Genomic DNA, 62,688 nt, shown 5'->3' on the forward strand with positions numbered 1-62,688 from the left:
AAAGTTTTCAACCTTCCACCCTTGAGTACAGTGAAAAGTTGATATGAGCTTGTCATATACGGCCTTCTTATGAGATATAGTCTTTCTATGCCTAATTTGTTAGAAGTTTTTATCATAAGAGGATGTTGAATTTTGTCATGCTTTTTCTGCATCTATTGAGATGACCATGTGATTCATTTTTCATTTTATTAACATGATGTATCACATTGCTTAATTTGTGTTTATGCTGAACCACCCTTGAATCCCAGGGAAAATCCTATACTTGATCCTGGTTTATGAACTTTTTAATGTATTGTTGAATTTGTTGCTAATATTTTATTGAGAATTTTTACATTTATGTTCAATTGACCTGTAATTCTCTTTTTTGTGCCTGTGATACCTTTGTCTAGTTTTGATATCAGGGTGGTGCTGGCCTCATAGAATGAGTTAAGAAGCCTTTCTTATCCTGAAAGATTTTGGAATAGTTTGATTTTGATTTGCTGTACTTTATTGAGAATCTTTGCATTTATATTTATCAGGGATACTAGCCTGTAGTTTTCTTTTCTAGTAGTGTCCTTTTCTGATTTTGTTTTCAGAATGCTGGTTTTATGAAATGAGTTTGGGAGTTTTCCCTCCTCTTCAATTTTTTTTGAAAGAGTTTAAGAAGGCCTGGGGTTAATTCTTATTTAAAATATTTGGCAAAAATTTACTAGTGAAACCATCCGGTCCTGGACTTTTCTTCATTGATAGAATTTTGATTACTGATTCAATCTCCTTACTAGTAATTGATCTATTCAGATTTTCTATTTTTTCTTGACACAGTCTTGAATTATAAGTTATGCTTCTAAGAATTTTTCCATTTCTTCTAGGTTGTACAGTTTGTTGGTCTAGTTCATTCACAGTAGCCTCTTATAATTCTTAGAATTTCTGTGGTATCCATTCTAATGTCTCCTTTTTTATTTAGAATTTTATTGATTTGATCTCTTTTTTGTTTCCCTTGGTGAGTCTAGCTAAGGATTTATTAATTTATCTTTTCAAAGAACTTTGTTTGGTTAATAATTTTCTATTTTCCTGTTCATTTCTTTCTGTTCTAATCTTTACTATTTTCTTTCTTCTGGTAACTTTGGGCTCAGTTTGTTCTTTTTCCAGTTTCTGAAGGGGGAATGGAATCTTTCTTGCTTCGTAATGTAGGCATTTATTGCTGATATTCCCCCTTAGAACTGCTTTGGCTCATCCCACAAGTTCTGTTATATCCTGTTTAACATATGTAAAACAGTACTACCATTTGTACTTTTCACATTCTTTCTCAAATGTTTCACTGATAAAGATTTTAATGTTATGTCCCTACTCTTTTTTCCATAGTCCCTGTGATTTTGTTATTTTATCTTACATACTGTGGTGATTTTTAGAATATGTCTCATCATAGCAGAAAGAATTTTACTTAGTGGACTTGTGGTAGATGGTGAATCTTTTTCATTTCCATGGATACTAAAGGCTTCTGAAATTGTAGGCGCCACTGTTAGTCAGCAAATGCTGTCTGGGTGGCTGTTTGGGCCAGCCGTTTTGTCCCACAATTAAGAGCAATAAATATTTATTTATTGACAATTAACTACCAGCTATTATGATAAGTGGTGGCTATATTGAGGCTAATAAGAAATACTGCCTGTAACTCTTTCAGTCTAGTGGAGGAAAGAGAGACAAGTAATTACAATAGAGGGGAACTGATGCTATTATAGAATAAAGAAAAGCAAGGTCTTTTCTCTCCAAACATCAGTGAGTCAGCAAAGACCTCCCAGAGAAAGTTTCCTCTAACCCAGACCTTTCAATGCAAAAAGTCAGTCTCTTTCATCATTGTCCCCATCTCTGCCTCTTTACTCTCTTTCCTGAGTTACCCCGGCTACCAGAGGCAGAACAAGGAAGAGTTAATATGGCCCAGGTGGGAGGGGTAAGGGCCCTGAGGGAAGCAGCTAGAACAGCCACATAAAGGGCCCCACAGGCATCAGTCAGGTAAAGAGAAGCTGCAAACACATGGTGCTTAGGACGTTTCCACAGTCAAGTCTTCTGGGGCTTTTTTCCTCCTTCATTTATCCATCCATCCTTTATTAAGTTTCTGCTGTGGGCTAGGTTCTGGGAGAAACTGGTTCTACTCACCCTGCCTCCTCCAACACCAGAGATACTTCTTCCTCCTCTGGCTGCTTGTCTGTGTTGAGTGCCGTTTCCTCCCCTTCTGTCACCTGCTCTGCCTCTGGCACCCCAGGAATGAGACTCTATTCTGGAATGTGACCCCCCTTCTGGAATGTGAAGGAGGAAAGGAGACAGAGAAGTTCCTTTCTTTGCTGCCATCTCTCTTTCTCCGTTGCTTCCCACGCCCAACGTCAATTCTCCAACCCGTGTTCAAGTTCACTACTTCAGCATGGAGTGAAGAATAACAGAAGAACCCCACACCCCAAAAACCCACCAGGTTTTCTCCTATCCTATCAGCCCTCCTACTTTGCTCCAGGTCCCTTCTGCCTCCTCCTCCTGTTTCTCCCTTTCTCTCCACTCTCTTCCTTTCCTCTTGGAGGGCTGGTGCCCAGAATGTTAAAGCTGGGCAACACATAAGATCATTGTGCCCACCCCTGCTGTGGAGCTGAGGAAGCTGGGCCCAGGAGTTCTGCCTAAGATAGTCAGGAACAGGACCAGCCTGAGAAAGCCACCCAGCACTGGCTTTCTCTCCATCTACAGAGACTAAGACTGACTCTACTTGGACTCTGAGGAAGAAAAAATTCATCTCAGCTCCACTCTCAGCTGGGCCCCAAGTGGAGGGCTCCAGCTATTCTAGCACGGCAGCAGTGACACCCCCACTTCACTTCCACTGTTCCCCTTTGCTCCCCCAACACTCACGGACTTTCAGGCAAAGGGATTCTTCCACCCGAGCTAGGGTTGTGACCCTGATTATCCAAGGTTATATCCATATAATCCCAATCAAAGGTTATACCACTGCCTCCCAGCCCTGCATGATTCCTACACATACATGGATGGATCTGTGCCACTGTGACACCCCCAAAATCTCTCCCTTTGTCCTTGTCCCATCATGAGTCATGCTTCCATGAGCCTGAAAGCTCTGATCCCACAGGATGACAGAAGCTCCACAACCCAACTCTACCTTCTCACGCCCAACCTTCTTCATAATGACTGGCATCCCAGGGCTAGGAGGTGCGCAGGCCTGGCTGACACTGGTCTTTGGGCCCATGTATCTGCTTTCCCTGCTGGGGAATGGAGCACTGCTGGCAGTGGTGCAGACAGACTCCACATTGCATCAGCCCATGTTTCTGCTCCTGGCCACCCTGGCAGCCACAGATCTGAGCTTAGCCACATCGATAGCTCCAGGGCTACTGGCTGTGCTGTGGCTCGGGTCCCGGCCTGTGCCATACGCTGCCTGCCTGGTGCAGATGTTCTTTGTTCACGCACTGACAGCTGTGGAATCCGGTGTACTGTTGGCCATGGCCTGTGACCGCGCTGTGGCAGTCGGGCGTCCATTGCACTACCCCATCCTAGTCACCAAAGCCCGTGTGGGGTATGCAGCTCTGGCACTGGCACTAAAAGCTGTGGTTATTGTTGTGCCTTTCCCTCTGCTGGTTGCACGGTTTGAGCACTTCCAGGCCCAGACCATAGACCATGCCTACTGTGCACACATGGCAGTGGTGGAGCTGGTGGTGGGTAACACACGAGCCAACAACCTGTACGGGCTGGTGCTGTCATTGGCTGTGTCGGGTATAGATATTCTAGGCATCACGGGCTCCTATGGGCTCATTGCCCATGCGGTGCTGCGGCTGCCCACCCGGGAAGCCCGCGCCAAGGCCTTTGGTACCTGCAGTTCCCACATCTGTGTCATTCTAGCCTTCTATGTGCCTGGTCTCTTCTCCTACCTCACACACCGCTTTGGTCGTCACACCGTCCCCAAGCCTGTGCACGTCCTTCTCTCTAACACCTATTTGTTGCTGCCACCTGCCCTTAACCCTCTCATCTATGGGGTCCGCACCAAGCAGATTAGGGACCGGCTCCTGGAAATCTTCACATTCAAGAAAAGCCAGTTCTAATGAGCAGTGAAAACAAGGGAGCCTGAGGGTGGGAGAGGGGGTACATTCAGAGGAGTCTGGGGTCTGGAGGTGTGGATGACGTCATCTTTGTCCCATGATCTGCATATGACTGTGACAACCACTCAACAGATATTTGCTGTGAAGTCTCTGTGTACCAGTGGGATCTGTAGACTGGTCTAGCCATGCATCCTGCTTGGGAAGAGACAGGAGATAGGCAAACATGTTGCCATGCAGAGGAAATAAGAAAAGGTGCCAGGGAATTATCATGGGACAATACACATGATTTAACTTAAAACCACCCTCCTCCTTCTCCCCTAACTCTGCTCCATCATTTTAACCTAAATCTGCCCACGTTCCCACACCAAAGCTTCTCTACAGACCCTGGACCCAGGGGTCTGGAAAGAGTGACTTAGCCTCCAGATTCAAGTGCTTGGGCACCTGTCTGGAATTATAGTCCTCCCTCTATGCCTGGAGTCTGATTCTGTTTTCAGTCTACCCTTTGGGAAGGAGTTAAGCAGGCTTATTCCCCACTTTCTGATAATTTGGATAAGGTGCCCTGGATTCCCAAATTTTTCCAAGACTGTGATCCTGAAGACATTCTCAATTCAGAGAACCTTCTTGGTCTCTATATGTAAACCACTATTCCCCCTACCCTCACTGCCCTGCCAAAGTGTCAGATATTGATGACTAGAACTTCTCTCCCCGGGCCTATAGCTTCAGGGGTCAGGGGTTCAACTGAAAGAAATTTTGATAGCCCAGAAAATCATTGTAACCAATTCACCTGTTTTGCCAGAGATCATTCTCTTCTCTTACCAACATGCCCTTTTGTGCATCCTCAAACAAGAATATAGAATTCTCAAATAAAATTCTCATCAGCACCCCTATTTGTCCTGGCCAGCATCATGAGCACACGATGTTGGTGCAATATGATGAAACAGGAATATTTCACATTGCTGTGGCTACCAAAAACAGAAATATTAAACAGGAAGTGTCATGGTGTTGCCTAACATGGGATTCACTTTCTGCTAATAAAAAAAAAAAAAACTCCACACTGCAAGGACCTTGCACAGAAAGATCTTTCAAGCCAGCATTAAGTCTGGGTGCGCAGCCAGTCATGTATTCAGTTGTGTCTAACTCTGTGACCCCAGGCACTCCAGCCCATCAGGCTCTTCTGTCCATGGGCTTTCCCAGGCAAGAATACTGGAGTGGGTTACCATTTCCTCCTCCAGGGGATCTTCCCTACCCATCTCCTGCATTGCAGGAGGATTCTTTACTGCTGAGCCACCAGAGAAGTGCAGCATTAAGTCTAGAATGAGTATATCCTCACATAAAAGGTAGCAAGACACTGTTAGCGGTCAGAGAAAGCTGCCGGCTGCACAGCCAGACCTAAGCTCTCCGGGAAAATGATCATAACAGTGGGTACTGGAGTTAAGCACAAAGACCTGAAGCGGGTGCAGTCAGAGCACTCAGCACAGGTAGCTAGACCAAGCACCATGGGCTGAGGATCTGAAAAAAAGCAAGTGATGCCATCTCCAGGTCCTCATCAACAAGTAACTACAGAGAGAGCCCAGAAGCTGTGTGATTTTCAGAGTGTTGTCACACTGAAGCCAAGTGGACAAGGAGCAAATTCAGTTTTTCTCAGTCCAAGTGTAGACTCCGTCATTCTCAAGGCTAACCTTTTTCATGAAGCTCTGAGGTAAAAAACCATCCACACAATGATTTTGCAGATAACTTTGATAAAATTCTAACCCTAATGGGTCATCGGTCTTTTAAGATGTACACATCTTTCTTTTAGTGAAACCTCCTCAAAAAATCTATATTGACAAAATAATTAGAGATGTGAACAAACATGTATGCAGTAAGATATTTATTACAACATTATTATAAAGAAATATAAAGAAATGTGACAGTCCTGTGTCACACACACACACACGCACACACACGCACACACACACACACACACACATACACCTTCCCAATCTGGTACATGAAAAGGGAAATCATATGCAGCCAATGTTCAAAAGCAATGAATCCTGTTCCCCGCCCACCACAGGAAGCCTCTCTTCTAAGGCACCTTCATTCTGTGGTTGTGCACAACTCCCAAGGCAGCTGAGTCCAAAGCCGGACATTGTCCACTGTAAGTCAAAAAGTCCACCCTCTTGGACATTTTTATTTTGTTTTGGATTGAGATTGCATACATACCTACCATGTGGTGTGTTTAGAAGGCTTTTCTGGCATGCTTACTCCTCCACAACAACCTGAGAACGATTATGAGCCCATAATCCCTCATCTATAATTCCAAAATAAAAAAATCTCTGAAGAAACAATAGCTTGTTCATAACTTTGACCCAAAATCTGGCCTGACCCGTCACGATCATATTTATAATATTTACTTATCTCAGTATGAATATTCATATATTTAACTACAGAAACATTGATAGATTTGATTACAGTAGGGCACTACCCTGAATCTCACTGGGGTATTCCTTTACGTATCATAAAGGCACTATATTCCCTTTCTAAAATCTGAATCATCCTGAATTCCAAAATATACCCATCCCAAGAGATTTCAAATAAGGGATTAGGGACCTGTAGTATTATCCCTGTAGCCCAAGAGAAGTGAAGAGACCTGTTAGGACTCTTTGTCACTCTAAACTCTTTGCTATCAACACCATTCTACACTACCCTGGAAGTTCCTGCAGAAAGCAGCATTGTTCTCTGGATAACAGCCCCACCTGTTTGTTCCCCTCATGCTCTCCACTCTGGTCACCCCTTAAATACGCTGATGAGCTGTGCCCCTTTCCCAAGGGAGACCACAGAAGGTGCTACAATGGTGGAAAAACCCATGAACAGGATAAGGCCCAAACAGCCCAGTCCTCGGGCTCATCAATTCCACCCAGAACTCAGCTGTCATCTCTTGCCCTTCAACAATTTTCAGTCTCAGATTCTATGTGCCAAAAAGAAAGACAGATTTACTTAGGGTAGGGCAATAAGGGAATAGGGAGTCTGGAGAATAATGGTAATCAGACAGCAAGAGAGAGAAGACAGAAGCGTAGGATTCTGGCCAAGGAGTTGAACTGTACCCAATTTCCCCTCTGAGCCCCCGCTATGAACAAAAATCTGCAAAGAGAGCCTCATCTGATTTCACCAACAGCACATCATACCTGCACCTGCTTCATCCACCTGCTTCTCAATCTGGATGCCCCCTCAGGAGACAGATGTGTGTCACTCCCTGCCTCTGTCTCCCAGCAGCTCTCACTGTCTCTGTCCCTCTGCATCTGTCTCCTTGCACTGATGGCCAGCCTTCCCCTATTCATCTTGTCTTTGTCTGCTCTCTACCTCTATCTACCTCACTCAGAATTCCTTTCTAAGAAAAAAGAGGTGCCAACTATACTTTACAAGGTGACCTCTCCTCATCAACCATAATTAAAAATGTGCCAAAGGGGCATCAGAAGGAAGAGAGACTTGATTTCACATAATAAGAAACGGGATTTCTGGTTTGGTCTACTGCATCTCTTCTCTCATCCTACCCATTTCCTTTTCACCACACTGCATTGTACTTCTACCTGCACACAGCTCTCCCAACACACTCAGGTGAGCAGAAGGAACATGTTGATCTCTCCCTTCACCAAAAAGAACTACTGGTTAATGGTTAAAGCTGGAGTCAGGCAGGAATGGATTTGAATCCCAGATCCTCCAATAACTCATTGTATGCCTTGCATTAAATTTATTTAACCTCTCTGAGCCTGCTAATTCACCCATAAAATAGAAATGACACTATCTACTTCAAGGATTACTAAAAGGATTCACTAAGATAATTCATTTGAAGTGTTTGGAATAGTCTCTAACACAATTTTAACAAACATTTGAATATTAATTCTTCTCCTGGACCATGACGCATGCTCACTGTCAAACCTTTGCTCAAAGACCTGATATCCTAGCCCTGTCTAGGAAGAGCAACCCTCTCCTAGGAAACTTTTCCTGACAACACTCTCTCCCACCTTGGTAGGACCCTTCCCAGTACCCCATACTCATATCACCTCAGCCAGCTCAGACAATGGCCAACTTTGTGGGGTAACCCTACATGCTGGGGATAGGGTAGGATGCACCCCACATGCTAGGGGTCTTCACAGGCACACAGGAGTGGAGTGGAAAAGTAGCTACTAGCAAGACTCTCTAGAGTGGTTCTTCTCCAGGGGAAAAAACCACTCTTCTTCAGCAAAACAACAGGTTGAGATTTCTGGGCAGAGAAACAAGTGAAAACCAAAGATTAGGGCCATAAAGAGTATCTACCAGATACAAAGCAGCCTAGGAAAGGGAATAGAGGATGAAGAAAATTTTTCTTAAATTTACCTGGGAAATTCTGGCTTCCAGAAAATTCTCTCCAGTTACTAAGGCAACATTACCCCAATTTGATTCTTATCCTCCACACAGTCACTGCTCAGCTTGGCAACCTCCTACACACACCTGGTTTTTACTGCAATTGTAACCCACTCATTAATAATGGGTTTCAACCTAGGCTGCATATTAGAATTGCCTGGGAGCTTTTAGAATTCCTGATGCCCAGGCATATTCCTGACCAATTAAATCAAAATCCTTGTGCATAGGATCCAGGTACTAGTAATTTCTAAAGCTTACAGTTAGTTCCAAAGTACAGCCAAGGTTCAGAACCACTGCTTTGTTCTCAGTTTAAGTCCTGATCTGTGCTTCTCCATGTCTTTCAAGACCCCAATCCAACCTCACAAAGAAGTTATTTGCAACTGACAACAACATTGCAAATTGCTTTAAGGAGGAAAGGCTTGATCCTGTTTCCTTAAAGAATTCACACCAAGAACTATACACACACATAAACACATCCTAATGGAAACCTCAATCTTCCAACCCCACTAAAGCAGGAGAATGAACGGGTTGACTAAAAAATATGCACTCAGGTTGTGGGTACAGTGAGGTTATGAAAGTGACTGCCCTCTCCACACCCCAGGCCCCAACACCCAGCAGGACCTCTATGACCTCATGCTGCAGTAGGTCAGAGTCCAGCACCTGGGGTCTCACCTCCCTGGGCAGCTTGGGGTCCTGCAGCAGCCACTGCCCTGCCTAACCCCTCCCATACCCCATCATGTTGGTTGGTACCCCCCACCTGCTGACACTGGATGAAGCTGATGCCACCTGGACTCTCATCAAAGATAAGGTAGGAAAAGAGGGCAAAAGAGGAAACAACACAGTGTGACCTACATAGGTCTCAGCAGCTTGTAAGTAGGAAGAGGTTGGAAGGGTGAAGACAAAAACAACTAGTATTCACTCAGTGCTGTCTTCTGTGTGAGGCGCTGCACTAAGCGTCCAATTTGATTACAATTGCAAAAACAGTCAGAAAGCTTCCTTGAAAGACAATGAATGGGGAGCTATGAGAGAAGGAAGAAGTGCTGTGTTGGGGATAGACTTAGAAGGTCAGAAAGACTTCCTGGAGTAAGTAACATTCTAGCTCTACAAGTAGAAGTTACTCACATGGAGGGAAGAGGAATACCTGGCACATAAATAGTGTGTAAGAAACACCTAAACGGGGGGGAGGGGGCGGGAGTGAGTGAACAGTGTACTAACTAAAGGCAGAATATGTGCAAACGTCAAGAAAGGGAAAAGAAAAATGTGTATTAGTGAACTGCAAATAGTCCTCTGGAACAGAGTTCAAAGAAGCAGTGATGAAAATGAGGAAGAAGAGGTACACGGGCTAATGGTGAAAGGCCTTTTACATTTTCTAAAGAACCTGAACTTTACCTTTGACCTCTTCACAGATATTCTCTCCAGTTTAACTTCCACAGGATGAGAAACTTGGGTTTTGAACCAAAATATACATATTTTCAGAAGCAGGTAGATTTCAGCTCTATCTGAGTTGCTGGTGTCCCAAAAAAAACACACCAAATTTAGATGGCCACAATTTCTGAGATTAGAGAATTTAGGGATCAATTCTGGTCATGTTATCTGAATTAAAGTGAATTTGAAGGCTTTGCAGAAGGCAACCCACCAAGTTTAAAACAATCATCTTGAAGTGCCCAGTAAACTCAAAGCAGCCTTAATTAAGGCACGTAACTCCCATTTGAAATGGAGTACTTGCTCACCACAGAGGTCAGCTTCCCAGGCAGAAAGAGAAGAGTCAAGGTCCTCCCAAGAATGAGAGCAACTAGTCTCAGCAATGGGAAAGGATGGTCCTGATCAATTGGGGTGAAGTAAATGAGCTCTTTAACTATCAGAAACCTACACCACCTCTGAGAATCAGAAAAACTCCCTGTCCTATTTAAATGAAAAATTGTCAGGAAAGTCAGGGTAGAGACATACAGGATAAATCACTGGTGATACATGACAAATTCAAGGTTTTAGTGACCTGATTTCCTCTCTCCAGAACTGCTGAGTTAGTGGGCACTTGTAGAACACCTCACTAAACAGGATGTGGCTCAAGGGCTCCCTATTCAGAATTCAAACCACCAAGGTACCTACAGGAAGATAATCTTCCACCATCATTTTCATGGGCTGCCCCTGGGAGAGGCTAAATTTGCAGGCCTCTAAGTCCTCAGAACTTCCACCCAGAAGTACAGTGGAAGCAGGCACTGGTCTCAAATGGTGACTCTGCCAAGAACACACTCACCCTAGCACAGAGCTGAGCACGTCATTATTCTTACTTTAGGATAACATTGGGGCCCTCAGGGTAAGAATAAGGGCCTAATAAATTTCCATGGCAAAAACCAAGCACAAAAAGGCCAAGACAAGAAGGACCAAACCAAGAGGAACTGTGATCTGTAAAAGCCTATTGAAACTAGTATTACAAACATGAGGCCTCAAATCCACACAAGAACTATCTTCTTCAGCTCAGGCAGAAGGTGTATACTAAGGGGTTATAAACATAGTATAATAAGCATGAACTTCCAAACCTATTTGTGCATCCACTCTTGGTTAATAACAGCACCCATCTAACCAATCACCTAAGAATAATCGTTGAGGATGCCTTTTCCCTCACCCCTTAAGTGACCAAGTCCTACTAATTCCATAACCTAAGTAACTTCCCCCAGGGTTTTATTTCAAGGCCTTACCATGTCTTACCTGGAATTTTACAATGCTCTTAACTGACTTTTCTCTATTTTGTGCCTTCTTAGACAAAACTAACTTTCTAAAATGCCTACCTGAATCATGCCCCTCCTAAGCAGAGCCCTTCAAGTGGCTTCCCACTGTCCTCGGGGTAAAATTCCCGTTAGCACACACGTAAGGCCTTGAATAACTGAGCTCCTGTATCCTGTCCCTCTCCATGCCCCAGACTTAGCATGAAATTATCTGTTCCTGACTATGCCCCTCTTAGTTTCTAAGTTCAAGCTTTTTTCACTGGCTGTTCCCTCTGCCTGGACTGACCATTCTCTTAGCTTACTAATTCCCTCAAAGCTAAAGTATTACCACCTAGAAACTATCTTTGATCCTCTTCAATCAAAGACAAAGGCTGTTAAATCATCTGCTCTGCAGTTTGCTCTCTGCGCTGTTTTAGGACAAGGACAAAGTCTCTTGTATCCAGCAGAGCAGCACACAGCAGACATTCAGGTTTTGCTATAGGAAGAACTGGGAGACAAGCAAGAAGCACCAGGCTGTGAGCACGTTGTGGAGTACAAAGAACAGTGACCGTGGGAGGGTCCATCTAGAGCAGGCTACCAGGTTAACTAACTCCTAACCTGGCCCCAACTCAGTCCCTGACCTATATACTGACTGCCCGCAGGTTATCGAGGAGCGCTTTGGGCCCAATGTAGTGGCAGTACCTTTTCTGTCTGATGCAGCCTGCTATGATCTACTGGGTGTTCTAGTGAAACAGTCCCGCCCAGCCCACAGCCGCCTGGCTCTGCCAGGTCGGCAGGGCCGGAGGGCACTACAACCAGTGGGGCTGCTACCAAACCTCTTGGAACAGACAGGCTCTGAGGGTGCCTTCGCCCACTGCACTCGAGAATACTCACCAAACAGCCGAGCAGAGATAACCTATGAAGAAATGCGACTGCTGGATGGGCAGCCCTGCCGGATCCGCTTACACATGGGGGATCTACGCAAGAAGATGGCCTTTCTGCTGCTGCCACCAGGGCAGGTGAGCCTACAGCAGTCTCTTCCCTGGCTCCGAAGCACCCACAGCATCTACATCATCTACCAAGTCTTCTCCTGCTCCTGGCTACAGTTGGGGCTGTTGCCGACAGCTCGTGAGCCCCAGCTGCTCCGGTTACAACGATCACTGCCTATTGCCTTCTCCTGCCTCAAGTTTTCACTGCAACCCAAGGGAGTGCTGGGACCACAGAAGCCCCTGATCAAAGACCCACTGCCCCAAGGGGCCAGCTGGGCCAGACCCAACCTCAGCATCATGCCACCATCAGCCCCTACATCAGCCTCTGATGACATCCCCGAAGCTGCTGATGTGCCCCCACCTGTCCCAGCCCCACCTACGCCACCTCCCCAAGAAGGGCCAGAGGGCAGACCAACCAGATTCTCCTACAAGGGTCAAAACCCCTTCCGAAGGGGGCCCCAGATGCTGTCAGGTACTGCTAGAGGAAATGAAGATGAGAGGGCTGGGATACGGTGGAGGGAAAGTGCATGGGGAGTATAGCCCAGGAATGTGTGGGCCACACGTAACTCCACACATAACTGGACCCTGGTCAAAGGGATGCAGCAAGGGAGCCGGGGGGGGTTAGATGGAAGCATGGTTCTGGTAAGGGGGTGGGTACAGGACAGAAGACCAGAGGGAGGGACCAGGGAGGCAGAAAGACCAGGGCACGAGTCAAGCTGTGACTATCCCCAACCCTGGCAGAGAACTGGCTCTTCAGCCCCCGCAGCCCCCCACCAGGAGCCCAGGGTGGGGGCCCCGGGGACCCCGACCGGCACTCCATGTCCCTGCCCCTGCTGCAGGGTCTATCCTCGGAGTTCGACAGCGACGAATGAAGCTGAGGCGAAAGATGCAGGGGGCGAGGCCCCCAAGATCTGACATGGGGTACTGGTCCCCAATAAACATCAACTGCTGCTCCCCCAAACATCCTGGGCCCATGGTGCTTCTTCCTGTGGGGGTCTGGAGGAGGAAAAGTCCCAGCTTTTTTCTCTAGGCTTCCTATCCCCTCACCCTCTAAAGGCATAAGAGGTACCTTGAAACCTTGGTATCATGTCCTCACCAGAGAGAAAACACCCTGACCACTTCCCCATCTATTTACAACTTTCTTGGAGCCCCAGCCCCAGAGATAAAGGGTGGGAAAGAAAAATGAGCACAGAATAGAGATTTCCCTTTTATACATATTGCAACAAGTTCTCCAGAAAACATTCATCAGAAATAAATTAAAAAGTCTTCTTGCCACTGCCTCCAAACATAAAAAGGAGCCTATACCCTGGCCCCAGCCCAGGCCACCCAAGGCCCTGATTGTCCATGGAAGAAAGTTAAGGATTGAGGGGCCCGAAGCCTGAGACAGGAGGGCCAGACCCCTCCTCGGAAGTATCCAACAAGAAAGGTGAGGTGACAGCGTGCGCCTGGGAGATGGCAGCCAACTCCTTGAGAAACTCAGGGAAAATGACTGCACAGTAGACAGCATTCTTGACTCGCAGAGCCTCACCTTGGCGCTCAGGGGCCCCACCCCGGGGGGGTAGGACTGGTGTCGAAGCCCCAGGGGAGCCCCCACCTAGGCCAAGTCCTGCGCCACCGTCTCTCCCAGGCTGGAGAACCATCTGTGCCGCCTGCCGAGCCCTGGTTGGACTGTGTGCATGCCGCAGGAGTAGCTCCCCCAAGGACGGCCTCCGGCTCTTCACTGGGAACAAACAGGAGTGTCGGGAAGGTGCTGAGGTCAGGCAGAATCCCTTGGCCTGGGAGAGGAGAGGTCCCCACCCCACCCCACCCTCCCAGGTTCATGAACTTCTCAACTAGGACTCTTAACACCTAAGTGCTGCCTGCTCAGCCTCCTTCCCTCCATCCAGCCTTCCCACCAGTCAACCACCATGCTCAGTCTTCAGTCAGTCAACCCTTCACACACTTCATTCCCAGACAGGACCCCTCCCTTCTCCAGGTCCCTTTACCTTGAGGGATTCTCTTACTGCTCCTCCCTTTCCAATCACTATTCTACATCACTAAGCTCTTCCTCCCCAGTCTGTAACATGCCCTTACTTCCTGCTGCCCAGCGCCCTCCTGTACTAGAGTCAAACACTTCCCCTTTCCCCCTGCCCATTTATGACACCTCAGCCACATCCTCTGCTCCTTCAATATCCACAATATCTACATATGCAATCAAGAGTTCAATGACTTTATCAGATCTGTCACACACCACTGTCCCTCCAAGATCTACTCTCCTGTGCTACCACTTGGCCTTCCACCAATTTCTTTCCTAGAACCACCAAAGCTACCCTCCCACTGGTTGTGGCCAGACAACTTCATGTCAGTTCAAATGAACCACTGAAAATACTGCCTTCTCTCCTCTAATTTCCTGCTGAGACTCCTGGCCCTGGATGTATTCTTGTCCCTGTCCAAGACCTAGGGCCTAGACTCTGGGGATCTAGTCTCCAGATCATGATATCATTCCCATTCTCTCCCTCTAATACTGGCAATAGAGATACACTAAACAGATACATTAAATGTGGCTTTCAGAGTCCATTACAACCAGGTTCACACACTTCCTCCCACCTCTTCTAGAGACTCTACAGAGCCCTTGGCTTTGGCACCCACATCTATCTGCTCCCCCTGGAACCTTCCAGGCTCTTCTCATGCTTCTGTAGCCCCTTCTGCCTTAATTTTGTTCTCCTTGATGTTTTCATCCCTGCCCTAATCCCCCTATACCCAACTTTCCTCTAATTTGGCCTCCACTAGCTTCCCATTTTACTGCCCTATCACGATGCATTTCAATAACTTGTTCTCACGTCTTCTCCTCAAACATTAATCTGTGAGTTTAAGGGCTTGCACTCTGTCTTATTTACCCCTATATCCCTGGACCCCTCCACAGTGAACATAGTACCAGGACTGTGGAAGCAAGATTACTTCCTGGCACTAGACCATGAGGAAGTCATACTAAGAAACTTCAACTGGGCCTTCACAGCTTTATAATAATCCTCCTGGATTATTATACTCTCTTTCCAACCTACACACTTTCCTCCGAAAGCCCTCATCTCACCTGTGCTTTCTTACTCAGCATATTATTCTGCTTCCTACTTAGATTAGCAAATAAAGGATGACTTCAATTCCCTAAAATTTCCTCTACATCTCAAAACTCCACTGGTACATATCATTTCCTCCTTTGATCTCTCATTTGCCTCAAAAGGGGAAAAAAAAATTTCCCTGGTGCTTTGGATCCTACTTACTTCCACCACCTTTGGGACCTTGCTCCCTCGGTTATGACAGTCCTCTAGTTCCCGTCTAGATTATCAGCTTTTTGAAAATAAGTATCTCATCTTGTACCTCCATAAGTCCCCTGTACCAAAGACAACACCACATGGCAACCACCCAGATGTACTAAGATGTAGCACTTAGATGTGTGCTAAGTCACTTCAGTCATGTCTAACTCTTTGCAACTCTATGGACTGTAGACCGCCAGGCTCCTCTGTCCAAGGGATTATCCAGGCAGGAATACTGGAGTAGACTGCCATACCTCCTTCAGGGGATCTTCCTGACCCACGAATTGAACTCGCATGTCTTATGCCCCCTGCACTGGCAGGCAGGTTCTTTACCACTAGCACTACCTGGGAAGCTCAAGCACTCAGATACTTGCTGATAAAAGATCTAAATTTAAAACATCATATATAACTCTTCCTTCTTCCTTATACCTCACAACTACTCACCAAACTGCCAATACTTCCTTCCCACTTCCACATTATCAAATTCTTCCTATTTCTACTGTTCTAATTCAAGCCTCACAGGTCACATCTGCATTATGGCAGACGCTTCCTGATTGCTCTTCTGACTCCATCTTTTCCTAACTCCAATGCACCTAGCACATGAAACTTACATATTTATCTCTCCACTCCCACATATAGAACCTCCAATTGGTATCTCACTGCCTAAAAGTTTACAACTTCCACCCATCCCAACTTCTACTCTGAGAACCTTCTGCTGTGAGGAAATCTTCCCAGCCTTACTACCAACTATTCCACCACCTATCAAATTCCCTGCTCCAGCTAAACAGTTCATGCTCTCTCCTGAACAAATAATAAAATCATCCCACTCCTTTGCCACCCAAGTCCTACCCATGTCTCAAGACCCATGTCAAATGTCATATCTTCCACCAAGCTTTAACAATATCACAACCTAAAAAAAACCAATCTCAACCTAGAAACTATTCTGTCCCTTTACCTATCCCAAGCTTCTGGAGTAGTTTTGCTGATACTGTTGATTTGGTTCTCAGTGGACACAACTATTTTTCCTCTGACCAGAAACTTGAAGACAAAATCAAGATTCTACTCTCTGCAACTCTCCAGTTCCCACCACAAGGCTTCAACCTTAGTAAGAATTCAATTAACCTGAGCTAGTTAGTTGCCTAGGGAAGAAGGGGAGGTGGTGGCAGGGTAGACCTCACCTAGAGAATCAGATCGGCGGGGGGCAGGTCCTGCTGCAGGGCCCTCGGTCCAGTCCAACTTGCCACGGGCAATGAGGTACTTCTTGGCTTTGGATAGCAGTGCTGGGAAGTCCTCCTGGGAGGCTGCAAAGCTCTCAATCTTATTCTTCACAGAGCCCAGCACCTATGAAGCACAACTTCATGACATTTCTGGGTGGCTGCAGACTGATATAGTCCTTTCTAGACCCACCAGGCCTGTTACCAGCACCCCCAGGGCCACTCCAGCTGTGGGCCTGGCCCACCATGGAGCCTGGACGCACCCATGCACGCATGCATCGCACACCTGCAGCAGGGACTTGACACTGGGCTGGAAGACCATGTTGGTGTTGAGCAGGAAAGAGCGGAGCAGGGGCTGGGGGTGACAGGCCAGCTGGGCCACCAGCCCCGTCAGCAGGAAGTTGACATAGACGGAGTTCTGCAGCATATTCTCGAGTTTGGCAAAGAGCACAGCCATGAACGGGCCTGGGGAGGTGGGCACAAGGATACAAGGCCTGAACACAGTGCACATCACACACATTCCTCCCCAAAACGAGATCCCCCACTAGGTGAAAATTACTTGTATTTCAGTCTCTGGGAATGTTTAAATATCCTGCGAACACCTATTCTGGACAAGATAAAATGGCAGACACCACATGGACCCACAAGAGGGCCACATGCCAGATTTATACACATTCTAGCTGAAGAGCCAGACAACAGGCTCTGGAATTAGACAGACTTGATTAAATTTGAGCTCTACCGTTAACTAGTAAAATTACTAGATGAATCAAAAATCTCCAAGCACAGTTTCCTACTTGTTAAAATAAGAAAAACACCCACATCACAAAGTTATTAAGAGGATCAAAGAGAGACTGATACACAGCATTTAAGTCAAAATCCAGCAAATTTTAAGTATTCAATAATAACTATAAGCTATATGATATTTCTCAGTTTTTTAAAAAGCTTCACCCAAGAGAACAACTGAAGAAAGAACAAGTGAGTAAGTGATTAGAACCAAAAGAAGAAATCAAGTTACACACATGACAGAGAATAACCCTAGACCTGAGTCAGAAATAAAGCAAGAAGAAAGCATAATGAAGGCAAAGAAGGTAACTATACTGGTCAACTTAAAAGGGGAGAAATCTTTGGAGAACCAAAGAAATAATCAGGTCTGCTCAAGAACTGGGAACAAAAATGGTAAGACAGAATCTGTAGGAAAAAACAGCTTAGTTCAGGGCCAGAAAAAACTGATCCAGGACAGACTCTTTGGTGGAAAGAACTAGCAGAAGAGATTAGAATGACCTTCTAGAAGAACTGGCCTCAACTAAGCCAGGTCACCAACACTAGTGCAGTAGAACCATCACATTCTGTCTGGTTAGGGATTTGTGGGGTAAAGGGACTGTGCCTATGAACTGCCCTAGGAATTAAGCCAGGAGAACAATGAAGGGCAAGAGACGCTGAATCCTGAAAAAGATCCTAGAATAGTCTTCACACTACACACACACAACTAGCTTTAGCTCTAAATCAACTCTTGGTTTAGCAAGGTCCTAAGATACCCCTTGTCATCTCCAGGGGACTTTTTTACAAGACAAAACCTCAGATGAGTTTATGAAGAAGAAAACAGACAGAGAACTTCAGTTAACACTTCAAGAAAATGGTAAAACCTGCACACCACATTCTAGTGGCATAGAAAAGGAAAGAGCAAAGCAGAGGCTAAGGAAATGAATACACCTATTCTCTGTAGTCTGCAAGAGTTGTTATTACTAAAGAGCAAAAGGCCTGATGATGTGCAAGCAGCATGGCAGCATATCCCGGGCCCAGAACATGTACTGACTGTACTGATCAATGCACAATAACCTGACTACAAACAACAGGAAGACATGTGGTGCCTTGGTCAACTATTATATCCCATGCGCCCGAGATAATAATCCTAACCTACCACATGCTGAGTTCTCACAATATACCAGCATCACAGTAAGTGATTTACATGCATCAAAGACATAGACGGGACACTAACTCAAGGAATGTCTAGTCCAAATCACCACACAGCTTCCCAGAAGCGTCTTCCCAACAACCCCCAGGATGGTATACAGAGGAGGAACAAGAGCCAGGTGCGGGCTGGGCTGGGTAAATCGGGATCAAACAAAAACAAAATGGAGTTAGCCAAGCCACTCAGGCCAGGTCTAGCCCCAGGGTCTTTGGAAGAAACCAAACCAAATCAGCTAACCAAACTTAGCTGGGGGGGTCAAGGCCAGTGTTGTCATTTTCCCTGATAGTGGTATGTCACTGATCTAATTTACCCAGACAGAGGTATTTCACTCTATCTGTTGCAATTCTTACCACTAACCATAAACCCTTAGAAAGGCTTACCGAGCAGTCAGAGCAAGGTACAAGGATAGGGAACAGGAGAAACTTGAAACTGAGCCCTTCTCTAAAGAGGTTGGGAGAAAGGAGCCCAGGGCTGAAGAAGGAAAGTCCATCAGAGAGCTGACTATGGGCCACAGAAGAGCTGACAGGAGACCCAACACCCAGACAGATACACTGGTGGGAACAGCATGGAATAGCATGATTTACAGGTGCCTCACAAACAGGACAGCACATGTCTTCCACATGGTTCAGATGTATTACTGTGATTTATCAGGAAACACCAAACACAAAATATCCTGATCACACATCCCAGGAAACAGCCAGACTGAGGAAGAATTGGAACATGCACATAGGACAGACACATAAGGCTTAGACAAAAGTCAATTCTCAAACCAGCACAAGCATGGAAGATGTACAGACAGACACAGAAACACAAGTATGACGTGATATGTATCTGGAGGGGACCCAAGCAAAATGGATGAGGAGCTAGGCAAGTACACAGGAATGACATGGCCAAGAAGTCTCAGAAACTAGCACAAACAGGTCGAGAACATGCAAAGTACACAAAGGCGAAGACCTAGGCTAAGTAGCTTACCAGTGAAGGGCTGGCTTGGCAGCTGGTTGAGAGTCCGCAAAGGGCTGCTGAGGAAGGGGCCAGGGGGCTCAGGGGGACAGGTGAAGCTCTCGTAGGCCTCCTCCTCCTCAAGAGGTAGTGAAGGCTCTAGAGGGGGCTCAGAGCCAGCACCCCCATTGCTCAATGCCACCTCAAGCTCCCGAAGCTCCTGCCCAAAGCCCTCTAGTCCTGCCATGCCCTCAGAGGTGTCCTCAAGCGGTTCCCCAGCTCCCTCCTTTGGCACCCGACGAACCTTCTTGGCCCCCTCAGGCCACGGTCCTGGCAGCCCATTGAGCTGGGGAGGGGGCAGGTGGCCAAGGCTTCCCCGTGCACCCCCAGCCAGCACCCCACTCCCCAGCTCTTCCTCCTCCCCTTCCCCCGCATTGTCCCTGCCCTCCTCGGGCAGTAGGCTGCGCTTCTTAGTCCGGGAGCCAACAGGACTGGGCTCAGGAGGGGGCCGCTCGCCGTCATAGGGGGCAGACCAGGTACGGCAGGCCTGGACACAGCGGTCCACACCACGACGCGCCTCACGCAGGTACTCCAGGTAATTGTCTTCCAGCTCACCAGGCTCCTCCACAGGGCTGGGCCGGCGGCCAGGGCTGGAGGCTGGGGACGTGGCAAGCCCTGGTGAGCGAGGGGCTGGGGCTGGGGACTCGGAGCCACCCAGGCTCTGCTGTCGCAGGAAGAGGGCTAGACGAGATGGTGTGGAGGGCCGGGGTACCGTCACCACAGAAGAGGAGTCAACACTTGGGCTTCCAGGGCCTGCCGAGGGGAAAGAACATAAGAGGGATCAAAGAGTCAGAGGTGCGGGAAGAGGGATGAGACACCATGGGTAACTACATGAGACAGCAACAAAGCAGCAGAAATGTGACTGGCTCGGACAGCTGACTCTCCACCACTCAAATTAAGCTTTTCCTCATTCAACACCTCCCTCACCACCGTCCCCACAAAAACAATAGAAACAGAAAAGCATGACCAGACTGAAGAAAAGGAACAGCTTTGCTCAGAAGCTAAACTTCTCCGGTAGAGTTAATGATCCACCCTCCAACACCTCTCATCAACTTCCCTAAAGATGGAATGCCACTCACGGCCACCTCCCTCCTTTCACCCTGGCCCCGCCTTCTTGCTACACTCGCCCAGGACCCAGGCCATACCCGTTGTGTCCTCCCTTCTCCCTGCCTCTCTGCTAGGCCCACCTCGTGCCCATGAGGCATGCTCTGGACGAGGTGGGCTGGAGGCACGGTGCCGACAACAGCGTGGGATTAGGGAGAGAAACTTGTCTGCGGCTCGTCCATATAGGTCCACATCACGCACAGCCGGCTTCTGGCTCAGCATCACATGGTTACACGGGACAAGATACCTAGGAAAGATAGCAGAAAAGAAAGGATAAATCAGGAAGGAAGGACAGGGTTTGGGAGAACATCAGTGGAACTACAGGGCTAAGCCAGGTTTCAAGAGGACACGCACAAGCAACCCCAATGCAACCCATCATCCCAGCAGTGCACAAGGCATGAAGAGCCATGAAGGTTCAGGATCAGCCATCCCTCAGCCCTGCCCCAACAGGTACCTGAGAACCAGCTGCAGCAGGACATCCTCACAGCTGAGGTTCAGAAGGGTCCTGAAGAGACTCAAAGACACCATGCAGAGCTGGGGGGGGGGGGGGGGAGGGCGGGGAAGATGAGTCACTGTAAGAGCTCTCAGCCCTCTAGGATGTTAACAAATGGGAACCGCCCCCCACAACCTAAGGCCCAACCAACCACTCTTAAAACAACAATGGCATAGGGCCTGGCATATAACAATCATTCAAATATTAAATAAATGATTACACTATCTTTTGTGTTCAAGACTTCATTATTGACAGACAGGAACAAACTGTGTACCAGATTTAATGCATTTCTATAGACCACATACATGTCATCAAACTCTGGCTATATATACCTGGCAACAGCGATTCTAGCAACACTTAAATGGAAGGAATACCCATGAAGAGACTCCAGGAAATACTGGGACTGAGTGAATGTCTAACAGGAGACAACACAAAATGATAACTAAGTGAATGCCAGTCAGCAGACTGTAGCAGCATAGTAACTAAATGCCTACCAGCAAGAAACCAGAGGGAACCTGGAAGAATCCCAGCTAGGAAGTAGGTTGGGCAGTGAACATGGAGTGTGAGTCACCTCTCCAACACCAGTGTCTCTCGGAGAAGGTAGGATAAAGAAAAGTTCAAGGGCAGTTGACAGGAAAAGGAAAAAATAGGTGGGTCCAGAACAAGGGAAACCTTTTGTTTCAGAAAAGTAATAAGGGTGGTTCACCTCCAGCTAGGCAAAAACAGCAGACACAAGTAAGTTCTCCCTCACTCCTCTGAATCCCCAAGTGCTGTCTCTATACTTTCCTTATGACAGGTATACCTCGAGCTCCTCGAAGACAAATACTGGGTCTTAGTCTAGGGCACTACCTCCACAGTCTAGGTGTTCATCATTTACCAAACGACTGAGGGGAAATTAAAAGCCAGTCATGGTGGGAAAGAGATAAGATAGCAGTTCACATTTTAGTCAGCATGGATATTTATCCTAAATGACCATCTTAACTAGCACTCAGACTCATTAAAACATGAGTTTTAATGTTTTAATGAAAACACTCAGACTCATTAAAGATTGTGTGGTAGGTAGAAAAATGGTCCCTCAAAGATGTACAGATCCTAATCTCCAGATCTTGTACCTTTTTATCTTACATGGCAGAAGGGACTTTCCAGGCATGATTAAGGTTATTAAGGAATTTAAGTTGAGGAGAGTAGCCTGGATTATCCAGAGAGGCCCAGTTAAATCACACGAGTCTTTAAAAGCAAATAATATTTTCTAGTTGGGTCAAAAAGAAAGAGATTTGAACCATAAGAGGGACTCCATCCACCACTGATGATTTTGAAAGTGTAAGGAGTCACAAGTCAAGGATTCAGCTGGTCTCTAGAAGCTGGGAATGGTTCCCAGCTGACAGCCAGCAAGAAAATAGTAATCTCAGTCCTTTAACTACAATTAAATAAACATGACCAAGGACTAAAATGATCAAGGAAATGGATTTTCTCCTGGGCCCTCCAGAAAAGACGCAGCCCCGTTGGCATTTTGATTTTAGTAGGGTAAGGTCAGTACCAGATACATGACCTACAGAATGGTAAGGTAATAAATTTGTGTTGTTTTAAGCCACTATGTTTGTGATAAATTGTTATGACAGCAATAGGAAACTAATACAGATACTCGGGTACTCAGACTAGCTAGCCAGCATTATTCACCTTAAGCCATGAAAGTCAGACTATAGTGGTTACAAAGTCACGCCAATAGAATCAAGCTTAAAAGGGCCAAAGAGAGGAAAGGGAAAGCACCTGCATATTTACCATGGGAATCCTGAAATCAGAATAGACTTGGTTCCTCCAAGAGCAGACAGCCAAGAATAAATACCCAAAAACCACAAAAGGCTCTTGAAACCAGAGGACCAAATGCAATACTAACAGAAATATGTGCTAAAGACTAAAGACACTGAGGGAGAATCAAAGAAGTTAGGGTAAGATTAAGACAAAAACAAGATGAACAGAGCCCAGCACAGGAAAAAAATAAATCAACCCTAGGAAGGAAATCAACATTCTCAGAATATGAACAGAACACTCTATGAGGCCAAAAAGATTTAAGACAATGGTTGAACTTCAGCATAATTAGAAATAAAACTTTTTCAATATCTTTGGAAAATTAAAGCTTTGGCAACTATTTCCTACTGGTTTATGCCAATAATTCTTAAGCTAAGGCATGTATCATACTTACATTTTGGAGTATTATAAAAGTTCACATGCCTTGGGCCTACTTCCAAAGACTGTAACTCAAGAGACTTAAAGCAGAGCTTAGAATCTGTTGTAGTTATTGTCATTTTCAAATTTTAGGGTATACACTTGGTTCAGAAACACTGGTCAAATCAGAGTCAGTCTAAAAACCTCACACATACCCTAACTTAGCTACTCAGGAGAATGTCAAGTATACAAAACATAGCTATCCAGAAATCTTACCTACCTCAAACCCTACTACCAGGTAACTCAGTTAACTGGAACAACTTTCCAGAACCCTTAGTGATCCAGGAACTTCTATTTCAAACACAAAGACCCAGAGAACTTCAATTATTTGTAATAAAGGGAGGAAACAAAAATGGTGATAGAGCCAAAATAAATGCCATAAAGTGCATGGCTAAACAAATGCTTTATTTCCCCCAGAAAGACTATAGATCTTTATTACTTAGAAACAATTTACACCTATTTTATATATATTTCTATTGGTTAAAATCTAAACTTCTTACCATGGTCTACAAAGTCATGCATGATCTGAATCTTACCCACCTCTCCCTCCTTTCTCCCCCATGCTCACTACACCTCCAGTCACACTGGTCTTTTATCTCCTCAAATACATTTCATTTCCTCTTCCCCTCTTGTGTCCTTTGCAAGCACTGCTCCCTCTGCCTAGACTGTTCTTCGCTTGCTCTTGAGTAGGCTAGCTCCCTCATGACCTTTAGGTCTCAGTTCAATGTCATCTCCTCTGACAAGTTTTTTGATCACCCTACTGGCTTAGATGGTAAAGAATCCACCTGCCAACACATATTCAAATTTTAATCCTGGGTTGGATCCCTGGGTCAGGAAGATCCCCTAGAAAAGGGAATGATGACTCACTCCAGTATTCTTGCCTAGAGAATTTCAGGGAGACAGGGCCTGGCAGGCTATAGTCCATGGGGTCACAAAGACTTGGATACAACTGAGTGACTATCACTTTCACTCTCTGTTTTCTAAGCAGCCTTTTTTTATAAAAATGACCTCAACCTTCAATTATTTCAGTTATGTGTTTGCTTATCTACCTCCTCTATGAAGGAAGCTCCATGAAGTCAGCAACCACTGCTTACCATTATACCCTCAGTACCAGAGAACAATACAGTGAACACTGAACATTCAATCAAAACATTCAGGAGGAAGGAATGTAACTAGGCAGGTGGGCAGAGGGGTGCCCCAAGTTACAGCAGTTCAAGTGCAGCAAATCCAAAAGGAAGAACAGGTGAACACACTAGTTACAAAGCAGGCTCAAAGCCTGAAGGTGACCTCGAGTCACCCACAAGCCACAGAGCACTACACAGGTGAGGAGAATCTCAAGTCAATGCCATAATACAAGTGCTGCACACTGGCAAAACCTATAGCCATGAGTGGCCAAAGTCATTCAGAAAATATAACTGTCCTATGTAGATCCAGATATTACAAAAGCAGGGAAGCACATTGAAAATGTCCCCAAAACATTAAAAGTTTAATACTAGAAAGAAAATGCCACCTAACTTTGAAGTGATTACTGGAGACAAAGGCCAAAGAAGGGCAGGAACACCCTCCCGGAACAAAGGTTGGAGAGAGGAGATGGCTCACCCAGGTAAGCCAGGACAGAGGTAGGGGCCATACCCGGGAGTTGCTGCCAATACGGGCAACAAGGGTGTCAAGGATGGTGTGGGTGTCATGCCGGTGTAACAGCAGGAATCGCAGGAAGGTACGGAGCAAGGCAGGCTCTGAAATACTCCGTAGGAAAAGTTCCAGATAGGCGGTACTGGCGATCATCTCCTCCACAGAGGTCTGAACGAAGGGAAGGGAAAGTTTGGAAATTTAGGGCTTCCCCACACATACACAAAGCCATTTTCCCTAAGTTCTAAGGAGGTACCAGGAACAGACAGGGAAAAAGGGAGGAGTACCCTGCCCACTGTCACCCACACTGGTCCTGGCATTGAGATAACCACTCCTCAGCCTAACCTCTTAATCTGCCTTGCCACCCATGACTCTCACCTTGTGCAGGGCAGGGCCCATGACTGGCACCAGGAACCCATTATGGATATAATCAACCAGCTGCTTTTGCACCAGAGGATGAGCTACCTGTATGGGTACAAAAGAGAGGATGGAGCATTTTGAAGGGGGCTACTGTCAGGAAGGGAGCAAAATGTTAGAACACATATATGCCCTCTCCCCTCAAGCTGAAAGAAAATCAGAACTCCAGAGAATGCACTTTCTCCCACCCCATTACCCCAGAATGACCAAAGGTCAGAGCTCCTGGGAACCCCAGTCCCACCTGAATGACGGCATTGCAGAACTCTAGGGAACTCATGAAGAGCGCAAGGGCTGGCACTCCGAGCCAGTCCTCCCGTCGCAGGCAGTGCCAATCATCCCCTGGAACTTCAATCTTTCGGGGCAGTGATGAGTACAGGGCACTCAGCCCTGTGGCCAGCACCTGGGGGCCATCCCCAAGGACAGGTTACCAAAGGCACAGACAATATAAAAAATGGAAACAGGGAACTATTAACCCAGAGTTTTTATGGGAGTAGGGATAAAAGCTATTACCAGAGCAGATATTTAGTTACCCAAAGTGCCAAGACATCACCTGGGCACACTGGCCCATGAAAAGCCTTCATACCTGCCTTATCCACATGAGCCCAAGTTTCATCCCCACCCCAATTTCAGGTGTTGCATTCAAACCCAGGGGGCTACTTGCTAAAGGAGAGGGCCCCAGGGCATAGCCCCTCCACACCTCCTAAATGGGAAGGTGCTGACACCACACCCCACACCCATCCCCGGAGGTGCTGACCGGGCAGAAGTATGAGTGGTCTGCGATGTAGCGGCCCACGGTGGGACTTCCGGCTGACAGAGCCATGAGCAGCAGCAGGGCGTCACGGGCCTGCTGGCCCAGGCTGCCCTCTCGATGGACAAAAGGGACAAGGCGAGAAAAGAGGAGAAGACGGGGAGCAGCTCCAGGTTCAGAAGGTGGCTGCAGGAAGAACTCGAGCAATGAAGGCTCCCGGGCCAGACACACGCACAGCTGGCTAAGAAGTAGCACCAGGCCTTCATCCAGTGCTGGGCTACTGGGCACAGGGTGGCCACAGGCATCCAGCAAAATCAGTAGAGCCTCACGAACTGGACCATGCCGCAACAGGGGCTGGCGAGCTTCGCTCACTAGCATTTCAAAGAGTTTCAGTTGCTCAGCCCGCCGTTCCTCAACCCCATCCCCAAGCTCATCCCATTGAAGCTGCCATGTCAACACACGGGTTAGCAGATCCTCACGCAGAGCAAACTCAAGCAGGGGCCCAGGAGCTGTGGGGACGGATGACACTGTGCGATCCTCTGCCAGGAGTGTCAGCATCTGGTAAGTGTGGTTGCGCACAGCACTGAGATCATCAGCACCCCCAGGAGCTGCCCGAGGGCCTTGCCGCTCCAGGATTCGCACCACCTGGGGAATCAGGACAGATAAGAGAAGGAAACCAAGATAAGCTGACAAGATGACAAGGTGAGAGAACACAGAAATTTAGAGGGATTCAGGCAGCTAGTACACTGGGCCCCTGGGCATAGAGTCTCCTACCTGGGACCAGTGATTCTTAAAGACCATGAGGCAAGTCTCAGGGTCAGCCATGACAGGGGTCTGCAGACTGGCCCCTTGTGGTACACGGTGCCCAGGGCCCCGGGAGGCCAGTCTGCTCAGCCAGTTCATCCTCTCCATGAGGCAGGCTGGGCCGGGCCAGCGGCCAGAGAGTCACACTCTGAGAACTCGCCAGCTGGAGGCTTTCTCCACTTGTGTCTCTAGTCTGCTTCATCCGGTCTGCAGGAGCCAACAGCTGCCCATGGAGCCAAAAGATGCACCAGGCTGGAACAGTGAGCCCAATCCAGACCCACAAATCTAATTCAAAGAGAAAGAATAGAGAGATTAACAGAAGTTTGTCTCTTTCTACCACCCACCAGGAAGAACTCAGAACCACCACCCCACTGAAAACCACACATGCAATCAGCACCTTAAATTCAACACATGTAAAACAGAACTCATCCCAGCACCAAACCTGTGTTACTTTCCCAGCCTTCTCCACCTTAATAAATGATAGCAATATTCACCTACTTGCTCAGGTCAAACACCTGGGCATCATCCTTCTTTCTTCTTGTTAGTACCTCCAATATCCAGTTCATCAGCCTATAATCTATACCTCCAAACATGTCTCACTATTCCAATAGCTTTCAATCTGGTCTTCATGCCTCCAGTCTTACCCCTCTGAGACTCTATTCCCCACACAGCAACCAGAATTTTAAAACATAAATTATACTACATCTCTCCTCTGCTGAAAACCCTCCAATGACTCCCTATCACACTGGTAATAATCCAAGTCCTTTACCTTGGCCTCTAGGGCACTATCTAATCTAACCTGTATAACTCCTACGTGCCCCTTCTCACACATACTTCACTCATAAGAGACTTTCTTGAACACTAGCTCTTTCCTCTGTCTGGAATGCACTTTTCCTGATCTTCACGTTGTTCACATCACTCGGTTCTTTCCAAATGCCATTTCCTCAAAGAGAACTTACTTAACAATTCTATCGAAACTGCATTTTCCCACCTTCACTCTCTAGCTTTCTAATCCTCCTTTCTTCTGCATAATTTTTTTATTTTCTGAAAATATTTATTTGCCTACTCATTTATCTATCTTCCCTACTACAGTGTAAGCTCACTGAGGACAAGGTTTCTCTGTTGCTTCCCCAGTACCTAGAGATCAATAAATTATTTGCTGAATGTATAGATGCTCAAGTGAATGAATGAACGAACGAACAATCAGGAAATCCAGTCTAGATCTGACTCTAGCCCTCTGGGACTTCTGAGGAAGAAACCTTTTTCTATTACAGGTCCCTCCCTAGAAGCCCACCCAATAGGAAATACACAAACAGATCTTTAACTTGATGAATAATCTTAAGAGGTAAAAATTCAGAACCAATCAAAAAAGCAAAAGAATTTTCATTCTAGAAAAAAATACAAGGATACACTCCCATAAACACACATATACCCACTCCTGTCAAATGCATTCAACATTCACTCCTGGGGACATGACACAACACCCTCATTAAAGAAAGAGTTGTTGTTCAGTCACTAAGTCGTGTCCGACTCTTTGTAACCCCAGGAACTGCAGCATGCCACACTTCCCTGTTCTTCACTATTTTCCGAAGTTTGCTCAAACTCAAGTCCACTGAGTTGGTGATGCCATCCAACTATCTTATCCTCTGCCACCACATCCATACAAGACTACTGAAAAAACCATAGCTTTGACAAGAAAGACCTTTGCTGGCAAAGTAATGTCTCTGTTTCTTAATATGCTGTCTAGGTTGGTCACAGTTTTCCTTCCAAGGAGCAAGCATCTTTTAATTTTGTGATTGCAGTCACTGTCTGCATTGATTTTTGGAGTCCAAGAATATAAAATCTGTCATTGCTTCCACTTTTTCACCATCTATTTGCCATGAAGTGATGGGACTGGATACCTTAATCTTAGTTTTTTGAATGTTGAGTTTTAAGCCAGCTTTTTCACTCTCCTCTTTCACTCTTATCAAAAGGCTCTTTAGTTCCTGCTTACTTTCTGCCATTAGAGTGGAATCATCTGCATATCTGAGGCTGTTAATATTCCTCCCAGCAGTTTTGATTCCAGCTTGTGATTCATCCAGCCCAGGATTCTGTATGATATACTCTGCATACATAAGTTAAATAAGCAGGGTAACAATATACAGTCTTGACATACTCCTTTCCCATTTTTGAACAAGGCCATTGTTCCATGTCCGGTTCTAACTGTTGCTTCTTGACCTGCATACAAGTGTCTCAGGAGGCAGGTAAGGTGGTCTGGTATTCTCATCTCTTGAAAAATTTTCCAGTTTGTTGTGATCCACACTGTAAAAGGCTTCAGCATAGTCAATGAAGCAGAAGTAGACATTTTTCTGGAATTTCCTTGCTTTTTCTAAGATCCAACAGATGTTCACAATTTGATCTTTGGTTTCTCTGCCTTATCTAAATCCAGCTTATACATTTGAAGTTCTCGGTTCACGTACTGTTGAAGTCTAGCTTGAAGGATTTTGAGCATTACTTTGCTAGCAGGTGAAATGAGTATAGTATATGGTAGTTTGAATTTGCCTCTCTTTGGGACTGGAATGAAAATTGACCTTTTCCAGTCCTGTGGCCACTGCCGAGTTTTTCAAATCTGCTGGCAAACTGAGTGCAACACTTTAACAGCATCATCTTTCAGGATTTTAAATAGCTCAGCTGGAACTCCATCACTTCCACTAGCTTTGTTCGTAGTAATGCTTCCTAAGGTCTACTTGACTTCACACCCCAGTATGTCTGGCTCTAGGTGAGTGACCATACCATCATGGTAAACATCTGTTGGCCTCAGCCATGGCTCACAGTTCCTCCTTCATCACATCTACCACCCTCTCAGCAGTAATGGCTCTCAACAATACCTCCCAAGTATAAAAACTTCAGAGGAAAAAAAACAACTTCAGAGGAAAGGTGTGGTTCAATCATCTTTCCTCTTTACACTCAACAAGGTCTAAAGGAACCCAGAGACCTGCCAACAGACCCACACTTTGCCCTCCAGTTACATTAACCACCATCTCCTTCTACCCAGATACACAGTCTCTCACCACTATCTGCTCACAACTAAAAGGCAGCAACTCTGCTTGCTTAAGGAAACTTTCTTGAGAACAAAAGACAGTCTTTTTTTTTTTTCTAAAAGACACAATGGGAAGAGCCAGTCCTAAAGAGCAGGCAGGGCCCAGTCATTGATTAATTCAGTGTACATCATACCAGTACTGGGGCACTGTGTTAAGCAAGCACTGGAAACACAAAGATGGATAAAAACAGTTGGGGGAGCATAAAAAAAACTTCAATAAAAATTGTAAAGAGGTATTTACAAAAATGTCATGGGGCACTACGGAAAAGAAACTAAATCTGCCTGGAAACTATAAGAGGATTCCAGAAAAGAGGTGATACCTAATGTAAAACTTTAACAAAGAGATATTGGTAACAGAACAGAGCAAAAAGTCTTCTTCATATTAAAAACATTATTTACAAAAATACAGCACTGTGAAAGAACACAATAAATTTAAAGAACAGTTGCAAGTTTGGTGTGGCTTAAGCACAGACTATTTAGAGAAGAGAGGACAATGTTAAGTTAAAAGGTAAACATAGGTGAAGTTTATAAATATCACTGAATATCATGCTGAGGAGTTTTATTTATGAACACCCTGGAATAAAGGAGCTTTTTAAACAAGAAAATGTTAAGATCAAATTGGCCTTTAAAAATATGTCAGCCTTTAAAAATACGTCAGCTAGCAGTACAAGGTAGAGTAGAGAGAGACCAATGGCAGCAGACAATTTATAAGAATGTTTCAATAGTCCATTTAAAAAAAGGATGGCATGAACTAAAGTGGTAAGAGCAGAATCAGAAAAGGTAAATTTGAGATTCACCTCTATGTCCCACAGCATGTCCCATGTGATAATGAAAGTGTTTACACCTGCAATATCTCTGTCACTAATAGCAAGTTCCTTGACAAGAAAGACCATATCATTCATTGTTCTTCGAAATTCCAATGCTAACATAGTAACTGCCATTCAAAAACATTTGTGGAACAAGATGCTGAATTTAAAAATTATAATAGCTAGCACATATTGAGCACTTATATGCGCCAGTCTCCATTCTAAGCACTGCATGCTATTGCTCATTTAAGCCTAATAAAAACCACAGATGTATTATTATCTCCATTTTACACACAAGGAAATCAAAGCCTAGAAATGTTAAATAGCCAAAGTTACCCAGTTAGTAAGTGGCAAGAATGGGATGCAAATGCAGATAATCAGCCTGCAGATTTAACTTAACCATGAAGTAGAAGTAATAAGATCTACCAAATGAATGGAGGATGACAGAAGACCCTAATATGAAGTATAAGAGTCTCAGTAAAAGGTAATTCCAGTAACAGACTAGGAACACGCAACAGAGGAACTCTGTTTTAGAAGAGAATCAGTACAGTTCTGGTCATGTTAAGTTTTTAGACACCGATAAGATATCCACGATGTCTAGAAAGCAAGTAGAAATTATACTCAAGCTCAAGAGTAAAATCACAACTAGAGCTATAAATCCAGGAGTCACCAGCTTATATGCAGTAGATGAAGCTAAGTAAGGGGATGGAATCATCCAAAGAGATCAGTAATCACAAAAGGAGCCAAAGGTGACATCCTGGGGAAAATCAGGATTTACAAAAGCAGAGGAGGAGTCTTTTAAAAAAGACTAGTGAAGGTAGCCAGAAATGGAAGGAGAAATCCAAGAAATAATCAAGAAATCAAGGAAAGGAAGTTTCAGGAAACTGGAGGTTGTCCATAGTGCACAGTCTACAGAGAGATAAAATAATGAAAACTAAAAATAGTCAGTTGATTTTAGCCAGTCAGATGGGGAGCCTCAAGGGCAGCTGTGAAGTGAGGGAAAGAAGCCTGAAGAAAGTAACAGGTTGTGGATAAATCAGAAGGGGATAACTGACCAAAAAAACAAGTATAGTACTAGTCTGAGAAAAAGAAGTACACCACTTTCTCTAAGAAAGGAAGAAAACAGTAAAAGATAAAGCATGGGTGCCACTTCAGGTAAATCTGAAAACTAAAAAAGGAAAGTTAATATCTAATACCACCCCCTACCCAACTACTCTTCCTTCCCTCGCTCACCCAAAAGAGTCGGGGTGAGGGAGAGAGCAGAGACGAGAAAACGGAGGTGCCACAGAATAGATACTCAGTCTTCTACACACAGTTTCCTATAAACCATCAAACACAACCACATTGACTATGGATCACCAGCATGGATGCACTAGAAAAAGTACTTAAGAATCTGTCCTAGTATTTAAGATCCCAAGTAGTCATGGGCTGGAGAAGGCAAAGTCAGCAAGTGCAATTACTAGGAAGAAATTTCCCCTGTTCGGAGAGCTGTCACTTGTCACGGTCTTAGCCCTGGGATACTGCGTCATCCTTTGTCAGTTTCCTTACACTCTGCCCATGCTTTTGTATATATTTACAAGCTGTTTGTTAGCCTTTGGAATTAGGTTCTGGAAGTTGGACACAGTTTAGTTTTGGACACGTTAAAACCTTACTTTGCTGAGACTAGTTGCTTGGCCCTTCTTCAGCTCCCCTGGGGATTGAGTGTGAGGTGGTGAGGATGGAAGTGTCAGAGTAGGTTAGATCTCTCCTTTCTGTCAGAGATGACAGCCCACTTATCATTAAATTCTTTCCAAACCTAATTTATGCCATCTGCTACCTTCAAGGACCCTGACTGATACAACAGTATTACTGGTTACAGACTATTTCCTCAGACATACCTCTTCTGAGGACTGAAAACGAATAGAGGTCCTTAAGGTCCAGCAAGAATAATACAAAGTAGTAAATAAAGCATGAACTTTGGAGTCCCTCAAACAAAGGCTTGAATCTCAACCATTTTCCCACTGCATGACCTTAAATAAATCACACATCAGAGCCTGTTTCCTCAACCTCCAAATTTCTGATGAAATATGTATCGCTACTGTTTTAAGAGTTAAATAAGATAACCTATGTAGAAGTCCAGGTGCTCTGTAAATGACATTTTCCTTCCCACTTCCATATCCTGATCCTGTCTGACCAAGGTGCCCTCATCTCTGACAGAAAGGAGAGCTCTAACCTACTCTGACACTTCCATCCTCACCACCTCACACTCAATCCCCAGGGGAGCTGAAGAAGGGCCAAGCAACCAGTCTCAGCAAAGTTAAGGTTTTTCGTTGTTGTTGTAGTTGTTGTTGTTGTTGTTGTTTTCAAAGTAAGGTTTTAACGTGTCCAAAACTAAATTGCCTCCAGCTTCCAGAACCTAATTCCAAAGACTAACAAACAGCTTCTAGCTTGTGATGTCCCTGGGGCACCACTTCTGCTCCAGTGCTTGACTACATAGGGCACTACTCACAGACCCAAGGGGAACTGGTCTCCAGGGCTTTCCCTCCCCACCCCACCCCCATTTTTTTCCAAAGACCTCAAAAAGAAGAACCACACTGAAATCAGTGTCTCAGAACTCAAAAGCTAACACTTAACCTGGACCCTCTCTTCACCTACTTCAAAAGCCTAAAAGAAAGCCATAGTCAGTGTTCCTGTCACCTACATAAGACTCCCTCACTCCCTGTTAACCCTGAAAAGTTCAGAACAAGACAAAGAAGAGAATGGAATCACCACCCTATGTGCCCTTTCCTCCCATAGCAAAGTCTACAGAAATGCAGACCTCTCTTCCCAAATTCACCTACAAGCTCAGTCACAGGGAAAAAGGAGCTGATCTTCAGACCTCCCAAAGGGCCAGGGCCACGTAGTCACCATAGGGCCCCGAATTCAGACTTACAGGCACACTCAGCAAGGGTGTCCGCCAAGAGCAGGAACAAGGTAGGAAATGGCTCAGCCTCACTTATGAACCTTTGCCCTGGGAGAGGCAAAGAGAGGGAGAGAGTTGGGGGCAGGGATACACCTGTAACACCTACAGCTGACAGAGACCAAACAACCTTCTAAGAACAGGTCAGTGAAGTTCTAAGGCTTCTCATCCCCTTACAAGGGCTCGTCCTAGGCTCTGCCTTTTACTGACCTAAGAGGCAGCAATGTGCTGTTACCCTAGATGCTTAAAGTGGGAAGATCTGACTAAAACCTCATAGGAATACAAAAGGAAAAAACAAACAAACCCCACCTCTTAAGAGCCTGCAATCTAGAGCTCAGATTACACATATCAATCTCTGCTTGTCTATCCCTCAGCCTATACCTATAAAACAAATGGGATATCAGTGAGTGGTCCCAACTCACTCCTCCTCTCCCCAGTAGCACCTCTGCTTCTTGCAGGCATCTCCCCACCTGACTCCAGCAGAGCCCTCATAACACAACGTGAACTCTATCACATGTTGACTCCCCTTACCAAAGTAAATCCCATGTTGTACATGGCTTTCTCCCTCCTTGCAAAGACGGTTGCACCCTCTTTGTGGGAGAGGGTGACAGTGAAGTCAAAGAGGAGGTACAACTGAACCAGATCCTAATGGATGAGAAAAGTTCACTGGGCAGAGAAGAAAAGGCATTCCCAAAAGAGAAAGGAGTAATTACAAAGATTCCAAGGCTCAAAAAAGTAACATGTTTGTTAGGGAGCTGTGAACAATTTATTCAAGCTAGAATACAGAGTAGAGAGTGGCAGGAGATGAGGCTAGACATGAGTCAAGGCCAAATGATGCCATATTAAGGAATTTGGATGTTATCCTACAGAAGACAAAGAGCCAAAATTTTTAAGCATAAGAGCTCCATGATTAAATTTGTATTTTTAGAAAGATCATTCCAGGGACGGATTAGAAAAGAGCAAGTCTGATACATATACTACTATGTATAAAATAGATAACTAGTAAGAATCTACTGTATGGCACAGGGAACTCTCCTTACTGCTCTATGGTGACCTAAATGGAAATTCAAAAAATATGGGATATATGTATGGCTGACTCATTTTGCTGTACAGGAGAAACTGACACAGCAGTGTAAAGCCACTATACTCCAGTAAAAAAAATAAATAAAAAATAATAAAAATTAAATGACCGAAGAAAGGTCTGAAGGCAGGAGACTATCCTGGGGAAAAAGTCCAGATAAGAGATGAGAAGGAAGTAAACTAAAGCCTTATCTGTGAAGATATAACAGAGGAGATGAAGAAAACAGAGATAATATAAAAGGAACTGTATTAAGATTTTAGTGACTGACTACATAGAGGGGGTGAAGGAGCAGAAAGATGGAAGATGACACTGAAGTTCTTGCCTGGACTGCTATATACCATATGGTACAAAAGCAGACATTCAAAGCAAAGACAATGAGTCCTGTTTTGAACATGTTAACTATGATACCTGTGAAGATATACAGGAGATCACTGAGTAAATATGACCGGAACACAGAGAGAGACTAAGACTAGATACAGAGAAGTAATCATCTAATTATGATATATTTTTACATTTCACATTCTCTCTCTAAATTGAAATTATCTTTTCATGTGTCCACCTCTCCCAATGAGATTGAAAATTCCTTGAGACTTCAGAGGACCACATCTTATTTATTGACATCTTGTTATCTCATAAAATGTGAGCATCACAAGGGCAGACTATATGCTGAAGTATCTACTGAATGAATAAATGAATTCATAAATGAATGAATTTGTCCTCCCAGCACTTAGCAGAGTGCTGGCACACAGCAGAGGTGGACTAAATGGTTACACACAGCATTCCAAACATGTTTCTATCTCTACATCATCATCCTCATCTATGTTTCATTTTCTCAGATCTATCACTCAGCTGTATATCATAAAGCAAAACCCATTACACGTAAAGCACTACAATTCAACAGAGATTCAGTATAGCAAACAGTAAGCTTACCAACCTAGTGCTTTCTCCAGAACAATCAAGAATGCACAGTCCCTAAGAACCCTCTGACATATGACTTGAGTGACCTACCATTATCACAATGTGACCCAAGTATTATGGACAACTGTTCCTGTTTTTGCCACATTATTAAACAAAACCTTCAAACCTATGTCACCCTCAAAGTCTCTTTCACCTCTCTTGGAAACAGAACAACTACAAATCATAAAAAAAATATTTTGCCAGTATAATGTCCTCCATGTATCACAACCCTTCTTATAAATCACATGCTTTTTATTCCACATCACCTTCACTCTTTGTTACAAACTTTTTTCCACCCCAAGTCACTCTCATGAGACCAAATCTGGAGTCCAGACTTTCTCTGGCTCCCCAGTTTTGATTCTCCATCTATAAAAAGAGAATTCCTGCCCTTATATACTTCACAGGGAATCTATATAATTCCAGCAAAACCTGAGATCCGTATCAGACAGTAATTCTGAGGAAGCAAGTGCAGTATGCTTCCTCAACATAATACAGCAGCCACACCATCATCCCTCTAAATTTCTGAATTTCATGAACCAGTAGAAATAGATTTTAAAGTTTTTAAAATAGGATCATTACTTTCTATTTTGACAAATAGATCAGTTTTTTAAAACCTATCACTTACTGTCACCATTACTTCATCAGCGAGGAAGCACTTTAACACCAGAAGACTAGGAATGATAATCTAAGAATAAATTTATCTTTATGGAAAACTCATGTTCCATATGTTTTCTTTCTCTCCTTCCACCTTGAACAGATGAAAACTTTACCATAGACTAGCACTGTTTTTAACCCAACGTTTATGAATCACTGCCCTAAAACTCTTTCATTATACATGTACGTTTCATAGGGTTCTGTCTAGGTAAGATTGCCAAAGGTCCCACTACCATGAAAATCTGCTAGGTCTTCAGAGAGAAGCAAAGAAAACATACCACAGAATCATTGTTTCTGAGGCTCAAATTCTTCAATAGAATGGGGACTTGGGCTGCTCCTAATTCTCAGAGAATGGTCTGTATAGGGAAGGTGTACCTCTTCCTGAGGTTGGGAAGGTATCTGCTCTGTGGCAGACTGTCAGTAAAGAAGGAATTTTGATAGTGTGGAAGTGGCAATTATCTGACTGCCAACCCAGCTTTCTAGAACATTCAAAATTTCCATGTGCATGTGGGTTGGCAGGGAACATGGGACCTGTAAAATGCTAATAAAGTGAACCAATTAACATGTCGTGAAGGGAGGAATGATTTCAAAGGGATAAGAGAAAAACTTTTGAGGGTGGTAGAAATGTTCAGTATCTTGAAAATGGTGATGGTTTCACAGATGTAAACATATGTCAGAACCCTCATCAAACATGTACATTTTAAATATGAGTAGTTTACTGTACATAAATTAGTTTTAATTTAACTGTACGTCATCCTGTTTGGAAGTCTAAATACAGCGTTGTATGTAACAAGCCATATTATTTTCATGAAAGTAGAATTAGCAACTTTAAGCAGCTAGTCCAATATATAAGGCAAGCGTCAAAGCCCCACAGCTCAGCACAGATAAGGAACAGCAGTGGAGTAAGGCTGCCCAGAATCAGGTGAAGAGGAAACAAACACAGGCAGTTATAGCCAAAAAAAATCTCTGTGACAGGGAACATCACCAAGTCTGCAGTCCCAAGGAATAACTTGAGGAAACGAGGAATTCCAATGATGACTCTGTTAAACAGTAAGTCTCTAAAATGATTTTCACTACCATTGTTACTGTTGTCCACGACACCTTCATGTTTCGATCCTCCAAAATATGTACAGCCTATCAAGCAGAAGAGCGAAGTGCACAACATTTCCACCCAAGCTATCCTACTCAACCTAAAACTATTGCTCTCTCTGGGCAGGACACTCCATTCAGAACCGACCTCTCATCTTTATCGAGGTCTCACAATCCTCGTTCCTCCCTCCATGCCCTGCCCTCAGCTTCCTCCTGATTCACCAGCTGTCCGCATGTTCCCGCCTTACCCCTGTCTATTCTCCCTCCCAGCACAGGCCTCAACCCCTCCTCACTCTGGTCCCAGGGCTGTCCCTCACTCCTGCCCACAGGAGCCCCAGCTCCTCACTAAACCGTGTTCACAAGTCCCTTTCACTTGGCCCCTCAGAAAGCATCCCGGCCCTTCATACAACCCAGCTCCTTACTTGCCCACTCACCCGAGGCTCTAATCTTGCTCCCCTACCTTAGACACTCACACCCGGCCCCTCACCACATTCCAGCCCCTCACCCTGTCCCCTCACAACGAGGGCAGTCACCAAACCCGGTGCCGTCATTCCCCAGTCCCTCATTCCCTCTCGCGCCTTTCCGGGCTCTCTGGCCCTTACTTAGTGTTCACTCACAGAACCCCGACCCTGACCAGGCCCGATCGCCACCGCGGTGCTAGGTGAGTTCAGGCCGCCATCACTCCTCAGGCGCACCAGCCGCGCCCCGCCCCGCGCCACACGCAACTCGCGCCCCCGCGCACCACACGTAACCGCCCAGCGACGCACCGCTGGGCAGCGGCGTGCCAGCTCATTGGCTGGACCGGGCCAAAGCCAGAGCGTCGATGCTTGTTTCCTGGCAACGGCTGAGCGCAGGGGCGGGGTCGCCGACGGCATTCCGAGCAAGGAATACCGCCTCTTCCCCCCAGGTTCCGCCCCCTCGCACTTGCAAACCCCGCCCTTCTGAAGGACTCCCGCGTGTCACAGGGGAAGACCTCTGGGGAGGAGGAGGCCCGCGGGGTGGAGGCGGAGCCTGAGGAGGAAAGGTCAAACCAGAGGGCAGAAGGCGGGACCTAAAGAGCGACGTGACTAAAAGAGGCAGGGAAAGGCCGGGGGGCGGGGCTTAGGACAGCGATTCGGATAAAAGAGTGACTAACGTGGTAGGGGCGGGGTCACGGGTCCTAAAGGCGCTTACAGAGGAAGAGGGGGCGTGGAGGGGGTGGAGCTAACGTTGGGGGGTAGGTCTAAGGGAAGAAGTTAGCAGGTGAGCTGGACCTGCGGAAAAGCAGAACCTTAGAGAAGGCAGGCAGAGAGTGGTCTAGCTCATTTCTTGAAGTACCTGCGGGAACGGCTTGGATAGGACCCAGGAGATGACCGCACTTCGTTGGCTCGCCAACACCTGCTACCTTGTGATACCTTGGGCACTATCGTTTTCAGTCTCTCAAGGAACATGGAGTAAGCGCCTCCTTTCCAGGCAGAATTCCAGATCAATTATAACCAGTCTCTGCCCTTCGGGATCTCAGCCTTTATAGACAATTGCAAGTGCAATTGCCATCGAGGAGCAGTACTCCTCACACAACACACATCGAGGAGCAGCACTCCTGACACAAAACAAGTGTTATGCGTGTTCAGAGAATGAGGGGGAAGAAGAGCAAACGGGCCTAGGAAAGCCGTCTAGGAGAAGATAATGTCTGAGCAGTCTTTAGAAACAAGCAAGAGTAACATTGAGAAATGAAAGTTTCAGATAAGGTCTGCAGTTTAGTTGCAAATATTGTATCGATGTTAATTCCCTGGATTTGATCACTGTGCTCTAGTTAAGATGATAACAGGGGAACACGAGTAAGGAGTTTACAAGGACTTTCTGTCCTATTTTTGCAATTTTGTAAGCCTACAATTAGTTCAAAAGAAAAAGTAATGGAAGTTTCAGCAAAAAGGATCAGCACATAACAAGGCAAGAAAGAATGGACAACATGTGGGAGGTACTCTGAAAACTGTCATTAGTACAGCTTATCTGGAGCCTAGGGAACATGCAGAGGAAACACTGTGAGATGAGGTTGAAGACATGGACAAAGCTTTGTAGACAATGTTAAGGAGTTTGGATTTTCATCCTTGGGATAATAGAGAACTATAAAAAAAAATGTTATGATCAGATTGATAAGATCCAAATTGGAATAGTAAGGATGTAGAAAAAATGGATATGTGGTTATTAGGTCACCAGGGCTTCATGTTTGGATGAATATGAGAGAAAGTAAGAGGAAAGATTAAAAACTAGACTGGTTTGCCATTTCCTTCTCCAGGGGATCTTCCCAACCCATGGATCCAATTCCCATCTCCTACATTGGCAGGCAGATTCCTTACCACTGAGCTACCTGGGAAGCAAATACAAGCACAGGAAAAACTAAATGATAGGATTAAGTGTCAGCTAGTGATCACTGTTGGAGAAGTGCTGCCTAGAAGAGGGCAAAGTGGGGCTCTTGATGTGAGTACCTATTACCTGACTGTGTTCACTCTATGGAATTCATCAAGCTGTGTATTTAGGAAGTATGTACTTTTCTATATGTATGGTCTAGTTACTATGCGCTGAATGCATGAGAAGTCACTTCAGTCATGTCTGACTCTTTGCAACACTATGAACTGTAGCCTGCCAGGCTCGTCTGTCCATGGGATTCTACAGGCAAGAACACTGGAGTGGGTTGTCATGCCCTCCTCCAGGGGATCTTCCTGGCCCAGGGACCAAACCTCCTCTCCTGGGACTCCTGCACTGCAGGTGGATTCTTTGCCGCTGAGCCACCAGGAAAGTTCTCTGGTTACTATGCTATATAACAAATCATCCCAAACTTAGTAGGGTAAAATAACGGTCATTTTATTATGCTCACAGATTCTGGGAATTCATATAAGACAGGACAAGAATGGCTTATCTCTGTTCCCTGATGTCTGGGACCTCATCTAGAAAATTCAAACATCTGGGGGTGACTTGAGGCTGGTGACTGAAATCATCTGGAGGCTTCTTCACTCACATGTCTGATGCCTGAGACAACTGGAATAACTTGAAGGCTGAGCTCAGCTGAAACTGTCAAAGTACAGGCACATGACTGTTCCTGTGGCTTGAGCTTCTCACAACATGGCAGCCAGGTTGTAAGAGGCACCATCCTGAGAGAGCTTCTGGACAGTGAGTGTTCTAAGAAAACCAGAAGGAAGCTGCTTGGCCTTTTAGGATCTAGTCTCAGAAGCCACACATCACTCCTGCTTTACTCTATTGACTAAAACAGTCACAAGGAAGGAAAATCAAAGAATTTTTGAACATTTTTTAAAACTGTCACAATATTATACAATTGTAATAGTAACAATACTGGTGCTAAGTGTTTTGGCTGAAAGGCCAGTGATAGGGATCATAAGAGAAAGAACAGATAGGGACGATAATGAGCTCAGTTAAAAGAGCAAATGGGCTACAGGTGACTGTGCAATATCTGAGTGGGGACATCCTGTGAACACTTAGTGGTATAGATAGGTCTGGAGCTCAAAGAGAGTTACTGGGAGTCATTAGATGGGAAATGAGATCCTGTGGGCGACCCAGATTGACCAGAGAGAGCTGGGAGGATAGAAAGAAAGTCCATCAGAGTTCAGGAAAAGCACACCAAAACAGGAGGGATAGGCAGAGGGGCTTATGAAAGAGACTAAGAAGAAATAAACAGAAAACCAAGAAATTATGGTATCAATACAAGTCATGGGAAAAACATATTTCAAGAAAATAAAATATACTGTTGTAGACCATAGATGTTTCTTCCAAGACACTCTCTGAAAACACAAATCTAGCCATATCATTTAACTGTGCAAAACATTTCATGCATTCTCCATTGCCTTTAGATAAGCTGCTAGCTTTATAACATGGCTGACAAAGCTTTCCCTGAGCAGTCATCTGTCAACCATTCAGCCTCATCTTTCACCACTAGCCTCTCAGATTCACTACAAAAACCAATTGATGTTCCCCTAGTCACCTATGCTTTTTGAAATCTCTGTGCCTTTCCATGCTCTTTGCACTTTGCCTGTAGCACTCTTCACTCTTCCATCTCTACACTTAACTAACTGCTATTCATCCTACAGAACCCAGTCTCAATTGGGACCTTTCCTATGCACTGCAATAACTCGCTGTGTACCTACCTAATTGAGTACTCATCAGACTAACATATAATTGCCTATCTATCTGATGCTTCCCCCTACTAGACTTCGAGTTTATGAAGGACTCCTTGGAATGTGTTTCATTCATCTTTTATCCCCAGTACTTTGCATAATTTTGACCTGGCACAAAGCAGGTGTTTTGATTATGACTTTTTGACTGAGAAAAATGATATCAGTGAAAGGGACATCAAGTTGAGGGAGAAGTTTTAGGATTTTTTTTATTATTTTTTTCTGGTATGGGAGGTTTAAGCATGTTCACAGAAAGGGAAAACTGAAAGAGGTTAAGGATTTAGATAACACAGGAAATAACTGGTGAGATCAGGCACAAGAGGTAACAGGAGGGGGATGAGGACCAAAATGCCACAGGATGGCCCCCAACACACTCATGCAGCAGGAAGGGCGTAGACAAGGGTGCAGATGATGGAACCAGAGCTCACATTGATATGACAGGCATTCTCTGTCCCTGGAGACTAGTTCAGCACCTGACACCTGACATAGCTGAGAGTACATAGCTGTTAAAAGAATAAAAAGTGAGGTTCAAGCTGGGAACTTGCACAAGGTAGAACAGAATGAATTCCTAAACCTACACAGGCAACCAAGTCTCCCCACTAAAAAGCCCTTATGTAGTTCAGCTTTGAGGAAGGTGGAGGAAGACAAGGTTCAGCCTCACCTCTGAGGCATACACCCCCACCATCTCCAAGGACCTCATTAGAGATGTTTAGTTGGATAGGTGTAAACTCTGGCCCTAGGAGACAGGGCGGAGCGCTGGAGCCACACAGCTTCTACCCCTTCAGTAGCAGCTGGCTCTGGTGGCGTTGCTAAGAGCTTCAGAAGCCAAAGAGGGAGGAATTGCAGCTGGAGACCAAGCGCAGCTTCTTCCGGACAGGCAGGCCCTAGCCCCCACTTCCTGAAACCCCCTGCAGGCAGAGGCCCTGGATATCTCATCCCCAGGCAGCAGGCCACAGAACCATGAGCCAGGACAGCAAAGTGAAGACGACAGAGTCCAGCCCTCCTGTCCTGACCAAGGCCAGGTGAGAGATCCTGGTCCCCGGTGTCAATCTGCCTCACCAGATGGAGCCTGATCCCTCCTTGCTGCCCCGGGTGGCAAGGGCAACAGTGAACCATGGATAAATGAAACCTGATTTCTCTTGCCCACAGGAAGTCTCTACCGGTCCTGGACCCATCTGGGGATTACTACTACTGGTGGCTGAACACAATGGTCTTCCCAGTAATGTATAACCTCATCATCATCGTGTGCAGGTTTGGCGCTATGGGAAGGGCCCTAAGCTGAGACCAGAGATAGTGAGTGAGGCCCAGGAAGAGGGTGGGCCCTTGCTCGGGGCTGGTGTGGGGGCGGCGCCAATGCAAGGGCCCAGGTTTAATGCTCAGCGGCTAGGGGACAATACCTCGCACACAGAGGGATCCCTTAAGCCAATTCCTTCTGTCCCTACCACACAGAGCCTGCTTCCCCGACTTGCAGCATGGTTATCTGGTGGCCTGGTTAGTGCTGGACTACACGAGTGACCTGTTCTACCTCCTGGACATCGTGGTGCGCTTCCACACTGGTCAGTGTGTCTCAGGACTGACCCTTCCATGTTCCCTTCCTAAGGAGAGCCTCTTAGTAACAAGAAAGTGACCCCCTCCCTCATAGCACCGTCACATGTCTCTATGTTTACAATACCCCAGTGCTCACCCCAGAAGCCCTGGAGCGGGGTTAGGCCCAACCCCATCCTGTCCCTATAACTGTCTCCCGTGCTGCCCTGGCCTACCCACCCTCAACCTCATTACCGGAGCAGGAAGGTGCCCCGACTCCGCCCCATACCTGACCCCACCCACGGCTGAGCCCCCTTCCCCCACCAGGATTCTTGGAACAGGGCATCCTGGTGGTGGACAAAGGTAGGATCTCGAGTCGCTACGTTCGCACCTGGAGCTTCTTCTTGGACCTGGTTTCCCTATTGCCCACGGATGTTGCCTACGTGAGTCTGGGTCCACACACACCCACGCTGAGGCTAAACCGCTTTCTGCGAGCGCCCCGCCTCTTTGAGGCCTTTGACCGCACAGAGACCCGCACTGCTTACCCGAACGCCTTCCGCATCGCCAAGCTGATGCTTTATATTTTTGTGGTCATCCACTGGAACAGCTGCCTCTACTTCGCCCTGTCCCGGTACCTGGGCTTCGGGCGTGACATCTGGGTGTACCCCGACCCCGCGCAGCCTGGCTTTGAGCGGCTGCGGCGCCAGTACCTCTACAGCTTTTACTTCTCCACGCTGATCCTGACCACCGTGGGCGACACGCCGCTGCCAGCCCGCGAGGAGGAGTACCTCTTCATGGTGGGCGACTTCCTGCTGGCCGTCATGGGCTTCGCCACCATCATGGGTAGCATGAGCTCTGTCATCTACAACATGAACACGGCAGATGCAGCCTTCTACCCAGACCACGCGCTGGTGAAGAAGTATATGAAGCTACATCATGTCAACCGCCGGCTGGAGCGGCGAGTCATTGACTGGTGAGGATGCTGGGGTTCCAGACCAGGACAGGGAGAGGTGTGTGGGATAGACTCTGAGGAAGGTGGCTGGGTTCTTGCTGCCAGGGGGATAAGGCAGGGCACCCAGGATGTGGTATTCATTGGAGCATTCACTGGGTGGAACTTGGAAAAGGATGTCCTCCATTAATTGGGTATGGACTTAAGGAGAGGGGTTGGGTAAGAGACTGACAGGGAGATGAACTCATAGACAAGGAAAGCTAGCCCAGAACCCAGGGAATAGGACCTGCCACCACCTGGTAGGACTCAGAAGGTCCTGGAAGGTGTAAGAGGTAAGAGCGATACTCCTCAGGGGATGACCAACAACAAGATGGTTGACTATGTCATGGAGTCCATACTGTAGGGTGAACAAAGGGAAGTGTCACCAAGTTAGGGACATAGAACAGAAGACCTCTAAAGAAGATGGGCTTTGTGACTGAAGTAGATATTTTTAGTGGAATGGTACAAAACATCATGGAATGGTGGGTGGGTAGAGCCTGACCAGAATTAAGGGTCTGTCCACTGTATGAAGGCTTCCAGGCACTGGATGTGAGAGAAGAGGTCAAAATATGTCTGTGGCCAGGAGATAGTGGACTAAAGATATTTATCAACCAACTGTCAAGTATTCCCATGACCTTTGTGAGAGCTCAGTGTGGTTGGGTTCTTGGCTGAAGCTGAACTGAGAACCCTGATGGAAAATGTAAGGGGCTGGTGAGGACTGCCGCTCCATTCCCCCCAGGTACCAGCACCTGCAGATCAACAAGAAGATGACCAATGAGGTAGCCATCTTACAGCACTTGCCCGAGCGGCTGCGGGCAGAAGTGGCCGTGTCTGTGCACCTGCCCACCCTGAGCCGGGTACAGATCTTCCAGAACTGTGAGGCCAGCCTGCTGGAGGAGCTAGTGCTGAAGCTGCAGCCCCAGACCTACTCGCCGGGCGAATATGTCTGCCGCAAAGGGGACATTGGCCGAGAGATGTACATCATCCGAGAGGGTCAGCTGGCTGTGGTGGCCGATGACGGTGTCACCCAGTATGCGGTGCTTGGTGCAGGGCTCTACTTTGGGGAGATCAGCATCATCAACATCAAAGGTGGGCACCTCAGCATTCGTTCTGGAGACCAGGCTAGGGGAGGGGAGTGGGGACAGCAGAACCCTGTGCTGGGACCAGATGGTCCTTCAGGGCCCACAGATTAAGGACAGCTGGCCCATGCCTGAGTCACTAGAGGGCTCAAGAGAGAGGCAGGACACAGAGGGTCTCTTCCCCGAGAAAAGGCTGAGTCAACGTCCATGAGAAGGTTGGGTCCTTGGAAGAGAAAGTAGACTTGCTCCGTGAGTATTCACCCGAAGCACCAACAGATCAGTGGAAAGTGAAGAGATAATAACAATTAGTAATAATAATGGCTAAAACTTTCTGCATGCTTCCTACATGCCCTGTTCAAAGTTCTTCATGTGTACCAATACATTTAATTCTCACAGCAGTTCTATAAAGTAGGTACTATTATTCACAGTTTAAAAGTAAGGAAATTGGAGCACAGAGAGTTTGGGGAACTTGTCCAAGGTGACATGGGTGGTAAGTATACACACTTGAAGTCAATATGAGAAACAACTTTCTCATAGCCAGCTGGAAAGGAAGGTAGAAGGAATGAACTCCTGCTTACTCCATCAACTCCAGTCCAGGCTAGGTACACTGTACCTAGCTCATTTATTCTTCTTATCAGCCTGTGAAGGAGGACAGCACAGGTAAAGACACCAAGGCCCCAGGAGATGAGAAAAACTTTAAAGGGGTAAGCACGTGTCACTAAGAAACTAACGTGCTCTCAGCCTGGGGATCCCACTCTCCAGTTGTCTTAAAGGCCTCATACTTGTCATCCAAGGACCCCCTCAAGCCCTGTATCTGGTATGCAGTTGGCTACTATCTACCGGACTTTGGACAAATCACTTCCCTCTTTTAGGCCTCCGTTTCCTCACCTACCCAAGAGGGGTGATTTCAAAACCCATAGAGTTATTTGTGAGAATTAAATGAGCTGTATGGGGAGGCACCCAGTGTGCAGTGCCTGGCACATGGTAAGGGTTCAACAAATGGTAGCTCCCTTGCCCTTTCTAAGGTCCTTCCAGCTCTGAGATTTCGCAGCATTCAGAACCTATCTTCCCACCAGCCACCCACCATGATCTTTCTAAAATGCAAATGATACCATACAGGTCCCCTGCTAAAAACAGTTCAATAGTTTCTGTCCTTTAACATAAGGTCTAGACTCCTTGCCAGGGCTGTGGGCCTTGACCTGGCTCTCTCCATCTCTCCCAATCTACTCACACGCTGCACTCTGGCCCCTCTGCCCTGCCTGCTGTATTCTGTAACCACCCAGCTCTTTCCCACCTCCATCCCTCTGCTCATGCTCCTCCCTCTGCCTAGTAGCCCTCCCCTCCTTCCCTAGTTACCTCCCACTCAGTCTAGGCATCGGTTCCTCCAGCTTCCCTGAATTCTCCGCCTTAAAGCTTGTCTGGGGCTCTTTGCCTGTCTTCCCACAGTACCAGATGCTCATCTACACTGCATTGTGCTGTTAGGTAACTAGTCCATCAAATGTCTATTTCCTCTAGACTGGACTCTTGGAGGCAGGTCACTGATACCCACTCAGCACAGGGTCTAGGCCCCACCCAGTACATTACAGAATGAAAGAAGTAATGAGGCAGAAAGAGAGGCTCAGAAGCACAAATGTGGAGGTGGGGGTCCTGGTTCAGGCGGGAAATACCCCCTCACACCCACCCTGACTAACTGTCCTCCCACCTGTCTGCTCCTGGGCCACAGGGAACATGTCTGGGAATCGCCGTACAGCCAACATCAAGAGTCTAGGTTATTCGGACCTGTTCTGCCTAAGCAAAGAGGACCTGCGGGAAGTGCTGAGCGAGTACCCGCAGGCCCAGGCCGTCATGGAGGAAAAGGGGCGTGAGATCCTGCTCAAAATGAACAAGTTGGATGTAAATGCGGAGGCAGCGGAGATTGCCCTACAGGAGGCCACGGAGGCCCGGCTGCGAGGCTTGGACCAGCAACTCGATGATCTGCAAACCAAGTTCGCTCGACTCCTGGCTGAGCTGGAGTCCAGTGCACTCAAGATCGCCTATCGCATCGAGCGGCTGGAGTGGCAGACCCGGGAGTGGCCAATGCCTGAGGAACTCATCGAGGCTGCTGACGAGGGCGAACCTGGGGAGGGAACGTCCAAAGATGAAGAGGGCAGAGCAGGCCAGGAGGGACCTCCAGGCCTAGAGTGACCCCATGTCTATCCCCAGGACTCCCACCACCAAGGGAATTCAGAGTTGTAGAGAAATCTGCCTGCAGAAACTCCACCATCATTTCTGCTGGGTTACAGAGATGGGCGTGAACTGGGTCTGTGTACCACCTAGAGATGCAGGAGTGTAGTATATGTTCAACCTCTGCTCACCAGAACTATACACACACACACGCTTGCACGCACACATACCTATTTGCACATATGCACATTGACTAGGAGACTGTGAAATCCATATAAAATGCTCTGGAGTTCCGCTTCTCAGAGCACACATCTTTCTCACCTACATAAGTCTTACACCCACACCTTATATGTACATTCAGTCACACACCTCATAAGAGAGTCACACACACTCTCATACTGAGTCACACATCAATACACACAGATGCCCTCCGTGGGTCTGCACACACTTGTGAACACACAAAAGCACGCCTATAGCCCTCTTGTTCCAAGGTATCTTTTAGATGCTCCTCCACATGGGAGGTTCACAAGTGTACCCTGCAAACAGCACTTCAATAAAGTATTTGCTTCCTCACTAAGCATTTATGGAGTTGATGGCAAAAAACCAAAGCCAACGTGAGCCAGCCAGGATAAATTCTGTCTGAATTCTGGGTTACAGGGGCAAGGGGCTCAGGCTGTGTAGTAGCTGGTGGGTTTGCATCAAAGAGATGGGAGTACTGATGAATGAAGAATCATTGTGCCCCAGTATAGCAAGCTCACGTATCACACTGCTCTAAGTATGCACATGTTTTCATAGACATTCACATATACACCCTGAGCGTTGCATCTCACAGGAGGGTTTGTGTCCTCAACCTCATGAGCTCTGAGGGGTTCGATCTTGCTTACTAAGCCAGAGTAGATGCCTGCTGCTTTTTCCTTCCTTCATTTCAGCCCTGGAACCTAGGACCAGGGATACCTTACCCTCAGAACTCATTCCAAGGGGAGAATAGTTTCCGGTTACCTGGCCCTATCCTACCATGATGGTTCTCAAAGCTGGCCTTGGTCCTGGCAGAAATCCAGTCCTCCAGCTCTGTACAGCTTTCCAAGATGTAGGGTGGAGAATGGAGGCTCAGTGAAGCAGAATATCATGTTCGGGGACAATTGGAGGTGAGTGTTTCGGGAGTTCTGGAGAAACTTTGACATACTTAGAAGAAGGTCTGCAGGTTTGGGGTAGAAGAGGTGTTATGGGGTCTGTGGGGCAGAGTCAAACGCTGCTTTCATTGCACTTTCACCCTTGTCATAATTTTAGCTCCTCCAGGGCCTGGCCAGTCCATGGGTGTGAGCTGTGCCAGGCAGTACTTTAAAATGTGCTTGGAATTTAATTTACCAACATTAAACTGATAAATTTATATTGCATTGACTAAGTGATGATATACTCAGAGATCAATGCCACTGAAGGAAGATTTATTACTTACAGTCCCCAATAGGAAGAGGGCACAGTATGCCATACAGGACCACATGGGGAAGCACCAGGGTTGGTCAGGAGGCAGAAGGAGCAGGAAGAAAATACGGGTAAAAAGTTTTTATTTCTATAGTGGTAGCAAGTTTTTAGGTGAGGACATCCCCTGTTAGGTAGGAAGCAAAACCCAATTTTGGGTTTTGTGGTTGAAAGGTTCATAATATGACTTTCAAGCACCCACAAAAGTCAGACCACAGGGGAAATGTAAACAACATTGGTCATTAATTTTCTCATGATTTCAAGATGCTGAATCATCAGTTACAGAATATCAGGAATGATTATTATAAGCGGTACGAGAATACAGGGTAGGGCCTCCAGGGCTCTGAGCGCAGGATGTGCTGATGTGTTGTCATGGAGACGGTCCCAGAGTTGTTGGTGTCCCCTACACTGACCAACCTCCTGGATATGATGCAGGTGACACAGAGGGACTCAGATGTGAAGGACTTGAAACAAAACTTTTTCAAATAGCCACAGAAACTGAGACTGGGGCTGGAGCCGAGGTGTCAGGAGAGATTATGAGGGTCATTGCACTTTCGATCATTTCAAAATCTGTGGTTGTTTTGTGATAACCTCCTTACAAATTATGAGACCCATAGGGCTGGCATGGGGTGTCTTGATTATTGCTGGGTCCTCAGAGCTAAAACTATGCCAGGTTTTAGGTACCTAAATATTTATTTGACAATCAGAGATGAGAGTTGAATCAGGTAAAGATCCAATTTTGGAGGAAGATGTGTCAATTTCGCAAGAGATTTTCCTACCATCCCTGCCTTTCAGTCACTTTGCTAGAATGGGTAATGAAGGCCACTTTGATGATTTCTGATGGATTCAGGATGCTAAAAATAAGTTTTTCATTGATAATGTACACACCTGTCCCAAGAGAAGACTCTCCTAGAACAGATGGCTTCTGCCACCTGGTAGAATCCTGACCAACAGCACAAGGAGGGTGATAACTGGCCATCTTGCCTATCCTAGATGCAGGAACAAAATTCTTCTGGAGTCAGCTATGCATCTTGCTGTCTTTGCTTTTCCAGGATGGGAAGATCAGATTCCTCCTGGTGGAGCCACCATACCACAAGACATCTTGAATAACCAAGTTGAGGTCTTCTAGTTGCAGACTGACACCCCTCCTATGTGGGAGACGGCATTTTGACCATTTGGGATCAAGTTGGATAGAGTTGAGCCAGGATGGGCAGCAGGGAACACAATTTTAAGTTCCTGGAATCACAACAACAAAACAACAACAAAAATAATCTTTTAGTCCAAAGAGTATTATTTACTGTGTGTCAATTGCTAGGCTAAGCACTTATCTATGTGGCAGGAAACTTCACAGAGGCATTCATTTGGGTTTTGTTCATTTTATCCCTCCTCTCATCGTAAAAAAGTTCCTGAAGCTTTGTATCCCCCAGACTTAAAGCTTTTCAAATTGCAGTGTCAAAATAAAAATGTTCAGAAACTCTCTGCCCTAGCTTTTGTTTATAAAAACAGGGCTCCCAAGAGGGAGGAGACATATGTATACTTATGACTGATTCATGTTGATGTTTGGCAGAAACCAACAAAATTCTGTAAGCAATCATTCTTCAATTAAAAATAAATAAATTTTAAAATAATAAAACAGAACAATTATAACAATATACTATAATAAAAAAAAAGAAAAACACAGAGCTCCAAGGTTTTCACAAAAACTTCACCTAAGGGTGAATTGTGCCCAACCGTCTGTGAGGGCTTAGAGTTGAAGAAGCAGATGCTTCTGTACTTCTGAGGGAGGAGATTCTCTAAGACTAAGGAAAGAAATGGGATTCTTGAACATTATATTAGTTTTCTTTTACTGAAGTAACATATTGCCACAAACTTAATAGCTTAAAACAGTACTCAATTATTATCTCACAATTCTGAGTCAGAAATCTGAGCACAGTGTGGCTCTACTGGGTCCTCTGGCTCTACTGGGCCTCCCAAAACTAAAGTCAAGGTGTCAGTTGGGCTGGGCTGTTATCTGAAGTCTCTGGGAAGAGTCTGCTTCCAAGATCATTCAGTTGTTCAAAGAATTCAGTGTCTTTTGGTCGTGGAACTGAGATCTTTACTTCCTTGACACATGGCCCCTTTATCTTCAGGCCACTAGAGGCATGTTAAGTCTTTCTCATTCTCCAAATCTCTTACTCCTGCTTCTCTTATAAGACTGAGAGATACATCTGCTTTTTAGGATCATATGATTAGATTAGGCTCATCCAGTTAATCCAAAATAATCTCCATATTCTAATTAATGTCAGCAGGTTATCAACCTTAATTGTATCTGTAAAGGCCCTTTTTGCCATAATCACAGAAATAACACCAGAGGGCAAAGATAATGGGAGTCAAAATTCTACCTATCACAGGGTTACTGGGAAGGAAAGAAGCCTGGACCCCACTTTCACCCCAGGCTTAGAATATGGAACCCTAAGGATCAAATCTTTGGAAATGTAGAGAGATCACTTTGCCCCAGGGCGGACTGGAGTCTCAGAGCAGCATCCACTAGAGGGAGCACAGGCTTGAGTGAATGAGGCGCATACCTGCATCACCCACATGGTCTGACTGCCACACAGCCTCCTGGTCTCCAGATACTCTGCCTAACATAAAATCCACTGATGTTTTTATAAGACCCTAAATTTGGAGGAAGAGAGACTGGGAAGAAAGTCACAAAATACAAGGAGATTAAATCTTCAGTAAGATAGTTGGTTAAACATTTAGATGACAACTATCTAATTTAGAGAATCAAGGAAAAATCTAATTTTTTATGACACTGGTGGTAAAGAATCCACCTGCCAATGCAGGAGACATGGGATATACAAGTTTGATCCCTGGGTGGGGAAGATCCCTTGGAGGAGGAAATGGCAATGCACTCCAGTATTCTTGCCAGGAGAATCTCATGGACAGAGGAGCCTAGCAGGTTACAGTCCATAGGGTCATAAAGAGTCAAACATGACCGTCTGAGCACAAATGCAATCATTTGTAACTGCTATATGTAAATTATCTCATTTGGCTCTCATAGCAATAATGGGAAAATTAAATTGCTTTATGTTAATTTTTCCAAATCAGGAAACTGAAGACCACGGGGGAGCTAAAAAAATGACATAGGATTTTGCAAATTTGGACTTCCCCAGTGACTCAGCAGTAAAGAATCTGCCTGTAATGTGGGAGAATTGCAGAAGATGCAAGTTTGATCCCTAGATCAAGAAGATCCCCTGGAGAAGGAAATGGCAACCTACTCTAGTATTTTTGCCTGGGAGATCCCATGGATGGAGGAGCATGGCAGGCTACAGTCCACGGGGTCACAAAAAGTCAGACACGACTTAGTGACTAAGCAACAACAACAAAGTTGTAAAGCTATTTATGCCAGGCCCTGGGCTAAGTGCATTGTCTCAGCTAATCTTTATAAACTATGAGAAACATGCTATTATTTCCCCATTTTGAAATGAGGAAACAAAGGCTCTGGGGGACTAGATAATTTGTCCAGTATCACAAGGCTCCTAAATCACATGGAATGAAACCTAGGTTTGTCAGTTTCTTCTGGGGAGATAAGAAGTGGAACTGCCTCAGCTTGAGGCCAAGGCCAGGCAAGTTCCTTCTTTTCTTGAGAATGACTGTTGCAGGCTGTAACGGCGGTAACCAGGTGGTAACCAGGGGAGAAGGAGCTAGTCATGGTGCAGAGCAGCACTTGTGACTCACCAGCAAGCCAGTGTCGTGAAGTGTGATCTCAAGGCTATCTACCTAGACAAAGGACCACCCACTGCTCTGGAGAAGAGCTGCTAGTTCCAGCTCTCTGCCCTCATGCATACAGCTGTGGGAGGAGTTGGGGAGGAGTTGGGGAGTCACCACCAGATTCCTTCAGGGATTTCAGAACTGGGCCCCCCTGCTGAGAGCCCAGCTGCTTCTGGCTAAGCTCTTCGCCCCACCCCATCTCCATCCCCACCTCTGTAGGACCTAGGTCCTCACCCATTTCCCTCGCTAGGTCACTAACCTCAGAACACCTTGGCCTGGCTAAGATTTGAGATGTACATTCCTTCTAAGTGTTCCCAGTTAGCCATTTCCCCACAGGAGTTTCTTCAGCCCACCCTGCTTCACCTTTTTCTTGCTGAGGGTTTGACTGCTAATGGCAAAGACAGGTAGAAATAAAGTAGCCAGCTTTCTCACAGGGAGTCTGGCCATCCAATCCAGGGAAGATCTGGTACAAACACTAGGAGCCAGGAGTAGGAGGACAGGTGGGTGGATCCCAGCTTGCAGGCGAAGCTAGGGTTTGGTTTGAGGCTTGGATCAGAGGTAGATGATCAATCTGGGTTGAAAATTGGGTCAGGGCATAGCCCAAGTCAGCGTGGGTTTTTGGCTGGCCTAAAAGCACAAAAGATAAGAGTTTGGGGCCAAAATGTGCTGATAGTCAATCAGAGTCAGATGGTACTGAAACATCACTTAGTAGCTGGGGGACTCAGTCTCCTACAAAATTGAAAGAAATGCTTGGAGAATTAAAATGTAAATGAGATTATGAATGGAAACTGTCTATCGGTGCCTGACAGAAAGCAACTGCTCAATAATGAATAATAGCTAAGACCATTATTCTTACCTTTCTAGCAGGTAAGAATGGGAGAAGGCAACGGCAACCCACTCCAGTACTCTTGCCTGGAAAATCCCATGGATGGAGGAGCCTGGTAGGCTGCAGTCCATGGGGTCGTTAAGAGTCAGACGCTACTGAGCTACTTCACTTTCACTTCTCACTTTCATGCATTGGAGAAGGAAATGGCAACCCTCTCCAGTGTTCTTGCCTGGAGAATCCCAGGGACGGGGGAGCATGGTGGGCTGCCATCTATGGGGTCGCACAGAGTCAGACACGACTGAAGTGACTTAGCAGCAGCAGCAGTAGCAGGGAAGAATATGCCTTAGAGGGTTCTGGGGCTCATGGGTTGTGCAGCCTTCCTTGGCCTTAGGCCTAGGGGCTGTGCTGGCCATGCCAAGTCTGGCCAGCAGAGGGCGAAGTGCCTTCTTTCTCTCCCCTCACAGCTCCTTCCCAGGCCTCAGGACTGCTTTCCTTGCACAGCTGGGAGAATTACCCAGGGAGAAATGTAATCTTAAAATCCGGGTCTTGACTGATTTAAGAAAAACCTTATTTAAATTTTCTGACGAAGACAGCAGTGGTGCGGCTGAGCGACATTACTGAGGAAGTTATGCTAAATCAGAGCTCAAGGTATGGATACCTGTTGAGGGCAGCACATGGAATGGCTGGGATCATTCAGGACTGCCCTCTCCCACAGTTTGAAAACTCGTGCTTTTCACCCAGAAGGCATGGACCCTCCCTGTGTCTGGCACTGCTTTTCCATTTTCAGTACCTTGGCCTGTTGTCCTCAGCCTTGCCCTTCACCAGCAGGTCTCACAGGGCCCCAGAGGCACAAATGTATTCCTGGAAGCCTTCTCTGTGTTAAGCCGCCTGGGTGAGCCTTCTATGGCCCTTTTAGCCCTCAAGTAAGGCCCTGACCTGGGCCAGGACCAGCCTTCCCTTGGTTTCTTTCCTCTGCCCAACATCCCTACATGCTCCGGCTCCTGCCCGTCTGTCTTCTCAGCTCATTGCCTCTTTGCTTAATCATGCCAAGAGAAGGACCTTCGATGTGGGCAGGGAGTGTGTGGGCAGGAGCTCAGCAGAGAGGCATATCTGCGCATCACAGAAATGCAGAGAAAAGAAAGGCCTTGAAAGGTGAGGGGAGGAGGCACCCCACACAGTCACAGGGGAGAGACGAAGCCACGGGGCCAGCAGGCTCCCCAAGGAGTAAATGACTGGTTTCCCTCCTAGCTCTGGATCCCAGCTGCCTGTGTGTCAGGGTCAGCGCTGTGGAGGCAGAGCGTGTTCAGGACCACCGTGCGTGAACACTGGGCTCCCCAGGGCAAGTGTGGATGCTTTGTGGACCTTCAGGCTACCTGGAATAAACCCTACCTTATCAAGCAGGTTATTTGGCTGTGCATTCAACACTATGTGCTTTTTTCTTTCATTCTCTCCCTTGCATATTTACTGATGTATTGTTTATTTAAACATTCCCCTCTTATCTCAACTGTGATATAGAATATTGAAAAAAGGATCATGTGCCCACCTTGGGTAGTAGCCTGGGTGATTCTTGAGACAAGGTGATTGTTCTAAGCCACAAGAGTCAAGCAAGGTGGACCAGCACCCCTGCAAGGCACACACATGCATGTGCACGCACATGCACACACACACACACACATAAGCGGGCAGGCACCAAAAACCAGAAAACTGACAACCTTGACAGGACAAGGCCTGAGTCAGAAAGGCAGCTTCCCTGAGGACCGAACCTGGCCCTATTTAAGGGCCTCCTGCACTTTCTTCCTTGATATAGCTTGCTGACTTGTTCTGAAATAAGGGTCCAGGTCTCTGTCCTCTGTCTATTCATACTGACTTTGAAGTTCTCTTTCTGCTGTGATCTAACGTTCCCCTGTTTCCTGGCCCTCAGCAATCTCACGTTCTCTCCAAATGTTGACTTAATCCCTGGCACAAATGGAATCTCCTGATTCTGAGAAATGAGGTTTGACTCTGCTTAGTGTTGCATCTTCATCTTTCCTCCTTCTTCCTAGGCTCATGGTATGTCCCTCTTCCCCCATGTGAAAAAAAGTGAAAGCATCAGTCACTCATGTCAGCTCTTTGAGACCCGATAGACTGTAGCCCACCAGGCTCCTCTGCCCATGAAATTTTCCAGGCAAAAATACTGGAGTGGGCAACCATTTCCTTCTCCAGAGGATCTTCCCAACCCAGGGATCAAACCCAGGTCTCCTACAATGCAGGCAGATTCTTTAACACTGAACCATCAGGTAACCCCACTAGTATCTATGACTTTTTTCCTCTTTACAAACCATCTTCTTGAAACAATTTACACCCACAAACTCCTGATCTTCACCTCCCATTACCCATCTGCACTTGGTTAGAGGGGACAAAATGAGCAAGGTACATAGGTGATGAATAATATGGAAGGCACCACAAAATTATAAGCAACTCAAGGTTCCTTGAGCATAAAAAAAAATAGAAAAGAAATGAGAGTAGAGTGGGGAGTGGTTTGAGAAACTGTTGGAGAAAAGGACAGATGCCAGACACTTGGAATACAGACAAGCAAAAGGGTGACAAGACATGTTCATTGTGGGACTACCGTGGTGGTCCAGTGGTTAAGAACCCGCCTGCCAATGCAGGGGACACGAGTTGGATCTCTGGTCCAGGAACTAAGATCCCACATGCAGTGGGGCAATTAAGCCCATGTGCCAGGACTACTGAGGTGGTGCTCCAGAGCCTATGTGCCCCAACTAGTGAAGCCCGCTCACCCTAGAACCTGTACTCTGCCACAAGAGAAGCCATAGAGAGTAGCCCCCACTTACCACAACTAGAGTAAGCCTACACGCAGCAACAAAGACCCAGCACAACCAAAAACAAAATAAATAAATTTTTTAAAAGAAATGTAATTATGAGAATTACCATAATGAATGAGAGATACAGGTATTACAGAAGTACAGGGGTTAAGAGGCACCTAATCCAGATGTGTGGGATTAAGGAAAGCTTCTCAGAGGAATTTCAGCTTCCGTAAATCCTTTTCCAAGATTAGCAAACTCTCATATCCTCAATTTCTTTGAACACTCTCTCAACTGCCTTGTTAAATAAAGCTAGTCACTGCATGACTGAGGGTGGCTTATCCACACCCACAGTCACCTGCAAGAAAGGGCAACAAGGAAGAGAGAATCCACTCCTTTCCTTGAAGAACTTGATCTGGAAGCTGTACTTAAGGCTTCCATCCACAACCGCTGTCAAGAATGTAGTCAAAAAAGCCACACTTAACTTCAAAAATCTAGGAAACATAATGTGGTTGCCATGACATTTTCATCTATATACTTACAATCTGGTTGCCATGACATTTTCTTCTAAAATTATTCTTTTCTACTAGCTTTTTAAAATTGAGTCTCTACTCACATCAAAAGGTAGGACCCTCCACATGTACACTGGGTTCCATACTTTGCTGCCTTTTCTCAAGAAACTTGCATTAGTGTCTCTGTTTCTCTTGCCTCTTGGTTTCTGTCTGTCTTTCTCTCTCCTTCAGTCTTTCCTACACGTTGCAGTAATTTGATCTGCTACTAAAAATGTTCTAGCTCTTCCATCTTAAAAGTCTTTAATTCCACATCCCCCTCCAGTTACTACCCTTTTTCTTTTCCTTAATCACTACTATTCAAAAAGACTTGTCTCAAGTTGCCTGCTCTCCTTCCTTCCATCACATTCAGTGTTCAGTACATCAGATCCATCTTCTGTCTCTAGTGAAAAGTGAAAGTCGCTCAGTCATGTTCTCACTCTTTGTGACCCCATGGCCAGAATACTGGAGAGGGTAACCTTTCCCTTTTCCAGGGGATCTTCCCAACCCAGGGATTGAGCCCAGGTCTCCCACATCGCAGGCAGATTCTTTAGCAACTGAGCCACAAGGGAAGCCCAGGAATATTGGAGTGGTTAACCTATCCCTTCTCCAGGGGATCTTCCCAGCCCAGGAATCGAACCGGGGTCTCCTGCAGTGCAGGCAGATTCTATACAAACTGAGCTATTGGAGAAGCTATAGGACCTCACCAAAATGGCTCTTTCTGTGGCCAAGGCTCTCCAGGTTCCTGAATTCTGAGTACATTTCTCATCCTCATTATCTTGGTCCAGAAGCAGCATTTGAATACATTCAATGTGTCTCTTTTTGCTTATACGATGTCTTTCTCCCCTTGTTCTCCCCTCACCCCTCCAAATGCTCCTTCTTGGGCTCTTTCGCAGGTTGGTCTTTCGCTATCCAGCCTTTAAATAATGGTATTTTCTAGACTTCTCATCTGGTCCTCATTTCTCCTTATTCAACATACTCTCGTTAATTCTATGGTTCGCATTAATTCCCACAGCCTATGTATTCAGCTTCCTACTGGAATTCCTACTTATGTGTCTAATAGGCATCTGAAACTATACTTGTCCAAAGTGGACCAGATTCCCTGGTGGGAACTTCTGTCTGATAGCTATTACTTTCTCTAAGAAGTCAAGGGCTGTGTTATTTGTTGTGAGTAAAAGTTGGTGTGTGTGTGTGTGTGTGTGTGTGTGTGTGTGTGTGTGTACAGGCACTCACCAGAGTTAGAGATGCAATAAGAGAATTTATGAATCAAGAAAATTTGAAAAAAAAATTGCAAAATGAGAAGAAGTAGGTGACCAGAGAAACAATAAAATTTCTACTCATTCTAGGAAGCAGCATACTAGGAGCACCTGAATTCTGATTTCCCAACTCCCTGGCTTTGAATTGTGGCTTTTTTCACCTAGTAGCTTTGTGACTTTGGGTAAGTTACTCAAACTCTCTCTGAGCCAGTTTTTTCATTTAAAATGATAATCGATTGTATTGTGCTCAAATTTGTAGTTTTTTGTGAGGATTAAAGGCAATATGCTTGGAACAGTAGGTGATTATCAAAATTTCACCAGAAATATTATTCATTTTAAATTTCATCCTTTTCTGTCACTTTCCACAAACAAATGGCCTCTAAATTCTGTCTCCCTCATTCAGCCTTGCAAGGCAGGAGATATGGGTTCGATCCCTGATCAGGGAACTGAAATTCTACATGCCAAGAGGCAACTAAGCAGGCACACAGCAACTACTGAGCCTCCTTGCCACAGCTGGAGGGTCCCTGCGCCACAGTGAAAGATCCCGTGTGATGCCACAAAGACCTGAGGATGCAACCAAATAAATAAATAAACATTTAATAAATAAATAAATTCTGTCCCTCTTCCTTCTAAGTATCTCTCAGATCCATCTTCTCCACTACTTCCATGACTTTAGTTCAAACTACTGTGAGTTCTTCCCTGAATTACTGTCATGGATTCCCAATTGATCCCACTCCTAAAGTGGCTCTCCACACCAGTTGCTACTGCAATCTTTCCAAGGTTTTCTAAATCTTAACAAATTTCCAGTGTCCTCACTTCTTCCTTGCATAGCTTGCAAGAGTCTGCATTTGCTACCTCCTGAGATGAGAGGTGTGTTACTTTCTAGGGCTACAGTAACAAATTATCATGAAATTGGTTGCTTAAAAACATGCATTTATTAGCTCACAGACAGTATAGCTGGCTTCTTTGCTCAGAGTGATTATCACAAGGCAGAACTCAAGAGTGTCATTCAGACTCAGTTCTCTTCTGGAAGCTCTGGGGGAAAATCTGCTTTCAGGTTCATTCTTGTTATTAGCAGGATCCAATTTCTGTGATTGTAGGACTGTGGTCCCTATTTTCTTGTTGGATGTCAGCCAGAGATGGCTCTCAACTAGAAGCCATTCTTAGGCACTTGTTGTATGCCCTCCTCCATCCTCAAGCTAACTACAGCCACCCCCATCCCTTGCCTCATTGCCCCTTCCATTTTCAAGCCAGCTACCCTCTATCAAATCTTGTTCTTCACACCTCTTTGACTTCCTCTTCTGCTGCCAACCAGAGAAAACTTGTGGCTTTTGAAGGGATTCATATGATAAGGACAAACTGGATAATCTATTATAAGGTGAACTGATTAGCATTGTTAATTATAGTCACAAAAATCCCTTTTGCCCATGTACCATAGTCTTAGGAGTAGTGTCTTGTCACATTCACAAGTTCCACCCACACCCGAGGGAAGGAGATCATACAAGAGTGACAGTCATTAGGAATCATCTTGCAATTCTGCCTACCCAAGAGGGAAAGCAGGGAGAAACACCCCTGAGAAACGCTGAGATCTTGAGCTGAGATCAGAAGGATGAGTAGAAGTTAATTGAATAAGGAAGGAAACCTTCCAGAGAGAATGTGCCGAGGACGTGTAACTAAAAGACATACATCTGAAAACTGAACTAAAAGAAGGCCAGTGTCTTCAGTGGAGAGAACAAGAACCATAGTGATTTGAAACAAGGAAGTTAGAGAGGTCAGTAGTAGTCAGGCCATGCAGACTTCATCAGTTCAGTTCAGTTCAGTTACTCGGTCGTGTCCAATTCTTTGCAATCCCATGGATTGCAGCACGCCAGGCTTCCCTGTCCATCACCAACTCCCTTACTCAATATCATGTAAGGGAACTTACGCAACCTCATGTCCATCAAGTCAGTGATGCCATCCAACCATCTCATCCTCTATCATCCCCTTTTCCTCTCGCCTTCAATCTTTCCCAGCATCAAGGTCTTTTCAAATGAGTCACTTCTTTGCATCAGGTGGCCAAAGTATTGGAGTTTCAGCTTCAGCATCAGACATTCCAATGAATATTGAAGACTGATTTCCTTTAGGACTGGCTGGTTGGATCTCCTTGCAGCCCAAGACTTCATAGACTCTATTAAAATGCTTTCTCTATTCCCAGAGCAGAAATCCAAAGAATGGCATAATCAGATTTGTATTCCAAACATAGCACTCTGGTTACAATGTGGAGGGTGGATATAAAGAGGCATCCATTAAAATGTGGACAACTTAGGAAGCTGGGAGAATAGTACAAGAAACAATGGGCAATGTCAGTGGAGATACAAGCATAATGATTCAAGGAACACTCAGTAGCTAACATCAACAGCACTTCATGATTGATTGAACATGGGATAGAAGCTGTTATGTTCCCCAGGAAGCAGACTCGAAGACAGAGATTACTGTGGAGGATGTTTACTAAGGAGTGCTCTCGGAGTCAACACCTGTGTAAGAAAGAGGATGAACATGGGATCCAGGAAAGGGAGAAGCTGAGCAGCCCAACAAAGACCTCAATCAACCCCATCGAGGAGCTGGGAACATCTTTCAAATTTGGCCTCTGTCGGAGTGAGGGAACTGAATCTTTATATCTTTCTGCTGATCAGTCATTGACTGCAGGATGCCTCAGAAAGGGAACCTGACCCTGAATGAGCTAGCTTTCTTCAGCTCAGGCAACTCTTGAAGGGACTGACAGTTGAGGGCTATCTTCCAGCAGCATTCTCAGTGAAAAAGGAGACTAAATTCTTCTCTTTTTTTGAGCAGAAATCTGGGCTTTTCATCACAACCTTCACCATAGGGGTGCAGGAGAATAAGGGAGTAAGGCATTCAAGATGATCTGTAAATTTCTGATCTGCGCATCTTGATGGATGCACTTAGGACCATGTGTTATCATCACAGGTTTACCTGTCATTTTCCCCTACTAGCTTGGGAAATTGGCACCGACTGTATTGGACAGCTAGTGTACAACCCTATACCTGGCACATTGCTGAATAAGTGAATGCCAGTCTGTTTCTCCTATTTCCACTCCACTCCCCTCCCCCCCTACATTGCCTTTGCTTCCCTGCCCCCACACCCTACCCTCATCCAATATGGGAAAAGCTCAGCAGGTTATCTGAGCCCTCACCTGTGCTGGAGCTGAACAAACAGCAAATTGGGCTGCTATGGTGGGGAAGGCAGGCAGTGCCAGGAGAAGGGGGGTTGGGTTGACGACATTCCCACTGACCTCAGGCTTAAATCCTCTTTCAATATCTTTAGCCTCTATAAACTCAGTGCTAGCTGGATCAGGTCCTCTTCAAAAGACTAACTGGATAAGTTTCTGAATTCCCCTTAAACTCAGACCTCGCCCCCCTGTCTAATGTTCTCTTTGACTGATAACTCCCACCTCTGACAGCTACCGCTGTCAGGCCAGAGAATGAAATCCCCAGTTAGTTGAAGTTTCTTTGGAATGAAGAAGAATGACATGGAGCAGGGGGGAAACATTAGTGGGGGCAAGTCCTACCCAAGCAGCTGAACCCACCGCAGTCCTGCGCATGCCCGCTTCAGCTGCGTTCCCGGTGCACCCTCGAGCTCCCCTTCCAGCCCCCCAACGCCCCAGCACCCCCACCCCGCGCCACCGTGGGAACCTGACGCCCTACACCGGCTGCTACACCTGCGCTGAGAACAAACAGGGAGCTTCAGTGTGTGGGGTGAGGGTGGGCGCTGCCTGGAGACCACAGAGAAAGCCTGCCGCCTCCTCCCTGGTTAAGCCTGCGCTGGGCTGGGAACCGAGCCATACCCCACCTTCACCCCGCCTCACTCCTGTTTATCCCGGGGAGTTCTCTTCGCTACCCCGGCCGCCCCTCATCCCCAAGTCACTCTTCCTCCAGGCAGCCCTCTTCCCCAGCGGAGCGGGCAAGCTGCCCCATCCCCATCGTTGCCCGCTGGGGAGGGTTCCTTGGGCGCTTTGCGTGGAAGCCTGGGTGTTGGGCCTGATGTAGGAGGTGAGGGTGCGGGGAACAAACGCGGGGGCTACCCCGAGGCGAAGAGCTGCAGGGAAAGACCAACGATGGTGTCACGGTCACTGCGGCCACTGCGGCATAGTAGGGTACCGTGGCGCTTCCCGCGGGCTAAGGCGTCTGCGCCGCAGCCGGTGATCCCAGCGTCTTGGGGGCCACCTCCTGGTTCCCCGACCCACCAGGAAAAGATGCTAAGCCCCGCGGCAGCCGCGCCCTACCCTGTCCCTCTTAATGCTGCCTTCTTACCCAGCCTCCCTCCCCGCAACCTCTCCATCCACTACTAACCTCTCCCCAAACCTCGCCAACACACACAGATACACACGCTCCCGAGAATTCCCCGGAATCGGGACTCTGGTGAAGGGGAGCGGGCGGGAAGGAAATCTCTAAGAGAAGAAGGGGGAAATCTAGGGGGTGGGGGGCGGACAGC

General features: G+C 46.1%; 4 protein-coding genes across 10 annotated transcripts; 3 read left to right on the forward strand and 1 right to left on the reverse strand.

Moving 5' to 3' along the window:
- Nucleotides 1-3,095: 3,095 nt before the first annotated feature.
- Nucleotides 3,096-4,058, forward strand: OR52W1 (olfactory receptor family 52 subfamily W member 1). Its single transcript, XM_065944035.1, has one exon. It carries the CDS (start codon nucleotides 3,096-3,098, stop codon nucleotides 4,056-4,058), a length of 963 nt encoding a protein of 320 aa, XP_065800107.1.
- Nucleotides 4,059-9,027: 4,969 nt separating this feature from the next.
- Nucleotides 9,028-13,191, forward strand: C9H11orf42 (chromosome 9 C11orf42 homolog). Its single transcript, XM_065943823.1, has 3 exons — nucleotides 9,028-9,246; nucleotides 11,803-12,601; nucleotides 12,871-13,191. The coding sequence occupies exons 1-3, from the start codon at nucleotides 9,175-9,177 to the stop codon at nucleotides 12,999-13,001; spliced, it is 1,002 nt and encodes a 333-aa protein (XP_065799895.1). The 5' UTR covers nucleotides 9,028-9,174; the 3' UTR covers nucleotides 13,002-13,191.
- A 132-nt stretch (nucleotides 13,192-13,323) lies between these two features.
- FHIP1B (FHF complex subunit HOOK interacting protein 1B) lies at nucleotides 13,324-38,333 on the reverse strand. Of its 7 annotated transcripts, none has more exons than XM_065943821.1 (12): nucleotides 38,241-38,333; nucleotides 26,990-27,304; nucleotides 26,222-26,860; nucleotides 25,709-25,867; nucleotides 25,429-25,515; nucleotides 25,054-25,221; nucleotides 21,160-21,239; nucleotides 20,789-20,952; nucleotides 19,575-20,354; nucleotides 16,920-17,098; nucleotides 16,598-16,760; nucleotides 13,324-13,849 (listed from the first exon to the last, which is right to left on the reverse strand). In XM_065943821.1, exons 2-12 carry the CDS (start codon nucleotides 27,125-27,127, stop codon nucleotides 13,485-13,487), a joined length of 2,922 nt encoding a protein of 973 aa, XP_065799893.1. In that variant the 5' UTR covers nucleotides 27,128-27,304; nucleotides 38,241-38,333; the 3' UTR covers nucleotides 13,324-13,484. The 7 variants fall into 7 exon arrangements, with proteins under 7 accessions (XP_065799893.1, XP_065799888.1, XP_065799889.1 ...); XM_065943816.1 differs by having other exon boundaries at nucleotides 20,747-20,952; XM_065943817.1 differs by having other exon boundaries at nucleotides 20,747-20,952; nucleotides 38,226-38,329.
- Nucleotides 38,334-42,746: 4,413 nt separating this feature from the next.
- CNGA4 (cyclic nucleotide gated channel subunit alpha 4) lies at nucleotides 42,747-47,561 on the forward strand. Its single transcript, XM_065946235.1, has 6 exons — nucleotides 42,747-42,808; nucleotides 42,936-43,037; nucleotides 43,236-43,342; nucleotides 43,638-44,283; nucleotides 45,038-45,387; nucleotides 47,101-47,561. The coding sequence occupies exons 1-6, from the start codon at nucleotides 42,747-42,749 to the stop codon at nucleotides 47,559-47,561; spliced, it is 1,728 nt and encodes a 575-aa protein (XP_065802307.1).
- Nucleotides 47,562-62,688: the final 15,127 nt, after the last annotated feature.

Source organism: Muntiacus reevesi, chromosome 9 (genome assembly GCF_963930625.1).
Source record: "Muntiacus reevesi chromosome 9, mMunRee1.1, whole genome shotgun sequence".
Classification (NCBI taxonomy): Eukaryota; Metazoa; Chordata; class Mammalia; order Artiodactyla; family Cervidae; genus Muntiacus; species Muntiacus reevesi.

Coding starts and splice junctions, on each gene's coding strand:
- OR52W1 (XM_065944035.1), top strand. CDS start 3,096: ATGACAGAAGCTCCACAACCCAACTCTACCTTCTCACGCCCAACCTTC.
- C9H11orf42 (XM_065943823.1), top strand. CDS start 9,175: ATGTTGGTTGGTACCCCCCACCTGCTGACACTGGATGAAGCTGATGCC. Junction 9,247..11,802: donor GGACTCTCATCAAAGATAAG/GTAGGAAAAGAG, acceptor GACTGCCCGCAG/GTTATCGAGGAGCGCTTTGG. Junction 12,602..12,870: donor GGGGCCCCAGATGCTGTCAG/GTACTGCTAGAG, acceptor CAACCCTGGCAG/AGAACTGGCTCTTCAGCCCC.
- FHIP1B (XM_065943816.1), bottom strand. CDS start 27,127: ATGGAGAGGATGAACTGGCTGAGCAGACTGGCCTCCCGGGGCCCTGGG. Junction 26,861..26,989: donor TTAAGAATCACTGGTCCCAG/GTAGGAGACTCT, acceptor CTGATTCCCCAG/GTGGTGCGAATCCTGGAGCG. Junction 20,355..20,746: donor GAGAAGGGAGGACACAACGG/GTATGGCCTGGG, acceptor TCCCCTCGGCAG/GCCCTGGAAGCCCAAGTGTT.
- CNGA4 (XM_065946235.1), top strand. CDS start 42,747: ATGAGCCAGGACAGCAAAGTGAAGACGACAGAGTCCAGCCCTCCTGTC. Junction 42,809..42,935: donor CCTGTCCTGACCAAGGCCAG/GTGAGAGATCCT, acceptor TCTTGCCCACAG/GAAGTCTCTACCGGTCCTGG. Junction 43,343..43,637: donor CGTGGTGCGCTTCCACACTG/GTCAGTGTGTCT, acceptor TTCCCCCACCAG/GATTCTTGGAACAGGGCATC.